Source organism: Prinia subflava, chromosome 20, assembly GCF_021018805.1.
Source record: "Prinia subflava isolate CZ2003 ecotype Zambia chromosome 20, Cam_Psub_1.2, whole genome shotgun sequence".
Taxonomy (NCBI): Eukaryota; Metazoa; Chordata; class Aves; order Passeriformes; family Cisticolidae; genus Prinia; species Prinia subflava.
Window position 1 is genome coordinate 8,106,269 of NC_086266.1, and position 70,412 is coordinate 8,176,680.

The 70,412-nt window shown below is 55.0% G+C and overlaps 1 protein-coding gene across 1 annotated transcript; it reads right to left on the bottom strand.

Annotated features, from left to right (window-relative positions):
• Positions 1-37,944: 37,944 nt before the first annotated feature.
• Positions 37,945-39,243, bottom strand: LOC134560569 (brain-specific homeobox/POU domain protein 3). Its single transcript, XM_063416717.1, has one exon. It carries the CDS (start codon positions 38,787-38,789, stop codon positions 38,007-38,009), a length of 783 nt encoding a protein of 260 aa, XP_063272787.1. The 5' UTR covers positions 38,790-39,243; the 3' UTR covers positions 37,945-38,006.
• Positions 39,244-70,412: the final 31,169 nt, after the last annotated feature.

Consider the following 70,412-nt stretch of genomic DNA (forward strand, 5'->3'; position numbering starts at 1 on the left):
CTCCCAGGCAGGAATTCCATCCTGACAGATGCCATGGAGCCTCTGGCTCTCCACAGGGCTGGCTGCCTGCCATGAGCAGCACAGTGATTTCCAGAAATCCAGGAAATACCTGCAATCCGTGCTCAGAGTCAGGTGGTGAGAGGAAATCCAATCATTTGACACTGGTCGGCGAGTGAGGATATGGGTTTGTCAATAATTGGCTTTAGTTAAGTCAAAGTTGTTTCATTAATACAATTTGGAATGGATTCCCTGCAAATCCTGCCTGGGGGAAACGTCAGGGTTGGGAGAGGCTGATTTTACTGCAGTGTAACTGAGGAGGGGCTGGGATCCCAACACAGGAGAGGGAACAGCAGCAGGACCAGGTGAAATCGGGTGGAATATCCAACTGCTCTGCCGTTTCCTCCTGGGAATCTGGCTCTTCCCTGTCAGGACTTGTGATGTTACAAAAACCTCAACCAAGCTCTTTTTAGTTTTGTTACCCCAGTGATTTCTGTCCAGAAACTACAAGGAATAAATTACTTATTTTAACCAAGAACTGGATGCTGTTTCCTGGTTTTCCCTCAGCTGGAACAGGGATCACACTGGGAAAGCTTCACTATCCCCAAGCCCAGACTTTGATCCAGGAAATGCCTTTCCTTCTAGACCAGGCTGGGGGTTTAAACTTTTCAAATACCAACCTGACGTGAGCCCTTGGGTGTCCCTAGACCACTGAGTGCCATTCCCCATCCCTGGAAGTGTCCAACGCCAGGTTGGACAGGGCTTGGAGCAGCCTGGGACAGTGGAAGGTGTCCCTGTCCATGGCAGAGGTGGAATGGGATGGGCATTAAGGTCCATTCCAATCCAACCATTGTGGGGTTCTGTTTGGATTTCAATGATTTCTTTTCTGTTTCTTTTCTACCCCAAGTGGCAAAGGCTGCATGACTTCCACACCACAGGGTGGTCTTTTGAGGTGTGCTGGCATCCCACTCCTCACTATTGGCTGGGACAGCCCAGCAGTGGGAATTTCCCATTAACCCTTTGCCCAGTTTGAATCTGCTCTTTTATCAGGTCACCCCATCCCTCTGAAGTCCCTTTGGTTGTTTCTAGAACTGCATACCTGCAAACAGTTCCCATTTTCTCCCTTCTCACTCACACTCACAATCCAAATGTCCCATCACTCAACCCCCAGCATGTTTCCCTTTCTATTTGTGTTTTCTTAGATTAAAAACAAACCAAGAGTTTCCTGCAATGACACTCCTGCCCTGGAAACCATCACCAACCAAACCATCAATTCCCCCTGCTTGGAGCCGGTTGATGCTAGGATGGTGCTCACCCCAATGTGAATTTCAGTAAATAATTGACATTTTTGCTCCCACTCTTTTATTTTGTGCATTTTTGAAAATAACAACTTAAAAAATAACTAAATCAGATTGCTGGGCTGACCAGTGAGGCCTTGTGTACAGAAAAAAAAAAAAACCAACCAAGTGTAAATAACGATGTGAGGGTGATAGGGGTGAGGCTGTGCTCTGCCCCAGGGTGGCTACAGGACGTGAGGAGGGGCCATAAAGAGATTCCTGCATTCCCACACCCTGTGTGGATGGAGCCTTTGGCATTTTGTTGAATCAGTACCAACCCCACTGAACTCTGTGGATCGGGGAATGTGCAATTTATTGAAATTGTGCTTCAGGCAAACACAAAATATGGGACTCAGCTCAGGGGAATCCCTGTGGTCCCTGGGGCAGAAAAGACCATGGCAAATCCATGGTTTTGTTGCAATTCCTGGAAGAACAACCCTTGTGGCAGGTGGTTTTTTCTGTCTGTCTCACACTTCAGTCCAGAGTGAGTGAATCAGCTCTGGGCAGCCCTGCTGTCCCTCTCCATAGGACAAAGGGATGCTTGGGCTCAGATGCCTCATTTTGGAGAGGATGGAGCTCTGGGAGGCCTTAGGGAAGGGCTGTGTCCTGCTGCCTCAGTGTTGGAATCAATTTGGAACATGCTTGGTAGCACCAGGATTCTGACCTGTCCCAGCAGGTGAGGCCACCTGGTCATCCTGAGGAGCAGCTGAGACACCTGTGCCATTGTCAGACCAAGAGCCTGGGGTCACTGTCAGACCCAGAAGGTCCCCAGGATCTCCTTCCCTTTGGCTGTCTCTGAAGTTTGGCCATTTCTCACATCAACCCCCTTTAACCACCTGTGAAACCGCCCCACCCCATGGTGCTTTCCTTCCATCATTCCTTCCATCATCTCCTGGCACATCTGGCACATCTGGTGACCCCTCCTGCCCATACCAGCAGTATGAGCTCCAGCCAGGTGCTCATCCATGGCCTGGTTATCTGTCTGGGCCACTCTCCAAAAAGAACAGGCTGGTGGCAAGCAGATGGACTGGGGCTCGTGCTGGAGGTCAGGTGTGGGGTGTGCTGGGTTACATGCGTGGGGTATGCTGGGTTACAGGTTTGGGATGTGTTGGGTTAGATGTTTAGGACGTGCTGGGTCAGATGAGGTGTGGGATGTGCTGGGTTACAGGTGTGAGATATTCTGGGTTACAGGTGTGGGGTGTGCTGGTTTCACCCTTCTTTCTCCGGGTGCTGCAGGACAAGATGAGGCAGGGTTCACCTCACCCCTCTGGGTGCTCCTGGGATCTCTCACCTTGCCAAGGCTCCCATGACAAACCCTGGGGTACCCCTGGCCCTGGGCGTGTGCCCCCCTCCAGAGGTGTCCTCTCCCCCCAGCCCTGCCCGGGGGCAATGACCACCTCTCCTGCTGCTGGATTTTGGCCGGCTCCCGCACGGGAAAGCAAAGCCTTTTTCTTTCCCCTTCTCCTCCTGCTGCATTTTGATGGGGCTGGAGATCTCTCGGAGGAAGATGCTCTTCCCTTTTTATCAATTAGGAGCACACACGCTGCTCCCTGGCTCTCTCCCACCCCTGCTCTGCTTTCCTCCCAGCTCCCCTCGGCTGCCGCTCGCAGACAAAGATGTGTGAGTTCTTTGATCTGCCTGGCAGCCCCCACTGGGGGATTGGCTCCGGGGTTAATTACACACAGCCCGGCTCCGGCTGTGGCACGGAGCCGTTCGGCTGGAGAGGGAGCTGTCCCTTCTCCCCGCCAGCTACAAACTTCAAGGGGCCACGAGGGCAAGGAAGGTACCACTGAAACCCCTTTTGATATGACAAACGGGCTCCTTGCTTGGCTCTCTGGTTCTTGTTTTGTTTGTCTAACTGGTGTTTGAAATATGGATGAGCTCCCAGTCCTGAGGGTGCAGCCACTGTCGTAACAAAACCTTGTCTTCTCCCCCCATTTCCCATCCCTGCCTGGAGTTCAGCCCTGTCCATCTGTCTGTCTGTCATTTCCATCCCTGTGTCCTTGGCCAGGAGCCCTCTGATTCAGCCATTCCCAAGGGATGCAGAGGCTGGAGCCTCTCTCATCCAACAGCTGAGTGCTCTGCAGCAGTGACAGAACCAGGAAGACTCCACCACCACCAGAGGAACATCTTGGGAGCCAGTGGCTGAAAAGTGGGATCTTTGTATTCCCTCCCTCTGCCTGTGCCTGGCTTGCTCTGGGATTATCTTCTCAATTTCCCCTTTTTCCCTTTAAAGCCATTTAAATCTCTCTGTGCCTCAGTTTTCTTGATAAAGGCAAGGAACATTTATCCCCTCCTCAGGGCTGGATTGGGGCTGATTGATTTGCTTGTCCAACATCCCCGAGCAAAGCAGTGCTGTGGAGGAGAGCTCCTGGCATAATCCCCCTGCATTAGGAAAATCCTTCCCAAAAGGAGCTCACACAGATGCTCCAGGGCAGGATGTCCCTGGATTTCAGTGGTTTTCCAGAGCCCCTCCATTGCCTCCTGGGCTTCCAGAAGTTCCAAGTGTGGGACAGTGGGAATTCTGCAATGAGGTCAACCTTCAGTGGGATCAGAGCTGGGCAGCACTTTGTGTCTTCAGTGGCATCACCACACAGAGCGCAGCTCATGTGGCCTTCAGAGCAGGTTTAGGGCAAGATCCGGAATCCCCATATAAAATGCTTTTCTGCTGCCACCCAGAGCCAGCTCCACTTCCTGTCAGTGGAGAGAGAGCCATGATTTGGGGTAGAACTTGCCTGACTGGACGATTTGGAGAAGGCAGACACGTGGGAGAGGTGACAGAGCCTGGGAACAAGAAAGCTGAGGACACACAGCTGCATTTCTCCCTCCCAGCTGGCTTCTGCATGGACCCTGGGGTGGATCCCAAGCCCTCCCTCAGGATGGCCTTTGGACTTCTTCCGAGTCCCCAGTTTGCACAGCAGATATTGATCTTCTTGCAGGAGCCACCAAGGAGGTGCAGCTCATCATCCTCCTCACCACCCACACAGTGCTGGGTGGAGACACAGCTTAGCTCTTCCTTCCTTCCTTCCTTCCTTCCTTCCTTCCTTCCTTCCTTCCTTCCTTCCTTCCTTCCTTCCTTCCTTCCTTCCTTCCTTCCTTCCTTCCTTCCTTCCTTCCTTCCTTCCTTCCTTCCTTCCTTCCTTCCTTCCTTCCTTCCTTCCTTCCTTCCTTCCTTCCTTCCTTCCTTCCTTCCTTCCTTCCTTCCTTCCTTCCTTCCTTCCTTCCTTCCTTCCTTCCTTCCTTCCTTCCTTCCTTCCTTCCTTCCTTCCTTCCTTCCTTCCTTCCTTCCTTCCTTCCTTCCTTCCTTCCTTCCTTCCTTCCTTCCTTCCTTCCTTCCTCCCTCCCTCCCTCCCTCCCTTCCTCCATCCCTCCATCCCTGCTGCTGTCCCCAGGCTCCACATGTCCCTTTGGAAAGCTGCCCTGTGGGCAGGGGACTCATCTGGAGGTGGCACTTGAGGGGTGCAGCCACTCCTGGAGCCCTCTCTGCTTTTTCTCGGATGCCTGGGCAGACCAGGAGGCTCAGAGTGAGCCCCTTCCCCTCCTCAGTCCTGTCCCTTCTCGTGGTGCCACCGTCTGCTGTCACCCTCTGCCTCCTGGCACTCTCCCCAGCCAGCCCACACCAGAGGAAAGGAGGGGAAGTTCCTTTCAAACTTTCCTGGTGCAAGAGAGGGAAAAGATTCCTTCATGGATATTTTTCCAGCATCAAGTTCATATCACACTTCCTTGTGGGGCTTTTTTTTTTGTCTTGGATCAACTTCACCCATCTCCTGCTGGCACTGAAGGAAGATGCTGCAACAGAAGGGGACACAGTGTGTCAGGAAATGAAAATTCCCAGCAGAGGAGAGTTTGGCTTTCTCAAAGCAGCTCTAGGAGAAGTGGGCTCTTCCCCAGAACTTGCTGCCTGAGGGCTTTTCCCTCTCCGTTTTCTGAGGGATCATTTCACAACCCAAATTCACCCCTCCTGCTCCTCTCCCTGGCCACAGGGGCACGTCTAGGTGAGGAGTGCTCTGGGTTGACCACGTTTTTATGGAGAGGTCCTGTCAGGGTGGTGGAGGTCTCCCAGGGCCCTGCAGGATCCCCCAGCTGCCTCCAGGATCCCTCAGGGGGTCTCTGCTCACACGGACTCAGCCAGGTGCTTTTATTCATTTCCTCCTTAATGTTTCTCCTCGAGTCATCTGTAAATGAAGTAACACATCTAAAAAGTTGATTTTTACTGGTGTTTTTACTAATTTGCTTGACTTTACACATTTTCCTTGGCCAGGGGACCTCTGTGCCTTTGGAGGAGCTGGGGCAGGGAGGCAGAGGGGGATCTGAGAAGCCCCTCAGAGCTCTGTGCCTGGGCTGAGCAGTGTGAGAGCAGGTCTCCAGGACTTGACTGTGCATGGGAAGCCGTAGCCACCAAAATGGGCTTTTGGGGACACGTGGGGGACAGCAGTGCCCACGGCAGCAGCTGGGTTGTGCTGAGACATCCCTGAAGCTGCTCTTGTGAGACACCAACAAGCTGTTCCTGGGGCTGCCTTCCCTGGAAGGAGCTGGACCCTCTTCCTGACGCTCTCCCATGCCCCAGCTTGTGCTCAGCAATGTCTCAGCACCTCCAGTCACTGCTGCTCCCGCTCTGTGACAGGGGACAGGAGTTGGGGACCCCCTGAGCAGCAGCACCCCTGGGCAGGTGCCATCCGGGGAGGCGATGGTTAATCTTCTGCAGCCTTCAGCCCTGGTGGGCTTTTCCCCGGAATGATGAGAGGCAGAGTGTGCACACGGCAGTGCGATTATTACCTGTTTATTTTTTCATGAGGCTCCTCCACTGTGTGTCACTCTCGTGTCACCATCCGTAAACACATCGATCCCACCATTCCGGGGAACTGCGCTCCTGCTGCTCGCTGGATCCCTGTCCCCGGGGGCCCTGCAGTGACGGGGCGGGCTCGGAGCTCAGCCCGCGGCTCTGCTTCTCTCCTCCTGCAGGATCCACCCCTCCTCTACCTCCTCTTTTTCCTTTCCTCTTTTGCCTGGCTCATCCCGTGCCCCACCTCCCCCTCCCACGGAGTTTCCGGGCCCCTGCCCCCCAGGAGGAGGCCGGGAATGTCACAGCTGTCCCAGCCCCAAACATCCCGAAATGCAGCCACACTCCATCGGACACCTCCTGCTCGAGGAGCTCCGTGCATCCCTCCCGGCACAGGGATGGTCCTCAGGGGCTCTCCTGCAGGAGCCCTCAGCACACAACGTGACAGGAGATGGCCCTGCCCCGGGGGTGGGGACCTGCACGGTGGGATTTGCCTCGTCCCCCCTAAAGGGGTGTAGGAAACAAAACCCGCTTTTCCTGGCATCTTCTGAGGAAGCAGTCACAGCAGGGACATCCCGAGGGGGCTCCCTGGGGAGCTCCGGGGAGCTGTTTCTCCCTAGATTAGAAGGGAGGCAGCCACCTCAGAGCCCTCCCCATTGACCACAGGGGGGATAATTCACCCCGGGGACCTGCTGGGAGGGCTCCCCTCACACAGCAGAGCCCGGGGCACCGGGAGTGGGAATCAGGCACCATCCTAAGCCTCAAATCCGGATTTTGGGTTGGGGAAGCTCTGGGGAACTGAATATGGTCACACAGGCATTGGCAGAGTTCAGCTGCTCTGAGGAGACCTTCCATTTCAGGATTCTGTGATGTAACCTTGGAAAGTGCAAGAAAGAAGGGAATAAAAATGGAGAGGGATTTAGGGCTTCACCTAGGATGAAGGCAGAGGAATTCCAAGGCACAGAGCCTCCCTGCCCAGGAGCACTATGAACATTGAGGAGCAATGTCAGGATCCTGCTGGGACCTCCCAGCTCGTGTGGAAACAGGGCTGAGGGACACAAGGAGCAAGGAGAGCTCCTTCAGAGCTGTGGAATGCACAGGAACAGTCCAGCCTGCCCCCCTGCTCTGAGGAAAGGGGTCTGGCCCTGAGGACTTCATCCGTGGAGAGGAGCTGCAAGGCTGAGCTGCTCTTGGAGAACAGTGGATGGATGGACGGATGGACGGACGGATGGACGGATGGAGGGGTGGAGGGGTGGAGGGGTGGATGGATGGATGGATGGATGGATGGATGGATGGATGGATGGATGGATGGATGGATGGATGGATGGATGGATGGAGGGGTGGAGGGGTGGAGGGATGGAGGGAGGGGTGGAGGGATGGATGGATGGAGGGATGGATGGTGCCCATGGCACCAACCTCATGTGGTGCTGCTGAGGTCAGTGACCCCACCAGGATGTCACAGTGTGCACCAGGCAGCCTCCAGGGACTAGGGGCACTGGGAGGGGGAATATCAAGGGCAGGATGTGGGAGAGGAAAGAGGGACTGGGAGGTGATGGAGGAAAGGGAGAAGATGCAGAAAAGATAAGGAAGAAGGGAAAGCAGGGAGCAGAGTGAGAATTCACACTGGAATCCAGAATTTAATTTTTTTTGTCCCAGAAGCCGCCCAGTTTTTAGCAAAGTCCTTTGCTGTCTTTAATGAATTCTGGTTCCCTTCCCCCTGCCGACCCCGGCGAAGATGGAACATTTCCAAGAGCAGGAGGCAAGCAGCGGCGCGAGGGGCTTGGAAATCAAATTTAAAGGGAAAAAAAAATTACACCTCTTTAAAAGTCACTTTGCATCCCCTCCCCGAGCGGGAAGGGAGCACGGGTCATGTCAGAGCCCTCCGCCGCTGTGCCTCGCCTTTGCCGCCGCGCTAATGACACTGGGAATATGCTAAGGAGCTGCCTGCGAGGGGCTTTTCTAATGCGGTCACTTCCTGGGACCTCAAAGAGGCTTTAATTGCCGGGCTGCGGCGCTGGCAGGTGTGCTTGTCATGTCTAATCAGCGCGCCCGGCGCACGGCGCGCCCGCGCCGCCACAGGGCGATGCTGCCGCCCCCCGCCCGCCGCGCCCCCGGACCCCCCAACTTTTCAAGCACTGCACACCTGTCAAAATGATTATGGGAATGAGTCTCCATCACGAGCAGACAGAGCAGATTTGAAGGAAATCCTCTTTCTCCCTGGCTCTCGCCCTTTCTTTTTTTTGTGTGTGTGGTTTTTATTCTGGTGCGGGCGCTCGCTCGGCTCGAGAGGGATTAGTGGAAAGGGGGCAAAAATCCCCCCGGTAAATGGACCCTAAACACGCATTGTTGTCGGTGGGGTTTTGTTCTGTGGTACATTCTGGAGTCAGGGTTTCCACGCCAGGAGCTTCTGGATGAAGCTGTAAGGAAGGCAACAAGGCAACCCCTGTGATAAGCAGTGGGCTCCTCGTACATCACAGCTCCTGCACACCCAAAAATACCCACAGCGCACACCCAGGCACCGGGGCAGGCCCCCAGCACTGCCACACACACACACAAACAGCACACACAACTAAAACTGGCCGTGTCCCTGTGCCCCTGTGGCTCGGGGAGGCACAAACACACCCACACTGCCCCCTGCACACACACACACTGCCCCCTGCACACACACACACTGCCCCCTGCACACACTCACACACTGCCCCTGCACACACACACACTGCCCCTGCACACACACACACTGCCCCCTGCACACACATACTGCCCCCTGCACACACACACACTGCCCCCTGCACACACACCCACACTGCCCCCTGCACACACACACACACACTGCCCCTGCACACACAGACACACACACACACTGCCCCTGCACACACACACACTGCCCCTGCACACACACCCACACTGCCCCCTGCACACACACACACTGCCCCCTGCACACACACACACACACTGCCCCTGCACACACATACTGCCCCCTGCACACACACACACTGCCCCCTGCACACACACCCACACTGCCCCCTGCACACACACACACACACTGCCCCTGCACACACAGACACACACACACACTGCCCCCTGCACACACATACTGCCCCCTGCACACACACACACTGCCCCCTGCACACACACCCACACTGCCCCCTGCACACACACACACACACTGCCCCTGCACACACACACACTGCCCCTGCACACACACACACTGCCCCCTGCACACACACCCACACTGCCCCCTGCACACACACACACACACTGCCCCTGCACACACAGACACACACACACACTGCCCCCTGCACACACACACACACACACACTGCCCCTGCACACACACACACTGCCCCCTGCACACACACACACTGCCCCCTGCACACACACACACACACTGCCCCTGCACACACACACACACTGCCCCTGCACACACACACACACTGCCCCTGCACACACACACACTGCCCCTGCACACACACACACACTGCCCCCTGCACACACACACACACTGCCCCCTGCACACACACACACACTACCACCTGCACACACACACACACACACTGCCCCTGCACACACACACACACACACTGCCCCTGCACACACACACACTGCCCCCTGCACACACACACACACTGCCCCTGCACACACACACACACTGCCCCCTGCACACACACACACACTGCCCCCTGCACACACACACACTGCCCCCTGCACACACACACACTGCCCCCTGCACACACACACACTGCCCCCTGCACACACACACACACACTACCACCTGCACACACACACACACTGCCCCTGCACACACACACACACACTGCCCCTGCACACACACACACTGCCCCCTGCACACACACACACACACTGCCCCTGCACACACACACACTGCCCCTGCACACACACACACACTGCCCCCTGCACACACACACACTGCCCCTGCACACACACACACACACACTGCCCCTGCACACACACACACACACTGCCCCTGCACACACACACACACACTGCCCCCTGCACACACACACACACTGCCCCCTGCACACACACACACACACACTGCCACCTGCACACACACACACACTGCCCCTGCACACACACACACACACACTGCCCCCTGCACACACACACACTGCCCCCTGCACACACACCCACACTACCACCTGCACACCCCAAACCCTGAGCACTCTCCTGGCAGGAACTCCAGCTCAGCCCCACACATCCTGTCACAGAATCAGACACTGGGTAGGGTTGGAATGGACCTCAAAGATCACCCAGTTCCACCTCTGCAGTGGCAGGGACACCTTTCAATGTCCCACGTTGCTCCAGCCTGGCCTTGGACACTTCCAGGGATGGTGCAGCCACAGCTTCTCCAAACCTCAGGGCTTCCCCACCCTCACAGGGGACAATTTCTCCCTAGTATCCAACCTAAAGCTGGTTCCTCTCAGTTTAAAGCTATGTACCTGCTACCACACATCTTTCCTCACACTTTGGTGATTTTAACACAAGCTGAAGATGCTCTCATTAAAACCCTTGCTGAGCAGCACTCAGCAGTGAGCTGAGCACTCAGGATGTGCCCAACAGCTCTCCATAAGGAATCTGAGCTCAGCCATGTCCCCACCTCAATGCCACTGCCTTCCCAGGGGCTCCCAGCCTTTGCTTCCCAGGATCAGGGAATCGTTCAGGCTGGAGGGAACCTCCGGAGGTCTCCAGTCCAAACCCTTGCTCAGAAGAGCTTAGCAAAGACCCTCAGGGCTTCATCCAGGCACTGCTGAGTTCAGCTTTTCTGGGGAGCCTGAAGGTGATTTCTACAGAATCATGGAATCACTGAGGTCAGAAAAGCCCTCTTAGGTCACCAAGTCCAACATTCCCCAGCTCAGCCAGCCCCACCACTCACCATGTCCCCAAGTGCCACATCCACACCTTTTTCCAACATTTCCAATGATTGTGACTCCACCACTGTCCTGAGCAGTCTGTGCCAGGGCTGGAAAACTTTGGTGAAGAATTTGTTGTTAACACCCAATCTAAACCTTAAACCCAGTCTGAACTTCCTCTCCTCTCCTCTCCTCTCCTCTCCTCTCCTCTCCTCTCCTCTCCTCTCCTCTCCTCTCCTCTCCTCTCCTCTCCTCTCCTCTCCTCTCCTCTCCTCTCCTCTCCTCTCCTCTCCTCTCCTCTCCTCTCCTCTCCTCTCCTCTCCTCTCCTCTCCTCTCCTCTCCTCGAATCTCCTCTCCTCGAATCTCCTCTCCTCGAATCTCCTCTCCTCGAATCTCCTCTCCTCTCCTCTCCTCTCCTCTCCTCTCCTCTCCTCTCCTCGAATCTCCTCTCCTCTCCTCGAATCTCCTCTCCTCGAATCTCCTCTCCTCTCCTCTCCTCTCCTCTCCTCTCCTCTCCTCTCCTCTCCTCTCCTCTCCTCTCCTCTCCTCTCCTCTCCTCTCCTCTCCTCTCCTCTCCTCTCCTCTCCTCTCCTCTCCTCTCCTCTCCTCTCCTCTCCTCTCCTCTCCTCTCCTCTCCTCTCCTCTCCTCTCCTCTCCTCTCCTCTCCTCTCCTCTCCTCTCCTCTCCTCTCCTCTCCTCTCCTCTCCTCTCCTCTCCTCTCCTCTCCTCTCCTCTCCTCTCCTCTCCTCTCCTCTCCTCTCCTCTCCAGTTGCAGACTTTTGATGGGAAGCTTTAGGCACATTTTCCTGCTTGGTGGCCCAGGCCACCATTTAACTCCACACCTCTTACCAGTCCCAGGAACAGAAGAAAAGAGGAAGAAAGAAGAAAAATATAATCTCCCCATGCCTAAGGAAAACAAAAACAGGGGAAAGAAAGAGAAAACACAAGTGAGGAGAGAAAAGCTTATTTTGTCTATTGAAAAGATTCTGTTTAATAAAAAATTGATGGTATTTTAGTGTCTGTTCCCCTTAAAATTATTCCCATCCCTCTGCTTTTCATCTCACTTGGCTCCTTTCAATCAAGAGTTTCCTGGGATCCACCAGAGGCCCCTGCATGTCACCCCTTTTGAAGGGGGAGAGAAGGGTTTGTCCTAAATAAATAACAAATAAACTAAATTCTTTCTTCATTTTGTTTCTATAAGGAATAATGCAAAGGGTTTCAAAGGAGAGGGAGCAAAGAGAACAAAGAGTCCCAGCTCCATCCTGGGAGCACAGATACAAAAATCCCCCAGGTCAGCCCCTGGCTTCTCTGGGCAGCCCGGGCCAGGGGCTCCCCACCCTCGCAGGGAGGAATTTCTTCTCCAGCTCAAGATCATGTTCTCCTGACTGGTTCCAGCTCTCATCCTCAGCCCAGCAGGTGCAGGTTTGTTTTGGCCCCCAGATGTCCCAGATTTTTAAGGAAGAGAAATCCTGGGGAAAGTAAGGAATGCAGACACCTGTCCAGGCCATCCAGGCAGTCCATGGCAAAGGGAAGCACTGGGCCCACATCCCCCCAGTCCTGTTCCAACCTGCTTTGTCCAAGTGAGCCAGCTCATTCATCAGGATCAGATAAACCCCCTGTGGCCTCCAAGATCTGGTTCTACAAATTGATTTCTGCAGCTGTGCCACCCTCTTGTCAACATCTCGTGTCTTGTTCTTGCCCTGCTGGATCAGCCAATCCCTGGGGAAGTCCTGGCTGCTTTCACTGGAGCTCCACAGGGTGAGAGTGGAGAAGAGCACAACCCAACAGCTTTTCAGCCAGGCCTCACCTTGCCCTGTGCCCTGTGATTTATTTAAAAGCAGCTTGGGAAATATCTTTAGCAAACACCTGTCCCCAAACTGCACCTCTCAGCCATTCAGCTGAAAGATGCTGCAGCCCATGAATGCCATCCTGCCCTTAAAAATTTAATCACAACTCTCAGAAAACAGGAGCTCAGAGAACTGAAAGAAAAGTCACCAGCCCCAGTTAATTCCTTAGCAAGGTCCCAGTGCTGTCCTTGGGATGTTCCCTTGGATGTTCTTCTCTATACCAACAGCATCCCTGAAATGCCAAAGGACGGGATGAAGGGATTTAACAGAGCATGGAGCACTGCAGGAAGTGTCCCTTGCTCTGAGACTGCTCTGCTGGGGACATCTCCTGGCTCCAGACAGCTCAGCCTGGCTTTATTGGGATGTCAGGGTGTGAAGGGACCCCAGGTCAATTTTGAGACTCGCTGGGGCACCCCAGGAGGGTGAAAAGCTGATGTTTGTGAGGGAGCTCTTGGCTGGGAACCAAGATGTGGCAACCTGCTGATTCCATGTGAGGGCAAGGGCAGAGGGAGCTGTTGGACTGGGGTTGGTCATGGAATCCGGGAATCATGGAATGCTTTGGATTGGAAGGGACTTCAAAGCTCATCCAGTGCCCCCCCTGCCATGGCAGGGACACTTCCCACTGTCCCAGGCTGCTCCAAGCCCCAGTGTCCAGCCTGGCCTTGGGCACTGCCAGGGATCCAGGGGCAGCCACAGCTGCTCTGGGCACCCTGTGCCAGGGCCTGCCCACCCTCACAGGGAACAATTCCTGCCCAGTCTCCCATCCATCCCTGGCCTCTGGCAGTGGAAGCCATTCCGTGTGTCCTGTCTCTCCATCCCTTGTCCCCAGTCCCTCACCAGCACTTCTGGAGCCCCTTTAGATACCAGAAGGGACTCTGAGCTCTCCCAGAACCAGGCTGAACAATCCCAGCTCTCCCAGCCTTTGCCCACGGCAGAGCTGCTCCAGCCCTGGACTCTCTCCAGCAGCTCCACGTCCTCCCTGTGCTGGCCCCCAGGGCTGGGGCAGCTCTGCAGGTGGGGTCTCACCTGCGTGGACACCCTGGGATCCCTGGGAGGAGCAGCCCCAGCACTGGAACTCTTGTGCTGGTAAAGTTCAACCACAGTGACCCGAGCTCTGAACTTCAAGCCTCTCCCCTCGCCTCGCTGGCACCTCCCAGGCTGGCACTCAGACCTTGGGATGCAACCAGAGCAGGCTCCAAGGCAAGGTCTGGACCATTCCAGAAGGAAGAAATGGCTGGGAAGGGCTTTGCAGCTGCTCTGGGGGCAGAGGCAGGGAAGGGCTGAGGGAAGAGGCCCGGAGAGAGGGCGGTGCTGGAGGGCAGGGCCGGTTCTCTGCACCAAAAGGCAGAGCTGCAGGCTGAGCCCAACTGCACCGAGTGCTGGCAGCGTGTCAGCCCTGCAGAAAATCAGCAGAGGTTAAGATCATGTTAATTTGTACACACACAGGGGGATCAGGAGCACTGGAAGCAGGGCAGGGGGAGAGGGAGGCAGGAGGAAAAGGAGGAGGAGGGAGAAGACTTGCACACGAAAATGTTGGGTTTATGTGTGTGGGGGGGGTCCATTTCCAAAGCAAGAATACAAATGATCCCAACAAAGCCCAAGCTGTCCTGAAACCCTGTAGCCAATTAGTGCACATCAATAATTAATCAGCTCTCGCTATTGTGCAGCCCGGCCTGTGCTACCCCAGCCCCTGCCACACTCACTCTTTCCCATCACAGACACACTGTTATGACACATAATGATATTGTCCATGAATAATTTAGAGCAGTTTTTCTCCTCTTCTCTCTCTGTCTCACTCTCTCCCTGTGCCCTTATTAGCAGAAAATGTGGAACAAATTCTGGGAGGAGGCGAGCAAGGAGCTCCTTCTGTGAGGCTGCCGGAGGAGCAGTCCTGTCCCTGCTTCCTCAGGCAGTGACCAGCACTCCAGCATGGGCTGGGCAACAGCTGACAGGGAAGCTGGGCTTGGAAAAGCCCATGGAAGCAAAGACTGAATCAACTTCAATGTCAGGGCTGAGCTGCACCTCCAGCCCCTCCAGGCTGGGCTGTGCCTGCATCCCCTCCAGGCTCAGCTTTACCTCCATCCCTCCCAGGCTGAGCTTTACCTCCATCCCTTCCAGGCTGAGCTTTACCTCCAACCCTACCAAGTTGAGCTTTACCTCCAACTCTACCAAGCTGAGCTTTATCTCCAACCCTTCCAGGCTGAGCTTTACCTCCAACCCTACCAAGTTGAGCTTTACCTCCAACTCTACCAAGCTGAGCTTTACCTCCATCCCTTCCAGGCTGAGCTTTACCTCCATCCCTCCCAGCTGGAACTCCAGCTCCATTCCCATTAACCAAAGTGTGAACAATTACAACTGCCTGATCCTTGTGCTGATCCCTCCATGAGATCATGGGACAAGGCTGATGGAAGCACAGATCTCAAAACTGACAGTTTTTAGCCTAAATTGAGTCTAATTGGGGCAAACACTGAATTTGAACTGGTTTTCTGCTGGCTCCACTCTCCTTCCAGTCCTGGCTTCCCATCAATCACTTTTGACCTCATGTCTGGCAGGCTCTGCTCTTCTCATCGGTGACTTCTGGACCTGTTGGCTGAAGTCAGGCTGTTGGGTGAGGGATCTCAGGGATTGTAATGTCCCTGTGGAATAAAGATGAATACAGAAGAGAGGGACTGAATCAGCACCTGTTTTGTGGGAACTGAAGAATAGAATTAGTGCAGGTCCTGGTTGTCCTTGCCATGGATGTCAAGGGAAGGATTAATTACCTCTATCAGTTATTCTTCTGAAATTTGCACAAGGATTTCTTCCAGCATTTCTGTCCCCAAAAGCAGAGATTGTTTGGCTAAAATGAACTGGAGGAAGAACATTTGTCCTGAACTCAAGAACTAGAGTGTAGGAAATTCAGTTACCCTCTGCCATGATTCACCTATGGTCAGTAATCCAAGCTTCCCACTCTGCCATTCTTACCTGAGTATTGATGCCTCTGTGGGCTCCAGTCCATTGCCCCATCCTGCACCCCTGGATCCAGCCTGGAATGCTGTTCTCCTTGGGAATGGAGCCTGGGAGTTGAGCTGCAGGGGTGTCTGTCCTGCTGGTCCTCCAAATTTTTCCACAGATGATGATCTGGTACCTTGAGGTCTTGAGTTTCCAGACCTAAACATTTTCTTTAGGAACTGACCTTGAGCTGTTTGAAGTGAAGATCCAGAGCCAGCCCATCCTTCTGGGAATAAGGCAGCCCTGAGGCTGGGGCCCTTCCGTGGGACCCCTGGCAGCACTTTGGGGAAGTTTGGTTTCCAAAGCCTGGAGAACTCAGGGTGCCCCCAGGACTCGAGGTGTCCCAGCAGTGCAGCCCAGGGGACAATCCTGCCCTGGGCCTGTGGCCACACTATTTTTGATGCCAAAATCTCTCCTGTCACAACACCCAGATGGTCCCTGTGGTCCCTATGCCCCTGTTTGGTTTTATTTCCATGCTCCAACCTCACATCTGTTGTATCCATGGGGTTCCACCTCCTGGATTTGTGGTGCTGGAACAATCCCAGCAGTTCTGTCCCCCTCTCCACATCCCTAGCACGGCATCAAGGATCCTCCATCCTGTCCTGAGATCATTACTATTGGCAAAATAATTGCAACACCAAAATGAGGACTAAAAGCCTCGTTTGCTCCCCTTTCATCCCGACTCTGCCTTCCTAATGTGGATTTTAAAGGGAACACGAAGAAGGGGAAGGAGTCCAACCCCTCTCCCTGTCTTCAGCAGGGCTTTACTGGCCTTTTTCACACTATAAAGCACCAACATTCTTTGAGTTCAGGGGGTTTTTGAAAGTTTCTTTCTGAAGCAATGACTGTCAAAGTTGGTTATTGATTGAGGCTAGGGGATCTGAGGGCTGCATGAGGAAAACTGACTGATTATTCCACCCCTTCCTCTCCTCTTTCCCTTTCTTTCCTTTGCAGCAGGACTGGATTGATCGACCCTGTCTTCATTGTCTTCCCTTCTCCTTTTTTTCTCCTGGTTCCTACTGGGGATTCCTGATTAAACTATGGCAGGGCTCAATTGATCCTCTGCAACTCTCCCGCTCCTTGCAAGGGGAAAAACTGCCCAGCTGCATAATTCGGAAAGCAAACACAGAGAGGAGAGGCGAGGGGGGGGGGGGGAAATCAATACAGCTACAACCGATCCTGCAGATAAATGAGAGGGAGGATCCCTGGCAGCAGCTCAGGGAAAGTTCAGTGACTCCACGATGGGCTCAAGAAGAGACAGAGCATCTCGGAGCCCCTTGGAGTGTGGCAGGAAGGGTGGGATCCCCTGGTTCCTTCAGCAAGCAGTGTGGTGGGAAGCTCAGGGCTGAGCAGGAGAGACCCTCTGCAGTGTCTGTGAGAAGGGAATAATTGTCCTTTTCCTCGTCTCCCTCCCCAAATTCCAGGGATCCTCCTTTCCAGCCCCAGCTGGGCTGGTTCTGTGGTGGGTTTCTTGCCACGCTGCCCTCTGTGAACCAGGGAAGTGGGAAATGGAGTGGAAATGGGATTCTCTGCCTCTCCAGCCTTGCAGGGGAGCAGAATCTCAGTAACTCCCTGAATCCTGAGGAAAAGCAGGGCTGAGCCAGTGCCCCTGTCCTGCTCCTTGGGCCACTCATCCTGACTGCCCAGGAAGCAGCAGCCAAGCAGGTCTGTCCCAGAAAATCAGAATAGAAACCCAGCAGGAGCAGAGAAAAACAGCAAAACAAGTAAAACAGATAATAAAATCCTGGAATGGGCTGGGTTGGAAGGGACCTTAAAGCTCATCCCATCCCACTCCTGCCATGGACAGGGACACCTCCCACTCTCCTAGGCTGCTCCAAGCCCTGTCCAGCCTGGCCTTGGGCACTGCCAGGGGTCCAGGGGCAGCCACAGCTGCTCTGGGCACCCTGTGCCAGGGCCTGCCCACCCTCACAGGGAACAATTCCTTCCCAATTTCCCATCCATCCCTGGCCTCTGGCAGTGGAAGCCATTCCCTGTGTCCTGTCCCTCCATCCCTTGTCCCCAGTCCCTCTCCAGCTCTCCTGGAGCCCCTTCAGGCCCTGGAGGGGGCTCTGAGCTCTCCCTGGAATCTTCCCCAGGCTGGACATTCCCAGCTCTCTCTGTCAACAGCCAAGGGTTTCAGGTGCTGGCATAGGGAAGGTGACATACACACTCCTGTCCCTGGATAGAGGGAACTGTCCTTGGGTCTTCCCAACATTCCCAGTTCACAGCCCCTGCTCCTCTCTCCGAGGGCTCACAGCAAAGGGGGGGAACTGGAATAGCTGGGCTGGAAACCAAAGGCTGGGTGTGAACGGTGGGATCAGGGACATGGCAGCCCAGCCCTGCCTGGAAACCAGGAATTTGGGCATGTTCCCTCTCTGAGGTGGATTTGCCAGCTGAGCCATCCATCCCTGTCCTTGAGCAGCTTAGCAAACACAAACACTGCCACAACCACGGAGATCCAAGGTATTAAATGACAAAAAAAAACCTGCCTGGGCTCATGTGCAGCCCTGGGGATGACGTAGAGAGAAACCCCTGGCTTGTCCCAGAACCTGTCAGGCAGTGCCCAGCCCTTTCCTGGCCAGTGATGGATCCCCAGGAAGTCCCGAGCTGGTGTCAAGCTCTGCTGAGGTTTCCTGCAGCAGGGGGAGAGCAAAGGCTTTTAAACCAATATTGCTCCGTATTTTAAAATGATTTAAGGTCCCAAGGACCAGCCCAGCTCCGGCTTTGCCAGCAGAGGGGATGGATCGTTCCCTTAAAAGCTTTTAAATGCATGTGATAGAAAGGGGAAGTGCAGCTGCCTGGCTGAAAGGATTGCAGTGGCTCCAGCTTCCAGCCTGCCCACACATCACTTTAACTCTGCCTGGGAGCTGAGAGACACTTTCCTTCCGCGCTGGGATCTTCAGGGATCCCAGGAGAATCAGGCACCCAGGAGAGGGATTTCAAGAGAACGTGGGGGAAATGAGAAGATGGAGAGGTTTTAGTGCTCCTTAGACATCCAGGTGCCTGAGTGAACTCAGCTATTGAGGATCCAGCTCCCCTGGGCAAACCCTGCCTTTCCCGCTCTCCGCGGGCGGCTGGGAGGTGAACTCTCCCATTCCGGATTTCCCAGAGGGAACACAGAGCTGCTGTTCCCTGCAGACACAGACGTGCTGACACTGCACCCGCCCAGGCTCCAGGGAGGGTCCCTGGGCGCTGTGAGTGAGCCCGGAGCCAGCTGAGCCCCGAGGCTGGAGGAGGCACCAGCCCCTCCGAGGGGGAGATGACTCGGATCCCGAGGGATTCAGGCTTCTCCTCACTCCCCCTTCACCCTCAGAGCTCTCCCGGCTGAGCAGCACAGAACCCAGAGCTCCAAGACTCCTTTTGGGGCGGGGTGTGGATGGGGGTGCCCATCCTGCGTGCCCAGGACTCAACTGCAGCTGTGCCATCCTGGGCACTCTGCAGTGCTGCCCTGCACAACCTCCCAGTTCCTCTGCCTGTGCCAGGCACTTTGCACAGAGGAATGTCCAATTTTCCTGCTGCTAAAACTTGCAGCAGGGATGCAGACACCTTCCATTCTGTTTTCTGTCGTGTCTCTGGAAAAACCTGTGCCCATCCCAGCTGTTCCACCACGTTAGAGCCATCTGCACCCCAGCTGTTGGCTTTAAAGCCGTTTGCACTTCTCCCAGGAATCACAGAACAGCAGTGGTCCTGGCCCTCCTGGTCCTAGGAACTGTTGGATCTGTGGAAAGGGACCACCACAAGTCCTCAGCAAAGAGGAGGAATTCCCAGACAAAGCCAAGCCCTTTCCCTGCGGGGTCACTGGGCCTGGAATCTTGGTTCACTATGAATTCCAAGCCCTTCCTAATGGACTCAGACACTGTGGGTAGAGTGGGAAGGAGCTGTAGACCTGAATCCCAGATCCAAATTCCAGCAATCATTGGTGTTCCTGGGTGTCCCTGATGCCTGGAGTTTCAGCTTTCATGTTTTCAGATTCTGTGCTGCTTAGGTGCAGTTCTGAGCTCATATTAACTACTAGTAAGTTCTCTTCACAGAGCAGGGAGACAAAACAAATCCTTTCCTGCTGAGAACCAAGGACAACGTTCAGGCCCAAAACCACAAACAAGGGTGGGCTGAAGGGAGGAATAAGGATGAGATCTCACAACTTGGAGCTGTAATTGGACAATTAAACTCCAATATGCAAATGGACCAAAACTTATAAAAACATAAGATCTTGTGACCAGTCAGCCATTTTGTGACTATTCACATTTTGTGACCCTGGGTCAGGTTCCTGTCCTGCCCAGGGTGGATCCTGGAGGCCTTTCAATAAATCTCTGCTTTATTCTCTAGCTCTGTCCAGTCTCTTTTCCAGCTCAGCCCTCCAAGGCATCACCCCTTGGCCCCCTGGCCACCACCGGCACTTGGGGGGGGGCTCAGTGCCAGGTCTGGAGCATTGGTGGCTCTGAGGAATCCTTCTCGAGGCCCCTGGGAACCATTATCCACTTTATCCTGCACCTTGGGGCGGCCTCTGAAGGTCCCATCAAACCCCAGCTGTTCCACGATCCTCTGATCCACCCAGGAGCGTGTCCTCACCAGCAAACCTCGTGGCTTCCCCTACATTAAATTTCTTGTCTGCTCTGCTCTCCCTCTCTCTTCCTACCTCCAGGGATGGCTTTTGTCTTCTGCTGATGTGCTACAGGGAAACTTTTGTCATCTCTCGGATCGCCTGAGGCAGTGGAGGTGACCTTGTTGCTGAGCTCTCGTCTCCCTTTCACACAGAATCTTCTCCCTCCTTTGAGCCACCGGAGCCACGCTCTGAAGCTCCTTTTCCATCTTGTCAGAACAAGGCTCATTCGGGCAGGACTCAGCCATGAAAGGCACCTGTGAGAGGCTCCTGGAGCTCCTGTCTTTGATGCAGAGCTCTGCAGGATCAGGGATTGGGCTCCAGCAGCCCTGGTTCCTCCCAGCTCAGGGTATTCTGTGTTTCCCTGGGATCAGCATCCCCTGCCTGGCCTGGCTCTGTCTTGGAGGCAGAGGAAGTGAGCCATGATCTGCCAGGTCTGAGCCCAGCTCCAGAAACAGCACAAATCCCCTCCCAAACCTCCCTCCAGCTCACACCTCCCCACTGGGGAGGATTCCTGCCCCTAAATCCCCTGAAGTGGGCTCCAGATGTATTCCAGGGGGTGAAACAGGTGAGTACAGGTGAGCTGTCACAAGGGGAAGGGTCAGGGAGAGAGGCGCAGGGTTTGGGCAGTTGCAAAGGAAAAGAGGATTTGTGGCCCAAATATTCCTCAGAGTTACCAAAACTCTGAAGAAGAATGGCTCCTGAATTGCCCTAGACAAGAGACTCTTGTGTACCTCCAGCCACCTTTGTCACCTGCCTGTTCCTCCCCTCATTCTGCCAGGGCCTCCTTGAGAACAGGGCTGAAGAGTGAAGGAAATGGAAGGTTTGAGGTGATGGTCACAGGTCTGAGCTTTAGGCTTTCAGTGCCTTTTCTCCTCGCATGGACTTCGGTGCAGAGCACTGTCCACCCTCTGGTCGTGCTGTCTGGTGGTCAGTAGTGACCAGTGGTCTGTGCAGAGGGAGGGAACATCCCAGCATTGTCCTGGCCCAACCTTTCCTAAACAGCTCCTGGGATAATGTGAGTCATTCTTGGAGCAACTTCCTTGCTCCTTGATTCTACCTGGGCCTGGAGGATGGGCAGGAGACGTGGCTGGAACATAATCCATGGGGAATGCTGTGATGAGGAGGGTCAGCCAAGTCCATGCAGTGTCCAGGGAGGTGATGCCTCATCCCTGGCAGTGCCCAGGGCCAGGCTGGATGGGGCTGGGAGCAGCCTGGACAGTGGAAGGTGTCCCTGCCATGGCAGGGGGTGGGATGAGCTGGTCCTTACGGTGCCTCCCACTCCCTGATTCAGTGATTTCACAGTTCCTGAGGACAGCCAGTACCGTTCCTCTCCCTAGAACTGAAGCAGCTCAGGGAGTCACATAATTGCTTTATGGGGAGACTAAAAGATTTCCAGGGCTTCTTGACTTCTCCAAATTTCATTTGTGGTGCCCATTTGGTCCCAAAGTGTGCAACAGGACACGCATACACAACTCATTATTCCATTTCAAAATCCATCCGTGCTTTCTCCCCTCCATGGGTGCAGAGCTCTGAGCTTTTCAATCCAAATTCCTGCAGAACCCCAGCTGGAGACCACAACCAGAATTCCCAGCCTGCAGCAGGTGCTGGGCCAGAGGGAGGAAGGGAGTCTTGATCTGAAAATGGAAAATGTCACTTGGAGACATCTGATGGAATGTTTATTTGGAATTAAACCGTGTTTGTCACTCAGTCTGGGACACCAAGGTGAAGATCTGGGAGGTTTGAGCTCCCAGTTTTCCTGCTGTGAGCCATGAGAGCTGTTTGCTGCCTCCCAGCAGATCCTGCTCCTCCTGCTCTCTCCAGAGCAGCCCTTCAGCTTCCATCAGGATCATGTTGAGGGGACTTCCCGTGGTCCAGTGATCCCCACCCTTCATTCCCAACCTGTTCCCTGCTGCTCTTTCTTGTGCATGTCCTTTTCCACACTCTCCCTGTCCCTGAAGTAACATCTCGTGGATAACTGGTGGGAGACAACCGTGGATTTCCTGCAGAGACCCTTGGAGTGATTTTCCCACTGGGATCTGTTCCCTGACAGTGACAGACGAGAAAAAAGGGAGAGGAGCAAAAGCAAGCTTAGCCCAAGACAAATTCATCTTTCTCCCGCAGTTGTTGCACCTGAACGTTTTCTCAGCACATTTCATGGAGAGGAAAAATGATGGAGTGTGAAAATCCGCAGAACAGCTGGAAGGACTCTTCCTCCTTCAGCCGGAGTCCGGCGATCCCGATTTTCAGGTGCGCAGGACTTTTCAGCAATTCCTTTTGATCCGGCAGCCAGGAGAGGGAGCTCGGCATCCTAATCCCGGGCTCCACTCGCCGGAGAGCTCTGGAGACAATGCTGATGATTCTTTTGTTCGACAAATAAAAGAAGTGGCCCACGAGGGAGCTGTTTTGGCAGCTGCTTTATGAGGGCTGCGGGGAATTGTGGAAAATCGATGTTTGCCAAAGGCGAAATGGACAGAATTGGTGGAAGAAAACAAAAGTAACTCTTGGGCTTCGGAGGGATTATTGCAGGCACAAGGTCTTGGAAAGATGGGGTGGCTTCAGCCCCCATCAGCAGGAGCACTGGGATCTGCCGGGACCAGGAGCAGTGGGAATTCATGAGCTGGACTTGTGACATTGGACCTTTGCCACCAAACCCAGAGGAAAGTGCTCTCAGTAAAAATTCCCCTCCCAGAGCACCAAGGACTTGCAGGTCCCATCCTCCTCACGGGGAGCAGTAGGAAATCAGGAATTTTTGTATTTCGGTGTTTAAGCAGGGGGCTGCCACCACGCTGCAGGTGTCACAGGGAGAACGCTCTGAGAATCACAATGGAAAGGGATTCCCAAATGTCCTGAACACTGGCGGAAAGAGACACTCTAGAAAAGGATAATTATCCCCTGCCAGCCTGCCACCGAGGCCAGACATTCAGTAGGATTGGAAGGGAGACATTTATAGAAACATAAAGAGTCCCACACTCCTACCTCAAAACTTGCTGGGTTTAATGATGTCAAGGTAATCAGTTCTGATTAGCAGTGTCATGTTTCCTGGAGTTCCTGGAAGTCCTATTTCTTTCTTTCCTTTGGATGTTTAACATCCTGGGAAGAGCAGACTGTGCACCTGGCTTGGCCAGCCTGCAGATGGATGTAAAGATGTGACCTCGAGGACTTTGGAGATGCTCCTCAATCACAGAATCCCTGAATTCCTGAGGCTGGAAAAGGCCTCCAGGATCATCGAGTCCAAGCTGCGCCACCTTGTCCCCAGCCCAGAGCACTGAGTGCCACCTGCAGGCATTCCTTGGCCACCTCCAGGGACAGGGACTCTACCACTTCCCTGGAAATGTTCTTCCTCAAGGCCCCAAAACCCCAACAGGCCAATTTCGTTCCATAAATGCTGCTGGGATCCCCTAATTCAGAGATGCCCAAGCACCAGGAGCTGCTGGTCTGGGGGATTCCCTTCATAATGTCTCTTTTTTCCCATTGCTCCTGGAAATGACCACGTTTGGGCATCTTGTCCTCCGGCTCAGTGTGACACCTCTGTCACATGAGCCCAGTTTGGCTTTTGGAGAGAGCTGAGGGATGGAGTTGAGACAGGAAGACTGGAGCCTTTCCCTGTGTCCTTCCAAACACTGGATAAGGACAGTGCTTGCAGGGAAACTGGAGCAGAGTCATGGAATGATGGACTGGTTTAGGTTGGAATGGACCTTAAAGCCCACCCAGTGCCAGCCCTGCCCAGGAAGGCAGGGACACCTTCCACTGTCCCAGGCTGCTTCAAGCCTCAATGTCCTCAGACATTTCCAGGGATCCAGGGGCAGCCACAGCTGCTCTGAGCACCCTGTGCCAGGGCCTGCCCACCCTCACAGGGAAGAATTTCCTGCTATCTTCCTATTCCTCACCTGGCAGATGAGGGTTTTTTTATATTTTCCCTTGGGCTAGATGAAGAAAGGTTATTTGGGGAGTGCCAGCTGGGCTATGGAGCCTCCTGAAGAACAGCTGCCACTGGAATATCCACCAGGATTAGGTGGCTGCTGGCACCCAGCAGGCTGAAACCTGTGCCTGAGCTGCAGATCCCAGCTGGCTGCTGAAGCCTCCTGACAGTGATGGGGACAGTGGTGTCCCAGTCCATGGCAAGGGACTGGAACCAGGGGGTCTTTAAGGACCCTTGCAACCCAAACCAGGCTGCGATTCTCTGATAATAAAATGTGCAGGTCTCAGTTTTGGAGACAGCTCTTGAAAGAGCTCCTGTTTCAGGTGGGGAATGGAAGAGTCTTGGGTCTGGTTTTGAGAGAGCCAAAGCCTCTGTTTTCTGCAAATATTCTGTGTAGGGAGAGAACCTTCCCCACTGACCTCCCAGCAGGAAAAACCCAGGCTATCCCTGCCCTGCCCTGCGCCTGGGGAATGCTGCCGGGCAAGGCTGGCATTTCTCCACAGTGTCTCAGTTTGAAATGTCCCTTCAGCCATTCCTTGGAGTATTCCCAGCTCTTCTCCAGTGCCTTTCTCTGCCCACATGGATCTCAGTGACACAACAAATGATCATTGTTTTGAGTATCACCATCCCCTGCTGCCCCTTCTCAGGGAATCACAGAACAGCTGGGGCTGGAGGAACCTTAAACACCATCAAGTCCAACCATTCCCCCAGTGCTGCCAAGGCCACCACTGCCCCATATCCCCAAGAGCCACATCCACGTGGCTTTGAAATCCCTCCAGGAGCGGTGGTTCCACCCCTGTCCAGTTTGTCTCCTGGCTGGAAGGACGCTCTCCCTGCCTCACTGCCTGTTCAAACAGACAATGAAGTGTTTTATGTTTTCTGGGACCGTTCCCACATTGACTTTGAAATTTATTTCCCACAAACATTTGTCCTCAAAATCCAATCTCTCTGACGACTGAAGAAAGCAACATAAAAGAGACAGGGCATTTATAATTGAAAGGGAAAGTCCTTGGCTCTGCTGAGTCTCCGACCAGAGGTGCCAATTAGAGCCTGCTGGATGTGGATGGAGGCACCTCCAACCCTCGCCGCCTCACCCCGGACGGGAGAGCAGCAGGTATTTGCTGTGCTGGGTCAAGATTGGCCCTCTAAGCAGGAATTCCATGGCTCCAACTCCCCTGTCCTGAAGCCAGCCAGGCCCCAGAACTTTTAGAAACTGAAAGGCTGGATGAAAGCATCAAACACCAAGACACTTTGCAGGAATAGCAACCAGATAGAAAAAACCCCTAAACCCCCAAAAACCCAATTGTACCAAAACCATTGCTGGGCACAGAAAGCTCCAGATTTTGTAGCTTCCAGACAAAGTCAGCAGCAACCGTCAGAATCTGTGTTTCAAGTCTGACCTTCTGCTTTTATCTATATTTTAAACCCCACACAAGGTATACAAGGCGAATGTTGCTGTTACAGTCAGAAAAGCCTAAATAATGGATGAAGAACAGAGGCTGCAAAGGGAGGTGGGAGGGGGGAAGAAAAAAAAGAGAGAGAAAAAGAAAAAAGGAGGAAGAGAAAAGCTGGAGGAAAAAGGGGGAAAAAATACAAGAGAGAAAGGAAGTCAAGAGCCCTCCAAAATGAGAAGGGGCTGACTCTGAGCTGAGCCTGGAAATGGGAATGTGATCCCTTCCATGGGTGGGGTAGGAACTGGTCAGAGGCTGCTGCTGGAGCAGTTGCAATTTGCTGCTCTCAACCTAACTCAAAGTCAGGCATTTTCTGCTCTGCCTCTGCCCGTGGTCCAAGCTCCTCTTCCAGAGGGCAATATCCTCACGGGAAGGAGCCAGGAGAGGTCTGGAGCTGGATGTGGTAAGAGGAGAAGGTGTTGAGTAGGGCTGTGTTGTCCTTGGAGCTGCCAAAGTATTGCCAGGACTGGATCCTGCTGCACTGAGGAGGGGGCGAGGATGAGATTTATCCATGGAAGGTCTCTGGATGGAAACACTTGCTGGATTCTTTCTTACTTCCATGAAAATTTATCCCAGAGGCAGCACTGTGATTTTGCAGCAGGGCTGGCAGCACCGAGGGCAGGTGACACCCATTGCCAGGATCCCCACAGCAGAACTGAGACCTCTGAAGGGCAGAGTTGCCACTTAATAAATAAATATTGAGTTAAATATTTGGAGGGGCTCACAGGAGGCCTCCTCCTTCCCTGCCTCCATCCCTCCCTCCCAGCCCTGCAAGGAGCTGGCTCCAGGCTCCTTGAGAGCTTCAGGAAGCAGAATGAAGCCATCAAGGCTTGGCATGGAGGCAAACTGCATTTCATTCCCTGCAAACTGCATTTCATCCCCTGCCAAGTGCCCAGTCACTCCTTCATGGCTCCCTCCTGCTTGGCTTTAAGTGGGTTCCTGTATTCCGTGCCTGGGCTGACTCTCCAGGTGCTCCATGTTTTTAACTGGAGTGCAAGTCTGTGCTGGGAGCAGGACACAGCTCCTGGCCAGCCTAGATTCCCTCTCCTCCACATGTCCACAGGTTTGTATTGGATCCTCTCTGCTGGTGATCCAGGGTCCAAGAGGCTTCCTGACTCCAGCCTCGTCCAGCAGAAAGAGTGGGAGACACTGCAGCCCAGCCACCAACCCCCTGTGTGTGGGAGTCCAGAGAAAGGCAGGCAGAGAGCTTCCTTTCCTCCAGTGTCCCTTGCTGGGTGACCTCCCCTCTCTCCCTGTCATAGCCTCTGGCATTGTCCCAGGGTGGTGTCACTGAATCACCCCCTCTTTTTCATAAAATCCCACAACAATTTGGGTTGTAAAAGACCTTAAAGCCCATCTCATTCCAGCCAGAACTGGGGGACACCTTCCTCTAAACCAGGTGGCTCCAAGCCCCATCCAAGCTGGCTCTGGACACTTCCAGAGATCCAGCTGCTCTAGGCACCCTGTGCAGGTCCTGGGCATCCTTACAGGAAAGAATTTTTTCCACGTATCTAATCCTAAATCTAATCCTTCCTTGTGTGGTAGGTTTGTTTAAAGCCTGAGATCTCATCACCAGGATGATCCTGGCCACGCTTCCAGGGGTTGTTATTCCCAGAAACTTTGGTGTTCGGGCAGTTGAGTGCTCAGCTGGGTCAGACACTTGTACCACTAACAAATGGCACAGCAAGAAGTGGGGAAGGTGGGCCTGGGGGCACAACTGTGGGACAGGGACACCAGCTCCATGGGCAAGCCCATCCCACCTCCAGTCCATGCCCTGAGTCTCCTGCAGGTGTTCCCACCTGCACAGAGGACATCTCACCTCGTGGTGTAGACCCAATGCTTTCCCAGTCAACTTTTTCCTGGCAGCAGAAGGAGCAGGGGAACAGCAAGGTCGGCAAAAAATGTAAGAACGAAAGTTGGTCTGGAAGGTCATTGACCCACCAGGCAGGGGAGGGAAATGTTCCCTCACTCAGGAGTAGCACAGAGAGCCAGGTCAATGTGATCCATCAGTAATAAATGGTGGGAGAATGGGAAGAGGCACCGTAGCCAAAGGGGAGACGTGGGAAAGGCTTCCAAACATGTCAGAGGTCTGAGTCAGCTCCTCAAACGAGGCTTCAAAAAGAATCCAGGGCACCCCAAGATGCCCACGAGTCCTTGCAGCCATGCCAGAACAAGCAGTGCAGGAGGGGCTGGCTCCTGCTTCACCACCCGGGTTTGGCACTCCTGAACAACAAGGGAGGAGCCCAGGCCCTCTGTGACTGCAGACCTGGGACACCAGGACGCCTCAGCAAGGTCCCAGCACCAAGGGATGACAGAGGTGGGAGAGGGTTAGAGAGGCTCCAAGGCATGACATATTAGGAGAACTGTGAGACTGACCCGATGAAAGAGGTCTCTTTAGAGCTGGGTTAGATTTGATGATCTTAAAGGTCTTTTCCAACTTAAATTATTCCATGATTGAGGTAGAAAAGAGCCTGGGGGTGAACTGGCCTGTTAACAGATGAATTCAGTGATCCTGAATGAGAGGCCTGATTAGAGGCCTTTCCACAGGATGATCCTGTGCTCCCATGATCTGCACAGCCTGTCCTGGGCTCTCTGCAGACTCAGGGGACTCCACAGAACCTGCTTTGAAGTCACAGAGTCATGGAATGGTTTGGGTAGGGAGGGAACTTAAAGCTCATCTTGTTCCAACCCCCTGCTATGGGTAGGGAACCTTCCATCAGCCCAATCTTCTTGGAAAACACTTCACTTGGAATTTTCCTGCTGGAGACATGAAGCTGAGCCGCTGGATTGATCTCCACACTCCCATGGCTCCAATAATCGCTGGCCACGGCAGAGGCCACAGAGCCTGAGCTCTAAGAGAACCTTTGCTCTCAGCGAGGCCCGAGGAGCAACACCCCACAGAGGGAGCTTTCAGGTTCCCTTAATTTAACCAAAATATCCTGCAGCCCACTTAACAGCACATTATGAAATTTTCTCATGAATAATTAACTCTGAACTGCGATTGACATCATGAAGCATGTGGCTGGCTCAGGCAGTGCCTTCCAGCAGCCAGTGCCTCGCAGGGGGATGCACAGCCAGCACGGCAGAAATCAGCACTTCCCCAGCAAGAGCAGGGCTTGGGGCAGCTGCTGCTGGGCAGGACAGGCAGCTGCTCTCCAGCACTCCTCCAGACACCAGGCCAGGAGGACAGGGTGGCCAAACCCAGGGCAGGCTGGATTCAGGGTGACAGGAGGTCAGGGAGCTTTGGCCAGGGTTGGTACGCCTCAAGGAGTAGTTCAGAGTTGTGTCTGAGGCCTCCAGGCTGTCAGCAGGGTTATTGTGATGGGAAAACAGCTCCTGGTGGAAGGAAAAGCTGCTTCTCTCAGCACTTCACTCACTGACAGCTCCTGGCAGCTTGTGCTGGAAGGTGAGGCTGGAGGTCCATGGCAGACACTGGAATCCTGCTTGCTCCCTGGGTACTCCCAGCCCTGGGTGCTGCACTCCCATGGATGGGCACAGGCATTCCCAGAGGCTCCAATTTCGGCAGTGCCGGTCCTGCCTGCAATGATTTCCTCAGCCTCCAGGTATCTGAGAACAAAACTTGACCCAAGGCTCAAAGCTTCCCAAGGGAAAGCTCCTTTTCAGGAGCCAGTCTCGTGAACAGCCTGACAGCTTTGCCTCCCTCTCACAGGGTTGGGCTGCTCCAGGAGCCACAGGGAATCCCAGCACAGCCTCTCCACCAGCCTGGCCACCAGCCCCTTAGGGACATGTCCCTGTCTGCCCACCTGCCCTCGCACCCGAGGGGACACAGCCCCGGGGGAACCAGCGGAGGGGCTGCCCTCGGCGATGAATTAGTCACGGCCAGAGAGGTGACCCCGTGTCCTGCTGGCTGTACTGCGCAGCTGTCAGCGGCTGGGAACAGTTGTGGAACAGAAGATTCCCATGGTTTTGGCTGCAGAGTGAATCCAGAGCCGATCCACACCCCCAGCCCCCTCCTTAAACCGTGTGTTTTAATAAAGACATCCAGGCAGCGCGTTCAGAAAGCTCGCTTAGATCTCAACTAACGAGCACAGCCAGGGTGGGAAAAAAATCCATGCGAGAAGCAGGAGGAAGTCGACATTCCATGTGCTGAGTGAGGAGAGAGCCGGGGAGCTGCGGCGGGAGACAGCCGGGCACGGCGATGGGAGCGGCTCCGGGCAGAGCCGGCGGGAGCCACCAGCCCGTGTGCGGGGGCCTGCGCTCCCCCGGGCACCTCGGGCTCCGGGAGCACAACCTGCAGCCCGGGGCTCGGTCCCGGTTCCTCTGCCCGGGGCTCGGTCCCGGTTCTCTGCCCGGGGCTCGGTCCCGGTTCTCTGCCCGGGGGTCTGTACCGGTTCCTCTGCCCGGGGCTCGGCCCCGGTTCTCTGCCCGGGGCTCGGCCCTGGTCTCTCTGCCCGGGGCTCTGTCCCGGTTCCTCCACCCAGGGCTCGGTCCCGGTTCGTCTCCCCGGGGCTCAGTCCCGGTTCTCTGCCCGGGGCTCGGTCCCGGTTTGTCTGCCCGGGGCTCGGTCCCGGTTCCTCTGCCCGGGGCTCTGTCCCGGTTCGTCTCCCCAGGGCTCTGTCCCGGTTCCTCTCCCCGGGGCTCAGTCCCAGTTCTCTGCCCGAGCCGCTGCCGGAGCTGGGGGAGCGGAGCGGGCCCCGGCACACCCAGCACCATCGGGGGCAGCTCTGCGTGGCGGCTCCCTCAGGAGGAGCGCTGGTCCCTCCTGCAGGAAGGAACCCCCACATGAGAGAGCCCCCCGTGCCAGGGGGGCCTCCAGAGAGGGGAGAACAAAAGGAGTCGTGCTCAGCCTGGGACACGCGGCCACCATTCCCTCGGGACCGGCTGGCCGAAAGCCCTGGTACGGCGGGAGCTGGGCTGGGCCAGTTGTGAGAGGGCTCTGGGTGGGACCAGATGTGAGGACAGACTGCACAGACAGACAGAGGGAGGAGAGAAGAGCAGGAGGGATGGTGGAGGGGTTGGAGGGAGAAGGTGTGAGAGGGAACAGACTCACTCCTGGTGTGACCTAGGGTGAGGGAAGGGGCCTCCCTAAAAATACGGACTTGTTTGGGTGATACCATGAGTGCAGCACTCCTGCCCTGACCCCCCACTGCCACCAGTGGCATACTGACCCAGCCCTGCACTCATTTTAGTGGCTGAAAGGGGATGATCAATTTGTCCTTCCTAATCTGAGCATGTTGATCTCCTTGGATATGGTGCAAACATTGATAAACAATTGGAAAAATCTGTCCTGAACATTTATCTTGGCATTGGGAATTTGTTCAAAGCCTGGATAGATCAGAGATCTGGTGTGGAGGGTACTCCCCCGTGCTGCTGCAAGGCCAGCAGGTGTTTCTTTGGCTTTGTAAAAGAGGAAACGTGGCCGTGCTCCACAATTTATCCAGCAGTGAGGCTGGAGGTGCATCCTGGAGCAGGGATGGTGAGGGATGAGGCAGAGCTCGAGGCTGCTTCCCTGGAACACCTCTGGAACAGCTCCCTGAGATTCCCAGGCAGCAGCTGGGAAGTCGCAGAGTGGTGGAGCAGGATTTTAGACAAACACACAGATTTTTTCCTTGTGTGAACCCAAACCCTTCCAGTGCCTGCTATAAATAAAACACAGTCCTTAGCTGACACTTTCACTTCACTCAGAGAGCTCCAATTTTCCCACAGCTGCTGGAGGTGTTGGTGAGGTGCTGCAGACGAAATGGAGATTTTACCTCTGATCCCTTTATCTCAGGATCCCAAAGTTCCTGAAATCACCCGTGAGCTTCCCTACAGTCTGATTTCCCCAAAGATCCAAAGCCAAATCCTACAGCCCTTTCTTAGGGTTTGTGGCTAAAAATGAGGGGCTGTTCCTGCAGGGCTCTGTGAGGGCTGATGGGGGCAGGAGGGTGTTCCTGCAGGTGAAGAAGGAGGAGATAAAGACAACAGGAAAAGCACAAGATTAAATTTCTGGAAGTATTTCTTTAACACAGGTGAAAAAAACCAAATGATAAAAAGATAAACAACAACAACAAAAGGAAAGAAAAATAAAGCCAACTTCCCCCAAAGAAACAAAGCCCAAAGAAATTTTTAAAACCCCACAGATTTGTAAATTTATTAGGATCTCTCATTCCTCAGTGACACCGGGATGAGCAAGGAGCTCTATTTTTGCACAGACAAGGGTTAGAGCTGCTCCTACCACAGGCAGCTGGACCTGGGGTGATCCTGGGCACCCTGACATAGGGTTTGGTCTTTGTGAAGGGCGACTGATCCATTGGAGAAGGGGATAATGCCTGCTCCTTTTCCCTGGGATTATAGAATCCCAGGTTTAGCTTGGAAAGGTTTAGCTTGGAAAAGCCCTCCAGCTGCTCCCTCAGCACTGCCAAGACCACCACTGCCCCATGTCCCCAAGTGCCACATCCACTCAGCTTTTCAATCCCTCCAGGGATGGCATCTCCACCACGACCATGGGCAATTGTGCCAGGGCTGGACAGCCCTTTCCATGAAGAAATTTTCCCAATATCCCACGTACACCTCCATTGAGGCCATTTCCTCTTGTCCTAGCCTGCAGCCAGCTGTCAGGTTTGTCCCATGGAGTGCCCTGCTTCATTTCCCAAACCCTTTCCCATGCCTTTTTCCTGAGTTTCCCTCACCCTGGCTGTCCTCCCCCCTGCTCAGGTACCAATGGAGCCTCTAATTATGGTTTTACTCCTTTTTTGCCTGTAGTGGAACAGAGCCCACCCCAAGCATCTTTAAAAATACATCTGCACTGCACTGAAACACATGGAATAATTGAAGAAAGTCCGGAGTGGGCGCACCCTGGACCTGCCCGGCTTTCAAAGGCAGGGATCCTTTAAAGAACACAGAGCATTTTCTCTGCTCCTGACCCAAAGATGGGACGTGCCAGAATAGCTGAGCATAGGGTCCCTGAATCCCTCCCCTCGGTCTGGATCCCTCTGGGAGAGGCAGTGCCTGTTGCTGTCACTGGGACTGCTGCTGGTGGTGCAGATTCCCCACACGTCTGAAATTTCTCTGTGAGCACTCTGAGCTGCGTGGATGGACAGGTGGGACCCACTGATGGCTTCCAGACAGGCTGGATATTCCTTCCCTTGATTCCCAGTGGGGAAATCAGCCCCTTGGGCATGGGATTTAGCAGGGGTTGAGGTGGCACCGTTGGCTGTCACCCTGCTGCCCAGGAAGCACAGATGGGCCCTGTGCCTGTGAAAAATGCAGGGTCAAGGGGGTCTAGAGCAGCTTTACAGCCTAAAGGATGCACCATCCTAAATGATCCTCAAAGATAAAAGGGGGGCAGGGCCTCTCCAGGGATTTCTTCAAACACATCTGCATTTGCCTGCAGTCACCAGACTCCACCTCAGCAGGGCATGGATAACTTTAAACACATTCTGCACACTTTGGTGGTGATGGCACAGCCACACTGGCCTGGACCACGTCTCTGTCACATCTGAGCACAAGGGGGTTTAGATGTCCAAATTCTTGGAGTGTTTTGGCTTTTAGAGCAGGAAGAAGTAACACAAAAGAGCGTCACATGGAGGGAAACAGCTTGGAACAAGGATTGCAAGAGAGATCCTGGCTACAGCACCAGGGGCCAGGAGAGCTCCAGGACTGGGTGTCTGACAGCTCCAGCAGCCCAGAAGACATGGGCAGCTTTCCTTGGGAAGCCTTTGCAGCACCAGGAGTGGGATTCAGCTGTCACATCCCCATTTATTGGTGCCTCCACCTGAGCTGGTCATTCAGAACCCTTACAGGCTTTAAGGTGATGAAGGTGCCTCTAAGCCCTGAGCCCGGGGTTGAGATCAGAGGTTGATATCAGAGCTGAACTGCAACAGAGGCTCCTTGGTCCCTCTCCAGGGACTCTCAGTGGATCCCAGAGGCCTCCATTCATCTGTGCATCCCTGCTCTGAGGGCCCCCAAAGCATCCAATCCCTGGTGAAGTGCTGGTGTTGATGTTTTTGAGCTCTCAGGGTGCCCCTGGGGAAGGGATAAGACTTGGCCCAGCCCCTCGATCCCACCAGCCTGGAGGTATATGAGGAACCAAGTCCTCATAGGTGGCTGAAGCTGAGCTCCTCCTGAAGGAGCTCTGGGCCAGCTCAGGGCTGGATTAGCAGGTGCCTGTAAAGGTGGACCTGCTGCTGAAGCAAAAAAGCTGAAAAATATCAAACCTTGCTCATCCACCAAACCTCATATGAAAACTCAGGTGAGAGTAGAGTGTCCATTCCAGTCAATATTCCCTTCCTTTAATGCTGTTTTGGGTCCAGTGTCAGGCTCAAGGGTGTCCCTGTGTGCCCCAGGAGCAGGGAGTGCCCGAGACACCCCTGTCTGTGTATGTCTTCCTTCCCTCCCCTGCTCTCCTCACTCTGGGCTTTTCCCACCTCACCCCGTGCCAGGTGCTCCTCAGAGAGCCTGGATTTGGGGGGATTTGGGTCCTTTTGGGTACCCAGCCGGGGCCCTGGTGCAGGAGCAGAGACCCTCAGGAGAGCAGGAGCTGGACACAGAACCTGAAACACTGGACCGTGGCTGGGACCTGCTCCCGGTGTGTGTTGGCTGCCAGAGCTGCAGCAGGAAGGAGCAGCAGCTTCTCCCTGACCTGTGCCCAGGAGGGGCTCTTTGGGAGCAGGGAGGGGGGAAGCACAAGGGGCTCTTCTCCAACTCCTTCCAGGCTTTTCCCTGAGGATCCTGGAGGCTCACGCTGGCCTGGGCATAGTGGGAACTGCTGCAGCAGGAGCAGGAGGAGGAGTATGAGCAGGAGCTGGGGCTGGAGCAGGAGGAGCAGAAGAAAGAGCAGGAGCAGGGGCAGGAGAAAGGGCAGGAGTAGGAACCAGAGGAGGAGGAGGAAGGGGAACCAAGGTAGGAACAGGAGCAGAAACAGGAGTAGGAGCTGGAGGAGGGACAGGAACTGGAGAAGGAGCAGAAACGAGCAGGAGTAATAGCAGGAAAAAGAGAAGAAGGAGGAGCAGAAACACGAGTAGGAGCAGGGACAGGGACAGCAGCAGGAGCAGTGACAGTAGCAGGGACGGCAGCAGGAGCAGCGGCAGCAGCAGGATCAATCCTCGGGCCGGCTCCAGCCCAGCGCTCCGGGTGTGATGAGTTCTCCAGGCCTCGGCACCGCTCCCGGTGTCTCTCTCCCCGCCCTTCCCGGCCTCCAGCCCCGCTGCTCCTCGCCCAGAGCTGCCCCATCGGATCCCCCCTTACCTGGCGGCCGCGGGGGCTGGGGGGTCCCCGGGCGGCCCCGCTCCGACTCCCCAGCGCAGCGCTTTGCATTTGTGCTTGGGAAATACCCACCCGGCGTTTTATGAGCGCGGCTGATAAATATTGCATCGCCCGTGAACTTGGCGGAGCGGGGGCACCGCGGCACCGGCCCCGGCACCGGGCACGGGCTGGGGAGGGGCGCGGGGGGCGGGGGAGCGGCGGGAGCGGCTCCGGCTGCGAGGGGGAGCCGCGGGAAGGGGGGGCCGGGGCCCCGCTAATGCTGCGCGGAGCCGGTCCGGGGCCCCCCCGGGCAGCACTCAGCATCCCGCCTCATTAAAGTTTCATCGGCAGCGCTCGGCCAAGGTCTATTTATGAAAATGCGCTTTTCGCTGCATGGAGAAAACAGGGACGGAGCGCAACAACAAAGGGATGGGCTTTGGGAAGCGCCCGGGAATAAAGAGAGCTGTGCGGGACGGGGTGCGGGAGTCCCAGGGTGCGGGCAGGGCAGGCAGGGCTCTGTCGGCCACCGCCGAGCTGGCCCCGCTCGCCCAGGTGGAGCGGCTCCTCCGACACCTATTTCGGGCGCCGCTCGAAACCCTAATTTCCCCTCTTTTCTTTCCTTTTTATTTATTTTTTTAATTTTTTTGTTTGTTTCTCTTACTTCTTTGTGGAGTTTTAAGGTTTTATTTGTTTGTACTTTTGTTTGGTTTATGTTTTTTGCTTGTTTGTTTGGTTTTGGTTTCATTTTATTTGACTTAATTTCATTAGTTTACTTTCATTCATTTTACTTCCTTTAATTTAATTTTATTTTGTTTCATTTCACTTTGTCGTATTTTATTTCACTTTGGTTTATTTAATTTCATTTTATTCTGCTCTATTTTTTCTTGTTTTATTTTGGTTTTCCCCTGTAAAAGACGCAGGGTCCCGCCTGTCGAGCTTCAACACCACGACGTGCGTTTGATTATTTCTTTTTTCCCCGAATAAGTTATAAAACAAAACAAAACAAAACAAAACAACAACAATTAAAATAACCACGCACAAACAAAAACCCAAACAAACAAAAAACCCCTCAAACAAAAACAAAACGAAAACAAAACAAAAACATCTCAAACAAACAAAACAGACAAAACTCTCTTGTCCAAACCCCTTGTCTCCGCGTGTCCCCGGGACGGAGCGGACCCGCAGGTTCTGCTCCCCCAGGACAGAGGGGACCCCCCGGCTTTGCCACGGTCCCACCCGCCGAGCGACGGGAGCGCGTTCGGGGCAGCTCTCGGTGCCGGCGGCTGCTGGCGAGCGGAGCCGGGAGAGGAGCAATGACCCTTCCGGAGCCGCTGACGCCGCAGCCCCAGGCGGCTGCGGGCTCAGGGTGACAGCCCGGCCCCGCCGCCGTTCGCGGGAGCTCCCGGGGCTGCGGGCAGCGCTGCAACGACCCCGGGCTGCGGGAGCGACCCCCGGGCTGCGGGAGAGACCCCCGGCCACGGGAGCGATCCCCGGCCTCGGGAGCGACCCCTGAGCTGCGGGAGCGACCCCCGGGCTGCGGCAGAGACCCCCGGCCACGGGAGCGACCCCCGGGCTGCGGGAGCGACCCCTCCCCGCACACCCGCACGGCCCCCCCCGCGATGGCCGGAGCGGAGCCAGGACCCCCGGTCCCCGCGGTGCCACCCCCGCCCCGTCCCGCGTGGGCGGCTCTGCCTCTCCGGGCTGCTCGTGTCTGTCCCCAGGCGGGAGGACGGAGCTTCCATCCCTGCAGAGGCACAGGCCATGGGGTGAAGAAGCTGCCCGGGAGTCCCGGGAAAGGCTCCCCGGGCCAGGGGCTCCCCGGAGCCGCAGGAACTGCAGGAGGCAGGAGGGTGAGGTAAAACGTGCATGATTTATTTGAAATGCTGCAGCGTACACAGACACCAAAATTTCATTCAGCACACACACAGCGGAACGAAATCTCCTTTAATTCAAAATATTAAAAAAGAAAATAAAAGAAAATAAAAGGAGGCAAATTTCTCTGTTAAATATGCAAAGGAAAGGGGGGAAAATAAGAGTTTTCTTGCCTTCGAAAGTGCAGAGTTCCCTATGCGCAGAGGCAGCCGCCCCGAGGCCGGGCCGGGGTCCGTCCCCGTTGCCTCGGGCCGCTCCCGCCGCTCCACTGAGCCCCAAGGACGTGATTGTCGAAGCGTAGGATTTTATACAGTGAAAACCATACGGAAACTAAACGGTTTGAGTGAAACCAACGCAAAATAAATCTCCATTTCCCCGAACAAACCGCAACTCCAGGGATCGGCCAATTTTTTTTTTCTTGCTTTTTTAATATTTTCTCCTTTTTTTTTTCCTTTTTATTTTTTTTTTCGATTTAGCCAATGAGGTAGAAACAGAAATGGTATTGCAAAAACGCGATGGGTTTGCGGGGGGCAGGGGAGAGAACAAAACCATGCAGGTGCGTGTGTGTGCGGGGACCCTGGCGGCGGGGAGCACCCCGGCTTTACAGCTGGCTTCCAGCTCGTTTCCTTTCCCATTTCTTTTCCTTTTTTCTAATTTTTTTTAAAAGAAGAGGAGCGGACACAGAGGAGCGAGCGGTGCCACGGCCCCCAAGCCAGGAGGGGCCATGACAAAGACCCACCGGGCTCTCGCTGCTGCTGTCCCAACTCCAGGCACCCCCAAACTTCCCTCTTGGCCTTTTCGTTTCGTCTTTTTCCTTTTTCTCCATTTTTTTTTTTAATTTTTTTCTCCAGTTTTATCTACAAAAGCAGTCTGTACCAGTCAGAACAGCGGGGCCACTTCGCCCAGGGGTGAGGAGCAGGCACCAAACTGTTCACTTTGCTTCGGGCGCGTTTCCCTTTATTTTAAGGTTTATTTATCCTTTTTTTTTTAATTTTTATTTTGTTTGGTTGGTTGTTTGGGTTCTTTTCCCATTTTTTTTAACCCTCCCCCCAAAAAAAGCCAACAACCCCAAACCTTATTTGGGAAGGGGTGGAAGGGGGGTCGGGAGGGCAGCACCCCCCCCCCGCACCGCTGCCTCCCCAGCCCCTTCCTCAGTAGGTGGCAGAAAATTTCATCCTTTTCTGCTTCTGTCTCTGATTGCAAAACCAGACCCGCACCACGTTCTTCTTCAAGTCTAACTTCTCGGCGATGGCGGCGATTTTCTCGGAGGAGGGCCGGGGCTGCACGGCGAAATAGGCCTCGAGCGAGCGCTTCTCGGGGGCGGCGATGGACGTACGCTTGCGCTTCTTGTCCCCCCCCGTGTAGATCTCGGGTTTGGTCATTTTCTCCCTCTGCGCCCTCTCCGCCTCCTCCAGCCACGCTTCCAGGATGGGCTTGAGGGCCACCATGTTGTTGTGGGACAAGGTGAGCGACTCGAACCTGCAGATGGTGCTTTGGCTAAGGCAGCCCACCCCCGGGATCTTCAGGTTGGCCAGCGCGGAGCCCACGTCCGCCTGGGTGACCCCCAGCTTGATCCTCCGCTGCTTGAAGCGCTCGGCGAAGGACTCGAGCTCCCGCGGGTCCGTCTCCGTCTCGGGGCCGGAGATGATGGCGTGGGAAGCCAGGCCGTGGGGGTGGGACATGTTCATGGGCTGGGAGTGGTGGGCCATGTGGTTGATGGCCGACATGTGCGAGTGCGGGTGCGAAGGCGTGGAGCCCACGTCGGGGCCCGGCACCCCTCCGAGTGGGAGCGCCGAGTTGAGGTGGTCCAGCAGCTCCCCGTCCAGGCCCTGCGAGGGCTGGTGGTGGTGGTGGTGGGGGTGGTGCGTGGTCAGCACGGACGGGTGGTGCAGGTGCACGGAGGACGAGGTAGGAGTGCAGGACACGCTGCTCATGGTGTGGTAGGTGGCATCCGGCTTGAAGGGGTGGGTTTTCTGCGACACGATATCCACGGCGGCCAGGGCCTCGGCGCCCCGCAGCAGCGTCTCGTCAAAGCCCGCAAAGATGTTCCCCTGGATCTGCGCGGAGAGGCGGGAGAGGGAAAAGTGGCAGCGGAAACAAACCGAGAGAGCGGGAGAGGGTTAAAGGGAGGCGGTGTGACGGAGATCCCGCTCTGCCCCACCGGCACGGCCAGGGACAGGTAACGCGAACCGAGCGCTACTCGAGCCCCCCAAATAAAAGCACCGGGGGACCAGACCCCGAGCGCTCTCCCTCCAAGTCGGGCACCCGCTCTGCCCTCCGGGGAGATCTCTCCGAAGAGGGGCAGCGGCAGAGAGGCCGGAGCCGTCGGGGGTCCCGCACCCCGCTCTGCTCCGGCGCTCACACGCAGCGGGGCGGGCCGGCTGAAGCCCCCGGGCGGGACCGACCCCGCTGCCCCCGGCCGCCCCGGACTCCCCTCCCCCGGGAACAGCTCCCGCCCGCCCGGACCGGAGCCCCGCAGGAGGCAGGAAGGGAAGGACGGACCCCCCAAACCCAAACGAAACCCAAACCCAAAGGGGAACCAGAGGAAGTTGCCGAGGGTCGGCGGGCACGGAACCTCCGAAAGCCGTGCTGGGGCTTACCTGGGGAGCGGGCAGACAGGCTCTGCGGATGGCTTCGGAGCTGGTGTGCAGGTGCGGGTACTTGGGCTCGTGCAGGATGGGGTGCATGCTGAACGCCTGCTTGCTGTTCATGGACATCATGGTGGGAATGGAGCGGGGCCGGCCAGGGCAGGGCAGGGCAGGGCGCTCCGGGCACCCGGCTCGGGGGCGCGGTATTGTCTGGCTCCGCCGCCCGGCATCAATGGCATTATAGCCCGGCCCCCCCGCCCCCCGCCCACCGGGAGGGGCCGGGGAGGTCCCTCCCACCGCCCGCCCCCGGGCAGTGAGCTCACCCCCCCTCAACCCGGGGCTCAGCCCCCCGCCGCCCGTGGTACCCCCCTCCAAACCGCCATCCCCCTGCTTCGGTTGTAACCCCCCCCCAAACCAGAGCTCCCCACCTGTCGGTGAACCCCCCAAACCGGGGCCACTCCCCGGCTCTGCTCATCCCGCAGGTGCGCCCCTCTCCCTGCCACCCCTCGACGCGTCGGGCCGGGGGGGCATCACCTCCTGTGCATCCCGGCCGCCTCCTGCCAACGCCCTGCCCTCCCCCTGCCCACGCCCTGCCGTCCCCCTGCCCGCCCTGCCCGCGGCTCTCGGGGGGAATTGGGGAGCAGAACAGCCCGGAACCGTGGGCTGCAGAGGAGCCGTCCCTCTTCTCCCTTTGAAGGGAAGAACCTTGGGTCAAAAATCGTAAAAACAACGAAATCAAGAAAAGTTTCACCAACTTTTTTTTCCCTGCTTCAATGAATCTGCCTGCCTCGTTCCCCAAATCCTTCCTTTCAGAGTCCCACGGGCTCCAGCTCTGCCTGTGCAGCCTCTCCATCCTCCCCAGCTAATCCTGCCTCTGCACTCACCCGTCCACGTGAATTTCCCCACAGCCAGTGGCGTTTCCTTCCCTCTCTCCCTGCCCACCACCAAGGCCAGTTCCTGCCACCACTAAAGTGGAGTTTGGTTGCACTGCTGGATCAGGGAGTGGGGGCAGTTCCCCTCCCTAGATGCTCTCAAAGGTGCATGAGAAGTGTGACAGCCTCATCAGCCCAGAGCAGGGGGGCTGCCAAGGAGGAGCCCCAGTGCCTGGGGTGGTGGAGGACAGGAGGGCCCTATGCTCAGAGCAAACTTCTGAAGGGAACCAGGTGGGCTTCTGCAGCCCCAAAATCCAGCCTCAATGGCTTTGGTACACAGTGCAGCTGTTCCAGAGTCAGGGATGGGATCTGTTTGCTGCTCCCTTTCCCACTCTTCTCTACAGAGCCTGAGCACAGCATCCTCTGAGTCCCTTCTCCTGGAGGTCCTGCCAGGTGTCTTGGGACAGACATGGTCAGGGAGTGTCACAGGGAAAGGAAAATCCTGCCCGGACCCCATGACTCGATCCCTTCCTTACCTGAGAGGCTGAACCATCCCCCAAAAGATCACAGAATGGATTGGGCTGGGAGGCACCTTAAAGATCATCCAGTTCCAGCCCCCTGCATGGGCAGGGACATGAGGGAACCACCAGAGATGTTCCCTTGGTGCTGGGCCTGTCCAGGGAAAGGTCAGATCCAGAGACTGAAAGGCACAATCACTGTGTCTGATGATGCCCAGACTTGGGCACAGCCACCAAACCCACCACGGAAGTCCCCAAAACCAGCCCTGTGCAGCCCATGATTCCCCAGGGCTGAATCCTGACTCCAGAGAAATCCTCCTGGAGAAAAAAAATGACACCAGCACCAAGGTGCTGCCAGGAAGGCCCTGTCCCCTGAGGTGGCCTGAGACACTGCCAGCCCTTCCTGGAGCATCCCACGTGTGCCAGGGACCACCAGGCCCTGCCAGGATGCTCCGGCTCTCTGGAGGCGAGCGCAGGCAGGAGCTCGGAAGCCTCTTCCCTTCTCCCTGCTGCCAGCACAGCTCTGAGTCACGGTCTCCACTCTGCTCCTGGAGAGCTGCAGGATCAGGTGATGGCCAGAGGAGAGTGGATGCTGGAAAGCTCCACTGAGACTCCGGCAGAATTCCTTAGAAGGGGAATTGTGTCTTCCAGGTGCTCTGCAGTGGGATCTCTCCCCTCCAGCTGGGTTTGTTGATTCTCTCATGACTCTGGGAGCTTTTGTCTCAGGGTATTCCACAATTCCTTTTGCTGGGCTTCCCTTGGTGTCCCCTGTACCCCACTTTAGATTTTCTGCATCTCAGCAGCACAGAGGAGGTGGGATGGAGCGGTTCAGCTCCTGGTCCTGGATTTCACTCTCCCCAAGGAAGCAAACCTGTGCCAAGCTGCATTTTGCCGCTCTTCATGTAGGAAAATTGGATCAGATGGAGTCAACAGCATTCCCTCCTTCCCATTCCTCTGTGTGCCAGCAGTTTTCCAAACCACCGAGCCTTTGCTCTTTTCCTGTCACACCCCTGAATGTCCTGCCCTGAATTTTATCTTGACAATGAACTTTTTGAGCAAGGGACACTCAGGGAGGATCCCCGAACGCATCTCTGGGCACCCTGGCACTGACTCTAAAACACAAGGACACCACAGGGACATCAGGAATCCCCTCCCAGTCCTATTCCATGGATGAACTCATCTTCCTGCTGCTTCCTACACTGTGGATCTGTGGGCTGGTCCCAGAAGGGAAGGGAGCAATGCCCTCCATATCGAATCTCTGGATTGAGTCAGGAGTTACCAGGCTCCTCCTGGACAGGGAAAATCAAGGAAAACCCTCCCCCCTTTCAGCCAGGATGGGCAAAGATGTGGAAGCACCAAACAAGGAGAGGTTTCTACAGCAGGGGTAATCACAGACATCTCAAACACTTCCACAGCTATTGCTTTCGCTCTGGGCAACTCTGAATATTGGCACTTCCAAGGAGCAGGATTAACTTCCAGGGGACTGCCAGTGCTCTGCTTTGGCTTTCTGGATTAAGATGGAACAGCTCTGAAATGCTCCTTGTAGCCTTTACATGTTTGTTCCAGTGTTCCTCCCCAACTGATCCAAAACCTGGAACTGACCATACTCACCTCTCCCACCCATCCATAGCAGCAACCCCCGTGAGGCAGGAAATGCTTCACTGGAGTCAGAATTAAAAAGAGGAAAGTCAGGATCCTTCCTATTAAAACAAAACCAAACAAAAGCACTGAACAAAGACCCTCATAATCTGAGTCTCTGGAAAACAAATTCCTTCCAGGGTGAGTCCAGCTTCCAGGTTAAGAGCTGGCACCCCAGCCTGGTAAGGCTTTGGGGATCCTTTCTGAAACAAACCCCTGTGCAGAAATGAAGAGCCAGGAATCTCCTCACATTGTCGAAGGGAATGGCAAAAGATCCAACAGGGCAAGAATATCATGGAAATCATGACCCCCACAGCCAATGCGCAGGGGCTTCCCCCTGGAAGAACAATCCTGGACACACTCCCCAGCGAGGTCTGAACTTGAGCAGCTCCAGCTCTCCGTTGCTTTTTGAGGATGACCCATAATTTCTCTGTCTGGCTCCCTGCCTACAACCACTAAAACCCTGCACGCCGCCTGATCCCGGTGTTTTCCATCAGAGCGGGCTGGCTGCAGACTTGCAGAGGCCCGGCCTGCCTGCCATGTGCTTCGGTGCCTCAGGCAGTTGCCTGCAGACTCCAGCTGTTTTTATTACCTAAGTGGGTTTGATTGCTCCTTCATTTGTGCCTGAATGAGAGCCCTTGGCACCCTCATGGGCTTTAATGGGGTCTGTGTGTTCTCGCTCCCAATTAAACCCACGGGCAGCGATTAACAGCTTCCAGCAACTCCAGCGTGGAGCAGAGGGGACGAGGCTTTCCGGGGCTGCGGGAGAGGGTCCTGCAAAAGGGACACGACTTTGTGCATCCCCAGCAGACAGCTGGGCTGGCTGGAGATGGCTCTGTCCCCAGGTGACCGCTGCCACTTTCTTCTCATCAGGGGAGGTTCGGCTCAGCCACCCCAGCCTCACACAGATGCATTTTCCAGCAGTGGGGGACACCCTGGTGGGTGGCCAGGATGGGTGTCACCCCAAAGTGGGGGTAGGAACATTAAGGACAGCTCCCACCTGCCCTGGCTATCGGGGCTGCTCCTGGAAACGTCATGTGGGGTTATGCAGAAATCAGGGCATCAGGGCATGGACAGCCTTGCACCGCTTGGTCCTTCCCTCCCCTCCTTTTCCTTGTGCTCCTGCCCAGGGCCTGAGCTGGTGGAAGTAGCCAAAAACGGTGAATTCCTGGTGCACTTGGAGTTTTCAGCCCCAAGGTCTGACTCCAGGAGCCATCCCAGTGCCTAGGATCCCAGCTCTGCCAGGATTGTCCCGAGGCTGTGGCTCCGATGAGCACAGCATATCCCACATAGCCCACAGCCATCTGTGGCAACCCCGGGGAAGAGCCATCCGTCAAAATTAAGATGTTGGCGGATTAAATGCTTCGATCTCATTGGAACGGGTGTTTTGTGATGAAAATTGGTTCTGTCAGGAGATGTGTAAGTGGTGCTACCTGCCAGAGGTCCGTGCACTGGGACCGGGGATGGATCGGCTGATGGAGTGCAGGAATGGAATGGAAAATCCAGGCCCAGGAGCTTTTTAACTCAATTAAAGTCTGGCTTGCTCCTGAGACAGCCCGTGGCATTAGGATTGAATTGAATTGAACTTGGTGTGGGGTAGAGAACAGGACCTCAACAGGCTGCCGTGACACCTCAGGTAGCAGGTGGTGGCGTTATGGGAGACTCAGCAGAGGCCAAATTCTGTGTTGGAATTAGGAACAGACATCACAGGACCATGGAATCATTGAGGTGGGAAAACTCCTCTCAGATCCTTGAGTCCAACCACGCCCCAGCCAGGCCACCACTGACACCAGCTGCCACATCCACACAGCTCCTGAACCCCTCCATCCATGGTGCCAAGGCATGGTTTGAAAAATCACACTTTCAAAATGCCTGTTTCTGCAGGAAAATGCAGGAATAGCTCGTGGTGAGGATGAGATCCCTTCCCAGCCAGCAGAGCAGGGTGTTTAATGCAGGTCTCGCACTTGAGGTGCAGGAGAAAGACAATCTGTGCTGGCCAACAGATCCAGCTTGTAAAAATCCTTATTAAAACCCCACTGAGCCTAATCGGGAAAGATGGCTTTTAATTAAAAAGTGCAACCATTCAGCCAACTTTTATAGGAGATTGCTGCGACCCCAGGAGATGCCAACCAGCAATAGATTCAACTCCTTCCGGAGGGAGGCATCCTTCCCATCCTTTGTTAGCTGGAACATCTCTGCCGCTTTTAAATGGGCAACTTCACAGGTTTCCTGAGTGTGGTTTCTTCCATTAGGAAATGGGAATCTTCTAACAGCTCACCCAGGCAGCAAAATTCCTGCACTCCATCTCCTGCATTAGGAACCTGGAGTCCACGCAGCTCTGCAGAGCAGGAGAGAGAGAGAGGGAGAAAAGAAAATCCAGATGGGGCAAAGTGTAGCTCGACTTTTTAATACTAAATTATTTACAGTAAGTAAAATCGTGTGTGTCAATTGTGAAAAGAGTCCAATTTGTTTGATTTACATTGCAGGGGGGTGCCCTGGGGTAGGGGGTGTTTAACTATCTCCTCTAATGTAATTGCCTATGGCAGCCCAGTAAATATTTGATGGGCTGCCTGAGCGAGGGAAGGAGCTGGGGCTGATGCTCCCGCAGCCCTCGCAGGGTATCAAATGCAGCTGCAGCCAGGCACTACGTGAGTCCTTCCCATTGTGTATCTGGGCTGGCTCTAGCCCACTTTCAGGGTGGGAATGTGCACTTTCTGCTGGAAAACAGGTTTGTCCCCCGTGCCGTGGGTTTGTTTTATATAAGAAGCCCAAATTTCTCTGTTGGTGCCTCACAGGAAGCATTTTCTTCAGCTTTTTAGCAGGAAAAGCAGGTTTTGCTCTTGTCAAGGATGTTTCCATGGCTTGGAGATGCTGGATCCTGGCCCCAGCTCACAGGAATTGTCCTTCAGTCACAGGAGGGTCAGACCTTGACTGAAGATGGTGAGGGGGATGTGGATGGACAGGATTGGGAAGGACACAGAGGGGCTCCAGAGCAGAGGTATCTGCAAAAAATTCATAGTCCCAGCTCATTGCAGCCTATCATGTTCTTTCAATTTTTAGTGTTTCAAGCAGCACCAGGGTAGGCTCAGGTTGGACATCAGGAGGAATTTCTCCATGGAAAGGGCTGTCAGGCCTTGGCAGGGGCTGCACAGGTCAGTGGTGGAATCCCCATCCCTGGAGGTGTCCAAGGAATGCCTGGAAGTGTCACTCAGAGCTCTGGGCTGGGGACAACGTGGTGACTAGTCTCAGGTTGGACTCGATGATTGCAGAGGCCTTTTCCAACCTCAGTGATCCTGGGATTCTGTGTCAAGATGGGCACACTCAGTGCCCTGGGAGTGGCACCTGTGGCCTGGGGACAAGGTTCTGCTGCTCAGACAAGGCTGGGACAGAGGCCTTGCTCCTCTCTGGGCAACTCTGCCAGTCTGTAGGAATTCCTGGAGGGTAGGAAATGTCACATCACCCACCTGGGACGGTAAATATTTAAAAAGGGGAACACCCCCTGCCTTTCTCCCTGCCCTCCTCATCCATATTCAGCTCCTGCAGCTCTTCCACCCCTACAGGAAACAGAGACCCTTGGGAAGAGGGAATTCACCAAGGGACTGTGTCTGCAGGTCCTTTGCCCTCTGAAGGGGTTTGGAGGTGCAGATTTGGGGATGAGAAGTCAGTGATCTATGAGGTCCCTTCCAAACCAAATCATCCATGGATTCCATGGTTTGGAAGGGATACATGGGGGCCTCCAGCCCAATTTCCTGTTTGGAGCAGGGACAGCCAGAGCAGGTTGGTACAGTGGAGTTTGAACCTCCTGGGCTCCCAGACAGTGAGCAATCAGAGGCCATCCAAAATCTTCATCTACAAAGGCAACCAAAAGTTGGGTGGGGATGCTGCATCCACCGGGTTTGGCATGGAAACCCCTCGGGGCTGTGGATGGAAGGATCTGGGCTCAGATGACACCAGCAGCCGGGCAGGGAGGGACAAGTGGGGCCCACACCAAGCTCCACAGAGGCCCCCATGAACCCACTGGGGTTTCTCTGAGGTTTTCTTGGATGATATCTGTGGGTGGGAGGCAGGAGCAGACAGGATGGAATGGAGGGGGATGGAGGTGTGGAGCAGGATGAGAGGCCTGCTGGAGTTCTGGGATGCAGAGAGAAATTTTGCATGGAAATCCAAGCGGATGCTCCTGGTGCCCTGGGGTCCCAGCCTGCTCCTGCCAGGACACTTCCTGTGGTTGTCCATGTCCTGCTTGCTCCAGCTCTTACAGAAACCAGCTCTATTAATATCCCAGTTCTTCTTCTCGGCCCATTACTCTCCTGATGGCCCAAATTTCCAGTTAGCTCCTCTCCAAATTTAAATGATGGCTTCCCCCTGTCTTCTCCGCCCCCACCTTTCCGAGAGATGTCGTCACTGATGACCCACATTCTGCTGCCTCTGAAGTGCCTGGCGCCGGGGCCATTAGATCCCTCTGCTGGGCTGGGACTGGCTGACAGCCAGTCCCAACCTCACAAGTAACCACGGCCATTCACCGGGAGAGGGAAGCTCCAGCCTTGCCAACAGCATTGGGGAATGGAGAGGAAGGAAGGATGGAGCTGGATGAGGCTTCCTCCTACCCAGGGGGTGTCACCAGGGAAGGCAGGAAGGGGACCTGACAAGTAATGAACAGCTCTGAAAGAGTCAAGCAACCTTGGGAAAGTGTCTTCCCTGTCCTACCTGCTCTGAAGGTCTGCCAGGAGCTGGCAGATGGGATCCCATGGAATGCTGGTGAGACTGGGACACCATGGACTGCTGTGGGATTGGGACACCATGGACTGATGTGGGATTGGGACACCATGGACTGCTGTGGGATTGGGACACCATGGACTGCTGTGGGATTGGGACATCATGGACTGCTGTGGGATTGGGACACCGTGGACTGCTGTGGGATTGGGACACCATGGACTGCTGGTGGAATTAGGATACCCTGGACTGCTGTGGGATTGGGACACCATGGACTGCTGTGGGATTGGGACATCATGGACTGCTGTGGGATTGGGACACCGTGGACTGCTGGTGGCATTGAGATCCCATGGACTGCTGGTGGAATTAGGATACCCTGGACTGCTGTGGGATTGGGACATCATGGACTGCTGTGGGATTGGGACACCGTGGACTGCTGGTGGCATTGAGATCCCATGGACTGCTGGTGGAATTAGGATACCCTGGACTGCTGGTGGGATTGGGATGCCATGGACTGCTGTGGGATCGAGATGTCAGGGAATGCTGATGGGCCTGGGACACCATGGGCTTTGGGTGATGTTGAGATCCCATGGACTGTTGATAGAATTAGGATACCCTGGACTGCTGGGGGGACAGAGGCCCCCTTAGACTGCTGGTGGGATTGGGATATCATGGACTCCTGGTGGGATTGCTTTTCCTCTGACCCATCTTGCAGCCCCTGTGAGTCCTAAAGCACTGCAGACTCTTGGTGGGACCAGCACTGTGACATGGGTGTCACTCTGTGTGTGCCCATCTCCAAGCCTCCACACCCCTGAAGCCCTGCTTTGAGCAGTTCTTGTTCCTGGAGGCCTCCAAGCTCCATATCAAAAGCCAATGAGTTTCTGAAAGAGGAAAACTCTTTCAGTCCTGGTTTTGGTTCAGTGACGAACCTCAGTCCACATCTGAGTCAGTGTAGAGGCCAAAATTCCATCAGTCCATGGAAGAGAAATCCGTGAGCAGCTGGAAAGAGACCTTGCAAACAGGCATGGGAAACAGGGCAATGTCCCCTGTGCTGCCCATGGCTCTGGCCAGGGCAGCCCTTTCTTAAAACCTTCCTGAGAGTCACCTCTGGCCCCTCTCATTCTCTTTGGGTCCCAGGCTTGGGAAGAGCCTGCAGGAGCCAAAGCTTTTGGTCCCACCTGGAACTGATGGGCTCAAGACTGGATTGGTACAAACTGAGAGAGGGAGAGGAAGGGCAGAGACGTTCCTTGCCTTCCTCCAGCTTTGCTCATCACCATCATCTCTACCTTGAGGCCCCGTCCTGCATCTTTTCAGCTCTCCAGCACACTGCTAATCCCAGCTGTCACGGGTGCCCCGAGGTCCTCTTTGAGGAGACACCCCCAGGCAGCTCCCAATACCCCAAACACCTCCTGCCACCAGCCCAGCCCAGCCCAACCAACTCCCCCCTCTGACCTGGACAAAGGAAAGGCCCAGGCAGGCAGGAAAGGCATCCCAAAGAGCAGCTGTGGCATCAGCTTCTCCCAAACAAGTTGTGTTGGACTGAGAGATGAGTTTTTGGCAGCATGGCCCAAAATCTCACTGCCACGGCACCTCCAGGGAACCTGGTCCTGCCATCCCAAGCCCCTTCCAGAGGGATCCAGCAGCTCCAGGGCAAACAGGCAGAGGATCTCCTCATCCAAAGGAGGTTCCTCCTGGACCTCACTTTGGCTCATTCAGCAAAGGGAGCTCCCTGGAAATTAATGCAGTGAGGGCTTCCAGCAAGAGGAAGAAGGTGAAAGAAAGAATAAGAAAGAAATACTAAGAAAATAAAAAGAAAGAAAGAACAGGAAGAAAATGAGGAGAGAAAGAGAGGAAAAATGAGGAAGGAAAGAGAGGGTCTTGGTTTTCTGAGTTAGAAGCAAAATTATCTTGATTTCCATTTGAATAATTCATGTTTGCCACGGGCCATGTATTCCTGAGCTTGGGTGTCAAGTGTTTATTGAATATATCTCTTGACAGGGCACTTGTGTGATATTCAGCCATTGCCAGAGTGTGAAAAAAACACAACAAATGGAAAAAGAGGGGGAAAAAAGGAAACACTAGAATGATGGCTTCCTCTGCCTCAGTTTGAGAATAATTGGCCCAAATGAAGCCCCTTTCCTTCCCATAAAGTCCCTCCTACCCCCTCCGTCCATGGGGATCCACCTGGGGGCCCAGCACGGGTGGCTGGGATGTTGTCCCTACACCCAGAGGGAGAAGCTCTGGGATCACCCTTGAGGATGAGCTCAGCAGGAGCTGGAGGAACTGGAGCCTTTGTCACCTTCTCAGCTTTTGCCAGGACGTGGAGATGTGATCCTGAGGACTTAGAGGGGTCTTATCCCAGAGGTTTCCACCTTGGAGTGAATCCCAGTTGTGGTGTGAGCCAGGTGGCTCAGGAGTGGCTCCTGGATGCCATGGACACCCTCATATATGGAGGGCCGTGGCTCCACCAGCCAGTGGGAAAAGCTGGAAAAAGGACATCTCCTCTTCCTGGGTGAACCAGACGAGAGCAGGGAGATGGAGCCATTCCCAGTGTATCCCTGGGATTAGAATGACTGGGGAGTCCCTCCATCAAAACCAGCATTGATCACGTACCGAAGGATAGAGGTAGGCACTGGAGGCAAATCTGGCTCCAGGGCAGTGAGTGGGGAAAGATTTGCCTCTGTCCTGGACAGTCCAATTCCCATTCTTTGGAGGATTCAGGGAAAAGCTCCCAGCGTCCTACCCCAGCTCTCACACAGACCTTGCTCTTCATGCAGTTCTTGAAGGCAGGGTTGGAAGGGGCTTTGGCTGGCCACGTCCACCCCAAACACCTCCTCAGGGCAGGAGTATCTCTGGGGAGTGGCTCAGAAACACCTGGTGGCTGAATGGTCCCAACCCCAGGACACAGGGATTGCAGCTGGACCTGCTGTGCCAGCCTGGGCAGGGCCTGTCCCCCCTGTGGAACACTCGGTGCTTCCCCAGGTGCTTGCTCAGCTCAGACAGGAGGGGCTGCAGGGGTGGGCAGTGCCCAGCAGGTTCCCCTGAGGTGGAACACGGTCACATGCGGAGCTGGGCACAGTGGTGCTTCACCTTTTGGAGGATCTGGCTTCAGAATCCAGATGTGTCCAGGTGTCTGGGCAGTGAGGGCTCCCCATGGGGTACCTGGGGTAGATTCCCAGCCCCATCCTGCTGCGCCCTGCCCCGCTCAGCCCTCGGCAGTGACCACAGCTGCAGTGGCAGGACAGCCTCGAGGGGACACACCTCCCTCTGTGCCCCCCAACTCCTGCACCCCACAGGGGCTCAGGTATCCCTAGGACAGAGCAGGGAACAGCTTGGGGGGAACGCAGACACTCCTGGGGTCTGCAGCACCTCGAGTTCACTTGCAAAGTGTCTTCTGACAGCAAACACAGGCTGCTGGCAGGGCCCCACCAAACCTAAACCCACACGGGGCCCTCAAATCCCGCAGCAGAGCCGGCAGCTGGCAGGAGCAGGGGGCAGAGCAGCCGGGCTGGCTGGCGGGGGAGCAATACCGTCACGGGGCGGCCGGGGGCGAGGAGAAGGCAGCGGTGCCCAGCACAAACCTGATCCCCCTGCAGAGCCCCGGGTCCCCCTGCAGCGGCACCCGGCCAGCAGCGAGAGCCCTCCCTGACAGGAGTCATGTGGAGACCGCCGGGGCAGCGGGAGCAGCCAGACAGGGAGACGGGGCCGGTCCCCGCCCGCTGCCCCCAGCACCCAGCTCCCAGCTGGTGCAGCAGCAGGGAGCCCTGCCTGGCCATATGCTCTGCGTGCTGCTTCAATTACCCCGCGCAGGAGCCGCAGCTCGCTCCGCTCCTGGGAGCGGCCCGAGGGGCCCGCGGGGGGAGCGGGGCCACGCCGGGGCTGCCGAAAACCGGAGCACCGTGGAAGGGCTTAAATCAGAGCAACTTCGCTCCGTGGGGGACACCCCTGGTGCTCCCACAGGCGGCTTGTGCCAAGGAGCATCTCTCCTGTCCAGGGGCATCCCCGGTGTCCAGGGGCATCCCTCGTGTCCAGGAGAGTCCCTCGTGTCCAGGAGGGTTCCCCATGTCCAGAAACATCCCTCGTGTCCAGGAGGGTCCCTCGTGTCCAGGGGCATCCCAAGTTTAACAACCCCAGCAGGGCTGGGAGCCTCTCTGCACCATCTGGGGGTGGGTCTGGCTCCTGAACCTCTAGGCCAGGACTCGGGACTCTGCTCCTGGCATTAAGGATCCATTCCCAGCCCTAAGGAGGGTCAGAAGATCCCAAGTCCTCTCTCCAGAAAGATTATTCTTCCCAAACTGAGCCCCCAGTGAAATGGTGTTAATGGGAAATTAAAAAAAAAAAAAAAAAAAAAAAAAAAAAAAAAAAAAAAAAAAAAAAAAAGCTGCAACTTTTATTTTCACAAAAATCACCTTAGGATTGCATAGAAGTGTTCATGGAAAACATTTCAGCACCTTGAAAAATTTCTTTCTCTACTGGAAAACTGAGGAACTAAAACCTAAACCCTCATTTTCTTACCTTCTTTTAGCTTTCTTTCTGAAATAATCTGTGTTTGTGTTTCTAATGCCTCACAGAGTGTCATTTTGTGATTATCTGATGGAAGAAAAAATGATTTGGTTTTCCTAAGTTCTAATACTGGATTGTTCCTGATACCTCTAAGAACAGGTTGTTTCTGAGAAAGTTTCATTTGTGTTGCTCCCTAAACTTCACAACCAGAGGAAAAATCTTTACGTGAGCAATACTTGTTGTTCTGGTGCTCATTAGACAGATCACCCTGGTCCTTTCCCAGCCAAAACATCTCAGCCTTCTACAGAATTTTTGTTCCTTTGAAATGGAGTCAGACTCTCTACCCCTTAGGAATACTGATTTGGTTTGGGTGGGGTTTTAAAATTATTTTTATATCATTATCATATAATAATATAATAATAATAAATTATATAATAATATAATATTATATATGTGATATTCTATATTAATAATATACGTTTTTATTGGGATAGTGGTTTTGTTTGATTGGTTGGTTGTTGTTGGGTTTGTTTTGTATTATTATTTTCTAGAAGTCTCTAAGCAGAATTTTAAAAAGGAAAGCCAAAAGCGCATTAAAAAAAAAAGTGCATGAAATCATCAGGGATTGATGTGACATTTATCAGGTAATTCTGGAACTCACCACCTTCGTTTCAGCTTTTTCCAGCCATAGGCCAGCCTGGCCTTGGACACTTCAAGGGATCCAGGGGCAGCCACAGCTGCTCTGGACATCCTGTTCCAGGGCCTGCCCACCCTCCCAGCCAGGAATCCCTTCCCGATATCCAATCTAAATTGCCCCCACTTCACTTCAAAACCATTCACCCTTTGTCCTACAAAAAACACATTTGTTCCCGTAAAGCCTGGAGGAGCCAGGCTGGGACAGAGGCTCTCCCTGACCTGAGACAGCCCCGCTGAGGAGCAGCAGCATCTTCAGCCCTGATCCTCCTGGAGCAGAGAAGGGGAATTAGCAAAAAGCAAATCAAGGAATAATTCCAAGTGTCAAAGCCACTTGATGAAATTGTTTTGCTTCTGGGAGACCCGCGGGCAGAAAAGCTCTCCTGAATAAATGAGCCTCCTGCTCCAGTCTCAGATTTATCCCTGAACCACCGGGAGCTGTGGATACGCCCGGGTATGGACGCACTGTCACCCTGTCCCATACCCCCTGTCACCCCACACCTCCATTCCTAGCTCCCCTGAGCCCTGCTCCTCCTCCTCACACCCCAGAGGAGGAAAAGCCCATCCCGCTGCTCTGCCAGGGCCAGGCAGGGGTTGGAGAGGATGCAGAGGGACAAGCCCCGACACCCACGGGTGGGCCCCGAGCTCCTCCGCGGGTGGCAGCTGCTCCGTGCCCTGGTTTTGTTCTGGGGACAAAGAATGGCGCAAGGACAGCGGCTCAGCTCAGCTCTCCGGGCGGGGACAAACCCGGGGTGAGGCCGGGCAGGCGGCTCAGAGCAGCCAGGAGCCCTCGCAGGGCGATCTGGTGACAGGAGAGCGCTTTGTCACCTTTCCTCCAGGGACAGCCAGTGCAGGGCTCAGCCGAGCAGCCAAAGCAGGGAAAGTTTATCCCGTCAGATAAACTCCAGTCCTTTCAGAGCAGACAAAGCTGAGCCCTCCCTGTGTCCCACATCTCCCGGGAATGGGATCAAAGCCACCCCGTGTCTCAGGTTATTTCTAACCCCATTTTCCCCATCCTAGCTGGCCCTCCAGTGCCCTCCTTGGTGGTCTGGGCCACTCAGAGCTGGTGGTCAGAGCTTTTCCTCCCCTCGGAGCAGCCCAGAGATCACTGCCCACCCCTGTGTGGCCCCATGGCAACACCCATCCGAGGGGAGCTTGGTCTGAGGAAAAGCAGTCAAAGCTTGGAAGAAAGGCCCTGAGATGGGCTCAGCCCTCACGCCTGTCGTGGCTTCCTGGCTGTCCTGGTCAGCAGCCATGGGCTGGAGCCACCAGACTCATGCCAGGGGAGGGCCAAAGGTGCACGGCCAACTCCGCTGCCCCTGGGACACAAGAGACATTTCAAACTTCCCACTGAAACAGCAGGACCAATAAGAGTCCAAATCCCTCTGGATGCACCTGCAGCGAGAGGAGAGGAGAGTGTCTGATAGGAGAGCTTGTAACAAACCCTCCAGGAGAGATTCCCCCCATTTTTCAGGGACAGGATAAGGAAATATCTGGGTGGGATGGTTTATTTCACCTTCACGTACAAATCTTTGCTGTCCTTTCTAACAGGGAGAATTCTTCCAGGCAGGACCAGGACCTTGGTGGGGAAAAAGGGTTTAGAACCCTGCAGGCCATGGGCTGACTCACGGGCCTTCCCAGATTGTCCTCTCTCTTCTCCGCTGTCCCTGAGGACATCAGCCACCAGCTGTGCCCTGAGGGAGCTGAAGGGCAGAGGAAGAAGAGGCTGATCCTTGAATTCCAAAATGCTGGGAGTCCATGCAGGAGGCAGAGAAGGGCTGGAGGGGGAATAGGTCCAGGGGGCTGGAAAGGGATACACAGAGGGAAGGATTAACCAGCCCTGCTCCGAGAACCAGAGCTCCAGGCCTTGGAGCTCCTGTGCTCCCAAGGGCAGCAGCAGCAGCTCCAGAGCAGCAAGGTCCCCACAAGGAGGTGCAGAAGTCTTTGGGATGGGACTTTGGGGACAAATCTGGAGCTGCCCAGGCCAGACTGGCTGAGGTAGGGTTCAGCAAGGGCTCACCCCAAGCTGTGTGTGCGTGTGGCCGTGCCCAGCAGATGTGTGAGGGGCTGAACCCTCCGTGACCCATTGCTGGGGGCCCTGGTGAGTGCCCTGAGCAATGCATTAACACCAGGGTGCAGCTGAGCCACCCTGCAGCTGAGCAGGGCTCCACAGGCTGCAGCTGCAGGGGGAGAGAAGGAACTGCAGGGAGAGCAAGAAGGGAGATTTCAGGAACCATGTGGTTTGGGATTTTCTTTCCTAAATCTGAAAACCTCCCAAGTGATGTGAGAACAGCCCAGCCAGGCCAAGCATGGGAGGGTCAGGAGAGCAAGGGAGGGTGGCAGAGCTCAGGTATGTGCTGCTCACAAGGGCATTGAGGAGAGATGATAATCTTTTCCTGATGGAAAGCTCCAGGATCCCAGGGGAAGCCTTGAGCATGATTCCCATCACTTCCTGAAGGGACTCATAGTCAGGTCAGTGCTGCCACAGCTAAATCCTGACCTGGGGCTATTCTGGGACTTGGAGCTCTTCATCCCTGTGAAAGCTCTTTCACCAGGCTGGGAACAATTCTATATCCACAAAGGGCTGTGGGTGATGGTGACTCAAAAATTTGGAGAGAACCGGAGATGGAACAATGGATTTGGAACTGGACAAGCCTGATACTACTGGGAAAAACTTCCAAGCTCCATATTTGTCCATCAGCTCTGAGCAGAGAGGCAAACAACCTGTGGAGCCTTGCACAAGGATTTTGGAGGTATTTAGGGAAATATCCATTATTTAAATGGGAATAAAGCCCTTTCACTGGGGCAGAGCTTGTGTAAAAGGAGGGATCCAGATGTGCTGAGTGCCCCCTTGGAGTGGGGCTGCTTCCAGGACGATGAATTGTTGTAACCCCAGAAGCTGCAGGTAAGAGGAGAACAGAGCAAGGACAATATCCTGGATTACCTGTGCTACCCTTGGGGTGTGAGTGCAGCCAGATCTCACCTGCCAAAGAGCCCTTTACCCCCAGATCCACCTTCTCCGGGCATCCCAAGGTATTTAAGCTGAAATCTGGTTTCATTGATCCAGGCCTGAAATCGATGGGCAGCAGAGGGCTGAGCCACTGTCCAAATAAAGATAATACAAACAGCAATAAAATAGCACCATTGATTTTAAAACTCCCCATCTAAGGCTTTATAAAGTATTCATTAAATATCTATTAGGATAAATTGAAAGCATTAGGAACACGGGGAACTGGTTATGCAGATTTGCAAGTGTTTTTGGTTAATTTATAAATGCTGCATCCGCATGGACAGAGCAGGAGACGTTGATAATAATTACTCTGATCCGTTTTGTTACTCTCTGTAGAGCTGAAAGTTGTGGATATCAGCGGCAGAAAGGGCTCCATCTCCTTCTCTCCTGGATTTGGAGGAGGTCAAGAAGCTGAGGAAGGCGGGTGAATTTTTCACCTCTGAGGAGGCACAAAGCCACATTTAGTGAAGCCTTTCAGCGGCGGGGGTGGGGGTGGCACCACTCGTCAGCCGGGCCGGTGGCTGCTGATTACACGCTCGTTAAGGCCCTTGAGAGGGTTACAGCTCCCAGCACATGCTGGCCCCTATCGCTTTCACCCTGGCAGGGAGAGGCTGCCGCGGTGACAGTGGGGTGTGTGTCCCCTTTCCGCAGGGCACCGCGGGACACAGCCCGTGCGGATTTAATGGTTGTCAATCAGCCACGGAGCCAGGACGGGGTGATGTCCCCACAGCAGAGGCTAGAAATTGGGATCGGGACACATCCCTGAGGAGCTGCTCTCGGGCTGGGACAGTCACTGCCAGCTGCAGCTGCAAGCAGGGAAAGTCACCCCAGGCTGCCTGTTGTGCAGGCAGAGCTGGGATCCCCCTTCCATAGCACCAGTGCCTAAAGACAATTCCAAACCGGCTGCCTGGGCTTTCCCTGGATATGGAGTGAGATGGGCAGGGCCAGAGTAGGATTTGTGTTGAGGGTCTCAGCATTAAATGGACCTGGAGCTGCTGGAGCGAGTCCAGAGGAGGCCACGGAGCTGCTCCAGGGCTGGAGCCAGGCTGGGAGAGCTGGGGGTGCTCACCTGGAGAGGAGAAGGAGCCAGGGAGAGCTCAGAGCCCCTTCCAGAGAGCTGAAGAGGGACTGGGGACAGGGATGGAGAGACAGGACACAGGGAATGGCTTCCACTGCCAGAGGGCAGGGATGGATGGGAGATTGGGCAGGAATTGTTCCCTGGCAGGCCCTGGCACAGGGTGCCCAGAGCAGCTGTGGCTGCCCCTGGATCCCTGGCAGTGCCCAAGGCCAGGCTGGACAGGGCTTGGAGCAGCCTGGGACAGTGGGAGGTGTCCCTGCCATGGCAGGGGTGGCACTGGGTGGGCTCTAAGGTCCCTCCCAATACAAACCATTCCATGAGTCTCTGCCTTGAGCCTTGTCCTGCGTGATTCCCTCTCCAGGAGTCACAGAGGGACACCCAGAAACCACCTCCAGGACTTGTTCCTTGCAGGCAGTTCCAGGAGATGGAATCTCTGTGTCTCCAAGCCCTGGCCAGCCCAGGACAAGCTGCTCCCTGAACAGGTCATCGGGCACAGCCTCCTCACAAACAAGGCACAAAGGTTCCATTTAGTGCCCAGCTCCAGGAGGCTCAGGGAGGTGTCCTGCTCCTCTGTGCTCAGCGCTGAAGCCCTTGGCCTTACCTGAAGGTCAAACCACCTGTGAATAAGAATTACATCTATTGAACATAAATATCCTAAATGAGTCCTTTCTCAGGCTGTGTGAAGTGTGTGCATGGATTTACAGAGCATTACCTTCCCCACCACAGCTCCAGAGGGAGAGTTTGAGACATCTGGAAGGAGGGGGGAGTGGAGGGTGGTAACAAAAACCTTTTGCTCATGGACTGGTCACTCCTGCAGGGCAGGTTGGTCAGACAGCAGCCACCTCCGTGGGGTCCAGAAATCCTGATGTTTCAGAGAGGCATGGTCCAAAACATCTGGGAGAGGGAGTCAAGAGTCCTGGTGGTCTTCCTAGGGCTGCTTTTGGGTGACACCCAGCATCCCTGGGCCTCAGCTTTCCCTCTATGAATCCCAGAGGAAATCCCATCCCAGCAGAAGGATGTTATGGAGATGAACCATCAGAGAAGCCCAGAATGGTTTGGGTTGGAAGGGCCCTCAAAACCACCCAGTCCCAGCCCCCTGCCATCCTTCCACTGGACCAGGGTGCTCAAATGGATGCTGAGAAAGCCTTGGGAGAACAGCATCAAACAGCCCATAACGCTTATCTTGCCTTTTAGCCCCTTCCCTTGATGTTCCTGCATTTCCTTCCTTCCCCATTCCCTGCTTTTCCTCTGTCTGAATGCTCTGGAAATACCTGGTTCGGTTGCTTTGTGAATTATTAGAGGCATTTACCATAGGCCCTCTCATTAATTATTCACAGCTGTTTTGTTCTGGGGCTCAGATGTAATTAATGGCTCAATTAATATTTAAATATTAACTATTTTTAAAAACCCAAGACATCTCTGTTACGCTTGTCCATTGAGAAATAAAAGGCACGGCCAGTGAGGCTGGGCCAGGGAAGTTGCAGAGCACAACATGGAGTGAAAGGCTCGTGCTGGCACAGATCCCAGTGGGAAACAGCTCTGGGAGCAGGAGTTTGGGAAAGGGGAGCTGGATGGGCACAGAGCCTCACCAGGGGAGGCGGGGAGAGCAGAGCAGGAGGTTGGGTGTTTTTTGATCCTTGGGGAACCACTGCTGATACCCAAAATGGGAATTTCTCCACAGACTTACTGATCCAGAAACTCCCTGGATCCCGGGCCTTCCCAGGATTTCAGATTTAAAATCTGTCAAAACTGGGAATCTTGCTGGTGTTCCCATCACCTTCTCCTGCTCCATATCCCAACTGCCAGCAGAAGGAGGTGGAGGAAAATGGAACAAGAGATGCACTGATCCAGCCCAGGACTTGGATGGCAGAAATTCATGAGGTGTTATTCCACAGGTGGGGCTGCTGGACACCCCCACCTGCACAGAACTCTGGTGGGGTTTATGGTTTTACCACTTGGTACATTTAATTTACAGGTGCATTGGGGAGAGACACGGAGCAATGCAGGAACTTGCATGGAAAAGGATGAGACTGGGTTTTATTGGAAAAGATGGCATTTGGAGAAAGGCAATGTGGGAGCCTGGCCTGTGCTGAATGGGATATTCCAGTTTTATTGCTCTGTAATGCTTGTGTTTTCACTGGATTATTTATAAAAAGAGAGAAAACGGTAAAAGCAAAATGAGTTTAATGAATCAGAATGAAGCTGATGTGGAACCAAAATAAAATACTCAGCTGTGATAGTAATAAACCCCAACTCCACTGCCATCAACTCTGCCCACTTTAATTTGTCAGCCGGTTTCCCAACTGAAATTCCATTGGAACAGATTTCTCCCACCAACCCCAAGTGTCAGCAAAACAATGTTTCCCCACAGAAGACTCAACCCAGGGGGAATTTTATTTTTCTCCGCCGGGGAACAGTGCAGGAATGTTTCCTTTCGCTCTGTCCCAGGCGTTTCTCATTCACTGAACGTCTCGGGGTGCCCGGCGCTGACAGCCGGGATCCGGGAATGATGCTCGGAACAAAGAGCCACGGCCCAGACCCCTTGGCTGCTCCCTCTTCGCGGGGCTCCCGGACACGGAGCCTCCCGGGGATGAGGTTTACGCCACCGATCGGCTTTTTACTCCGGCTCAGCGGGCGGTCGGGGAGGTCAGAGCCACGGCCCGCAGTCTGACCCACGGAGAGGTTCCCCACGTCCCGGCGGCGCGGGCGGGAAGCCGCTGGTTCCCTCTGACGGGAATTCGCAGTGTGGGTTTCGTTCGTGCTAAATAAAGCATTCCTGGAGCCAGGTACCTGCGGGTGGTTTCCGCCAGCTCCCGCTCGCATCCTGCTCATCCTCGGGCTGATTTACCACGGCAGCCCCGGCGCGGGCGCTGCCCGGGCCCGGCTCGCTCCGGCAGGCGCAGGGCTCAGCTCCTCACCCTGACATCTACGGTAGCACAGCGGCTGAATAATGCATGGCCGGGGCTTTGTGGAGGTGCCGTAACCCGATCCGCAGCGCAGGGACACACGGACACAACCGCGGCGGGGAAGCCTCCCGACAATGCGAGCCGCGGCCACCCGATCCCGTTCCTCGAGCACGGGCTGGTGCCCGGCCAATGGGTGTCTGCGGGAGGAAACGAGAGCCCGGCTCCTGGGGCGCTGCCTGACACTCGCTCCCCCCGGCGGCTCTCCCAGCGCGATGGGCGAAGGGCAGATGCTGCAGGAGCCACTCGCTGCCACCCTGCTCCTGCCGGCCCCCGGCCGCGGTGCCCGCGCTCTCCAGCTGGAGGGCTCTGGGCTTTCCCGCTGTCCTCAGCATCCCGCAGGGAATTAGGCACCCCAGCCTCCACCGGCACGGCCAGAGGGATCACCCCGCCCTGCCCCGGGGGAGAGCTGCGTTATCCGTGGCCTGTCTGGCGTCGCTGTGTCCTGTCCCTTCAGGGAGCTCGCTACAAACACCAGCCCCTTCCTAAGGCTCGCGGCCTTCCAGCCGCATCCTTCTGCCTTTCCCTCACAAAAGCAGGCACAGCTCCTCTGCAGCCAGCTCCGAGCAGCGAGGAATTCCCCGGTGCCAAGGTTCACCGCAAAAAAGTCTCCATACTTCCATTTCTTTGGGAATCTCGGCCTCCATGCAGACACCTGGGATTTCCAGCTCCCCCTTTCCTTTCCCCGTGTTTCAGAGGCCTCGTTTCCCTTCTGGCTCCGTGCCACCTCGGCAGGGTCACAGAGTGACTCTGGGCACCGAGCTGCTCCCGGCACCACCACGGCAAGGGTTCCACGCCAGCCTGGGGTGCTCTCCAACATAACAGCGGTGGGGTTGTATCAGCACGGCAAGAAACGTGCGGCATGGACTGAATAATGATGGAACAAGCCCGGGTGCGCGATTGTCCCCGTCCCGGTGACCCCGGTGACGGGGCAGAGGTGGCCGTGCACGGCCCCGCCTGGCCCCGAATGCTGCTCACAGCTCGGGAGAGGCTCCGGGAGCCGCAGCATCTCACCTCCAACCCCACCGGGAGCCAGGTTCGGTGAGGTTGGAATAAAAATCAGTGCGGGTGGCTGGGAGGCAAAGAGAGGGGTCATCTCCCCCGGGAGCTGGGGGGAGAGCAGGGAAGGGATTCAACGACAGCGGTCACTGCTCCTGCCGCTGCCTTCTCGCACTGAATCTCGACCGAGCCTCGGATCCTTCTGCCAGCGTTTTAACCCGGGAACCTGTGCAGGGAAAGCTGGATCTGATCAGTTTAACCCGGGAACTCATTAGAGGGAAAGCTGGATCTGAGCAATTTTACTCTGGAACTCATTGCAGGGAAAGCTGGATCTCATATATGTAACCTGGAAACCCGTGCAGGGAAAGCTGGATCTGATCAGTTTAAGCCAGGAACTCGATGCAGGGAAAGCTGGATCTGATCAGTTTAAGCCAGGAACTCGATGCAGGGAAAGCTGGATCTGATCAGTTTAAGCCAGGAACTCGATGCAGGGAAAGCTGGGGCCGGACCCAGCGCATCTGGAGCCTTCAGCTGCACGGATTTCCATCTGCCCCTGGCTCGGGGCTGCAGCGCTGCTGCCGGCAGTTTCCACCTCGGAGTAATCCCGATGTAGAGCTATTCCTCCCCCCGCAAACCCGACAGCCGGCAGCTGGGACGGCCCTGCCCGGGCTTGAAAAGCCTTGATGGGGCGGGTTGGCCGCTCCCAGCGCCCACGGCCCGGCCCGGGAGCCGCCAGACGGGGCTCGGGGGGCTCGGGGGGCTCGGCCCGCTGCGTCACCGGAGCCGGCGTCAGCTGTCAGGCACAGGCACAAAGAGCCACCCTGGCTGCTGGTGGCCGCAGGGCTCACGCAGACGGCGGGGCCGGGCACAGCGAGGGGCCAGGAGCTGCGGGGATGGGTGGGAGGCGGAAAAACCGCAGCTCCTGCCCCAGCCTGCGCCAACAGCGAATCCCACTGAGTCACGGGAGGAAAAAATCGGTCTGGATACACAGCGAGGCTGGGTCTTTCTTCTCTCCATCTGGAGGAAAAAAAATATTTTAAAAACGTAGCACAGATACACACACCCTATGCTTTACCCTATTTCTTCCCGAAATATTCCGCTCAGCAGCTATTTGGACGTCAGCTTTAACCTGTTTGCACTTGTCATTGCTCATTTTAGGACTGTTTAAGAACAAAATCACTATTTTGAAGGCCAAAAAACCCCCCAACTTCACCTAAATCAATACACTCCAACATTTCTAATAATTTCCCACTTTTTCCTCTCTTTTGCCTTGGGTTTATTGAACAGGTTTCAGTTCTGTTCAGGTGAGCTGGCTCGTTAAATTCAAGCTGAGTGAAAGCTTTGCACGACACAGGCTTGGAGAGGGGAGAAAAAGAAGAAAAAACCTGTCTTGAAACAGAATTTGTTGTGGTTTATTCCAATAAACGCTCCATAATATTTTGTAAATTAAGTAGTTTTGTTCAACGTTGCTGTTTAATTAAAAGGCTCGGTAAAGCTGATTACCTATGGAATAGAAGGAGATTTCTAATGGACTTTATTTTCCCTCAGAAGCAGAACTCCTAAATCCTCCCTCCTCTTTGTGGCTCTGGAATAAAATCTTGGAAGTTGAATTGAAGTCTTCTAAGGGATGAAGGATCTCTTGTTTCTAGCTCTGTTTACCACGTGGACAGCTCGTCCTCGGCAGGTGACAGCAAAGGCTGAGGTGAGAAACGAAAGACACCCAGAGTGGGGTCCTGGGGACCACCGTGGTGGGGCTGGGGACAGTGGGAGGGATTTTCCAGAGGGGTCTCACGCGGGGTGACACTGTGGCTTTGGTCCCCCTCTTCAGCACTCACGGCCACCTCTCCAGGAACATAGGTGACGCTGTTCCCACACGCACCTGCCTTTCCCCTCCCGTTTGTTCTCGGGTTCTGGTTCTTGACCATCATTTTAGCAGGGCAGCATCAGCCTTGGCGTTGATTTTCCCTCTTTGGTCCCATCAGGCTTCACCCAGCGCCCCCAGGGGGGCTGGGCAAACAAGGGGTTAAAGCAGGGGCTGTGTGCAGGGATGAGGGAACACAGACGGCTCGGGGGGAAATCCGGGGAATGTCCTGAAGGCACAGGACAGTTTTGGTGGGGTCACGCCCTTGCGAAGGTTGGATTGCGAGCTGTCCATGGCTGGGAGGAAGGAGGAGGAGGAGGAGGAGGAGCGGCGGGGCCGGGCCGTGTCCTTGCAGGGAGGATTCCCAGGACACCCCTCATTGTGCACACGCTGTTCCCAGCTGCTACCCGGCCCATCTCCGTAACGGGAGCTGACACGGCTCCTGCGGGGAGACGTGGGAGTGAAACCCCTCCCTGCACAGCCTCTAATTGGAGTTAACTTTTGCCCTGGGAGCGACTCCATTACCAGGGAACCCCGCGGAGGGCCGCGGTGAGTTGGGTTTGATGGGGCCAGACAAAAGTCGTTTTCCGAGGCTCCCCTCAGCTTCACACCAGACTTTCTCCTGCCCTTTCCCCTCCCACCTCATCTCCAGATCAGCTGCTCTCTGACTGGTAAAATGTTTACACTCCATGCAGGTCCAGAAATCAATTAGAGACACATTTAGCTGACATATGGCTGCTCCAAGCCCACGGCCCTGGCGGATCCAGCCAGAGGAAATAAAGGAGCTGGGCTGGAGACCCTGTGTGCCACCCTTATGGACACCAACCCTTTTTAACGACCCTTTAAATCAGCTCTGCTCCAGGGGTAGGGGCCAAAGCCATTATTCCCTGACATTTATGACCAGAACTCGCCGCCTGCTCTGTCTCTGATTTTACCCATCAGGAAATTGGTAATTCTTCTCTTCCCCAAACATCAGCTGGGTCGGGAGGTCTCAATCTGCCAGGTCTGGAAAGGGCAGCAAACAGCGATCAGGGCTGACTGCCAGGGAAGGGGAGGGAAGGACTTTGCATTGATGCCTTGCTTTGATGGCTCCTTTTCCCATTGCTCCCGTTTTCCTTCCCGTGGACAGCAGCCCCCAGAGCTGTCCTCACCTGCCCAGGTGGCCATAGAGCCACGGGAGCAGGAAACTGCTCCACAAGAACTCCAGCTAAAGCCAACCTCTGCCCAATTATTGAGAGTAAAATGTCCTATAAACAGTGAATTGATGTCCTGCAGAGGATCTCCCTCCTCTGTGCCCACCTGACTTGGTTCTCTATTAACAGATCAGCTGACAACATCCCAGAAAGAATTCCTACAATGCTTCCAGAGGCTCCCACAGCAGGTGATGGAAGAGGACGAGTGCTCAGCTGTTAGAACAGAGAGGGAACAGCTGGGTGCATGGGGATGATGGCCAGGGAGCCAGGGAAGGTGGGAGCAGGAGAGCAAGGGGACAGTGGCAATTTTGGGCCATCCTGCTGCCCGTTGGATTGGATGTAAATCCTGAGTTTTAAATGTGAAACTCTGCTCCACAAACAGTGCAGTCACACCAAGACATTTCTGAGCCATCCTGGATCCAGGGGGAGAGATTTGTCACATCCCACCACGTGTCCAAGGCCAGGTTGGACAGGGCTTGGAGCCACCTGGGATAGTGGCAGGTGTCCCTGCCCACAGCAGGGGTGGGATGAGCTTTAAGCTCCCTTCCAACTCAAAACATCCTGGGATTATCCACTGGCCAAGCACAAACCCCGGGATGCAGCAGCCTGGCCCCAAACCCACCCCATCCATGAGGATTTCCCTCTGGAGACACGGCCAGCAGCAGAACACGCGTGGTTCCTCCAGTGCTCGCGGGGAACGCCATGGTTTGTACCCACCCAAAGGGTCCCAGAGTGGAAACATCCGGCTCCCACGCGTCCCGGAGCCACCCGCATGTGCCGGGAAGGCGCAGCCCGGCTCGGGGCCGCAGCGCTGCCGCATCGCCCCATCTAGTGGCAGCGGTGGCCGGAGGGACCCTCCGCGGCCCATTAAGGCCGAGGGATCAATGAGCGGCTGCCCCTGGCCGGGTATTTTTAGTGTGCAAAGGCTGTAATCCATCTCCCCCGGTCAGGGCTGAGGGCGGCTCCATTTCCTCCCAGCATTACGAGGATGCCGCTGCAGCCAGACTGACGAGAGCCTGGTTGGAATTATTGCACCAGGAACCACAGGCGTGGGGCTGTGTGGAGGACTGGGGGCTCTGCTAGTTCCAGTAAAGGTACAACGGTTTAAGTGGAAATGACTGGTATTGATCCTGGCAGGCAGGGAGCAGCAGAAGTAAAAATAAGCTGCTCTCAATTAACCTGCATTGATCTGAATTAAAAGAAAAATGGATCAGCCCTAAATAAAATACCAACCTCTCCAGGCAGGGAGACTGGTGCTGGGTGGCTTTTCAGCAGAAACAGGTGTTGCAGATGGGAAAGGAAAGGCCTGGGTCCGAGGTGCAGTTCTGGTTAGAAAAGCAGCAGCACAAATGGGGCATTCCTCAAGTTTTTCCCCTCTCTCCTTTGGTTTGCAGGTACAAAGGGCTCTTTGTCCAGAAGCCATTCTCCATGAGCCCACAGGAACGTGTCCCAGAGCAGCACCAAGAGCAGGAGGCTGGGGAAGAGTCACAGGGGATGGGTGGGAGTTACTCGGCCTCAGTGCAAATCTATGGACAGAACCAGGAGAAGAGCAACAGACCTTCGTTTGCAGACCTAGGGGGAATTTTTGAAGTGAAAATGATGGAGAAAAACCAGAAAAGACAAGCCTAAGTCCTGTTCATTCTCTAGGGTGGTGCTGTGACTGCCAGGAGTGGTCCAGCTCCCCAGGACTGCGCTGGATCCTCCTGCTCTCCTCCTGGATCTCGGCTCCGTGTCAAGGCTAAAAGCTCATTTGCATCAGACTAATCAGCAGAGCTGACACAGGAGCTGTGAAAGACAACATTATCTTCCCCAGCGGAATTGATAACACACTGCACAACTCCTGGAGGGCCCCGGGCTGCCAGCAGACACCGTCCCTGCCCTCCGCGGGGCCACCGCGGCAGGAAGGGAGCAAGGATGCAGCCGAGACTTTGGGAACAGGGGAATTCAACACTGCACCTTCCTGCCCTGTGCTGGAGCCTGGCTGCAGGTGGATCCCTCCTGCTTGTGCCGTGAGGAATTTGGGTGGGGAGCAGGAGGAGCTGATGCAGGGAGCAGATTCCGGTGGGAAATGATGCAGAGGCTTCCTCAGGCGAGGCTGTCATACCTGACTGCTCTCACTCATGTCCCACATCACCTCCCAAGAAATGCAGACAGTGCTAGGTTCTAATTCTCCAAAGGTTTTCCTCGGCTGGCACAGAGGAGCAGGATCCTTTCCCCATCAGCACCTTCTGCTCCACATCCCCAAATTCTCCAGTGCTGGCAGGTCCTGCAGCAGCCTCCCTTCCTGCTGTTCCCTCCCGGCTCTCTAAGCTGGGTTTAACTCCACCTGCTGCCCCGTCAGCTCCCTCTGAACAGCTCCTCAGTCACGGGGGTGTGAGCAGTGAGAGGCCCTCCCCGGGCAGTTTGTCACCTGGGCTCAGGTAGCGAGGAGTCCTTCCCGTCCTGCTCTGCCCCAGCTGTCACCTCCCCATGAACCGGCAGCCACGAAGGCAAAACCAAGGAAGTTTCTCGTTCAGTAAGAAATGCAAACTTAAAATTCTCATTTCTCCTCAGCAAGAAACATATAAATATCTAATAAGAAATATAAACTGGAAGAAGTCAAGAGATAAAGAAAAAATATCTATGAAAAACTAGTGTGGGCAAAAGAGAGAAGATCCGAGAGCAGAAGCATTGTGTGCTTACATCAGAGAAACATGGGATGGTTTGGGTTGGGAAGGACCCTAAAGGTCCTGAAATCATCCCCACCTTCCATGGGCAGGGACAACTTCCCCTGCCCCAGGTTGCTCCAAGCCCTGTTCAACCTGGCCTTGGGATGGGGCAGCCAAAGTGCTCCTGCAGAGAGAGAGGAAACACCCTCGGAGGGCAGGGGGAGAAATCCTGGATCCAAAGAGCGTCCAGGAGCCTCGACGTTACCCAGGCTGGGAAACTGAGGCACAGAGAAGGAGCTGCAGAGAAGAAAGGAGCAGAGGAACCAGAACTAATGCCTGGAGCTCACAGCTGCTGGTGTCGGGCTGAACTGTGGGACAGACCTGTTAATGGGCACTAATGAACCGTAATGAGCCCTCGGAGGAAGCAGAGCAGCTCCCCCGGAAAGGGGAGGAAAGCTGGCATTACCCCTCGCATGGCTCCATGTGCCAAGCCCCTGCAATCCCAGCTTTCCTCAGCAGGATTCTGGACTGGAGAGCAGCACAGACTCAGGCATTAAAGAGGGACACACCCATGGGATGAGATCCCTCGGTGGGCAGAGCAGCAGGACTCTGGAGGAGCGACATTTGGATGTACTGACATTCCCAAATGATCTGGTTTTGCTAGGAAAGTCACAATTCCCTGGGGCTTAAACGCTCATTCTTCTCTTCCCCGAGTTCCCCTGCTTCCCTGTAATCCCCAATCAATCCACTCATCTTCTGCTGCTGCCTCTTTTTGATCAGTTTTAGGCACAGATCTTCTAATTTCACCAAGGGCTGCTGAACTCAGCTCATGGAGAGATCCAGACCCAGCTTAAGATGAGCACACACCTGCCCAGCCTGGCTGTGCCTGTGAGCTCCAGGAGGTTTGGTGCTCACTGCCTTGGGCTTTCTTGGCCTGTACTGCTCTCCTCTCTCCTCTTCTTCCTTTGCTTTTCCTTGTTATTCCCCAAAACATCCTCACACTTCCCTGCCACGGAATCTCCCAGTCCCACAATGTCCCTGGCACAGTGATTATGCCAAAGAGTGAACCACAGCCCAGCCCCAGGGTCACCAAAGGAGCCAAACCTTAAATTCCCTCAGTAAGACCCAATGCAGAGACAAATCCCCTGTGCAGGTAACATTCCTTGGTGATTTCATGGAATAATTTAGATAGAAAAAGCCCTCTAAGGTCATCCAATCCAACCACTCCCCAGCACTGCCGAGGCCACCACTAAGCCATAGTACCATATCCACGTGGCTTTTAGATCTCTCCAGGGATGGAGACTCCAAACCTCCCTGGGCAGTTCCAAAGCCTCAGCACCCTTTCCATGGGGAAATTCCTCCTGGTGTCCCCCCTGCCCCTCCCCTGGGCCAGCCTGGAGCCGTTCCCTCTCCTCCTGTCCCTGTCCCTGGAGCAGAACCCAACCCCCCTGGCTGTCCCCTCCTGTCAGGGGCTGTGCAGAGCCACAAGGTCCCCCCTGAACCTCCTTTTCTTCAGGCTGAGCCATCAGGGAATGGATGTCCCTGGGATCAGGGGCTGCTGTGGAGGTCCCATCCTCCACCCCCAAGGCAAACTGGACCCTGGTGCCATTCCCAGCTCCCACTGCCATGGCCAAGCAAACCAACCTCTCACCTGGGCACACACAGAAACCCCCACACCCCCCAGCACTCTTGGACATGGCCAGAGGACACAAACCATCCCTGGCCCACCCAAGGTGGAGCCCCAAGGCAGTTAAGGACCTCTTGAGAGCCACACAAAGCTGCTGCTCCACGCTTTACTCCGTTTCCGGGCAGTGCCTGCACAAAGTTCTGGGATCTCTGGTTGCAAAGAGACACAGAGTCTCACTCATGTCCTGGCTCCTCACTCACATTGATTTCAGATCAGAGCTGGGTGCCAGAAGAGGAGCAGGAGGGAGCCCAACCTCCCATGGGCTGAACTGCTGCCGCCTCCCCAAATCGCTGCTGCCTCCCCACCCAGGCTGCGTCTGTTCCAGGCACTCCTTCTGTGCCTAGGTGGAGGGCAAATGCTGGGAAAAGAGTGGCCTGAGAGGCTGAATGTAGGAAAAGGGCTGTTCTCCTGATGGATGGAGAGCAAGGTGACAAGCAAGTCACTGCTGCTCCGGAGTCTCCTTCTGTCAGTGAAATCAGGAGAATTTCCCAGGCAATTTCACCTGCTGGACACCCCAATTCATGTGTAAATTTGCATCTCTTCCTGCTGTAGCTGAGTGTCAGGAGGAGCCAGCAGTGGAAGGGAGAAGCAATGGATATCCATTCCCAAAACTTCCAGGGCTTAGCCAGCAGGAATGCCCCTGGTCCCACATTGCTACCTCAGGTTGGGTTCCTGAGCTGGGCTTGGAGCCTTTTTTTTTTCTCCTTTTTGCTTTTGGACAGCACATTTATTAGGGAAGCCCTTTAATTTTTCCGTTTTGGAAGAACCCCAAATGGGCTTCCCAGCAAAACTAATGTGCAGGCACTGGGCATTAAGCACTGAGTAATCCTGAAAGTACAGACCTGATGTCTCTACAGGCAGCAATATACTTTTCAGCACAATACTGATATAACCTCAACTCTTCCTCCTTTAATGGCTTTTCTCCGTGCCATTAACATCCCTGCAGAACTTCCCAGCCATGCCATGAGCAGGCCTTGGGAGTCAGGGCTCAGGTGCAGCCCTTTCTCCAGGTTCCTTGGGTTGGGAATGCTGCCTGCAGGGTAACCACACATGGAAATCCTGTCCAGGCCTTTATTCTTCATCCAAGGCCAGGCTGGATGGAACTCTGAGCAATTTGGTCTAGTGGAAGGTGTGCCTGCCCATCAGGGGCTGGAATGGGATGAGATTTAAGGTCCCTTCCAACCCAAAGCATTCCATGATTCTGAGACTTGCAGGTTGCTTTGTGCCAGACTGGGAGCAGAGAACGAAGATGACAAAATCCTCCAGGGACTTGTCTGGGGCCAGAAACAGCTGTGGAAGGGTGGTGGAATTTCAGGAATGAGAGCAGATTTTGCTCAGCTGATGGCAACAGGTTGTCCAGGATGGACCACAGCTCCTGCCAAAGTGCAGGAGCCTGGGAGGGAGCAGGATTTGGGAATGCAATGGTTGTCTTGTGACACCTCTCTCCCTCAAGAAGGAGGACTCTCTTCCAGTAAGAGGATGAAGAGAAGGTCTGGAAAACCAACTACAGAGGTGTGGGAACATTCCCAGAGAGGAGCCAGCTCAATTCCCTGTCCTGCTTTCCTGCTGCTCTGCCCTGGTGGCTCAGGCAGTTACCAAGGCAAGTCTGGGGCTCTGGAGAGCTCTGAGCTGAGCCAACTCTCTCTAGGCAATTTAAAAGCACTAAAGCTTGGCACGGAGGCCCAGCCAGCAGCAGAACCTGGTGCAAATTGATGTGGGGAGGAAGAGGAATTCCTGCCACTCAGCACCCCCAGCCCCCTGAGCACCCTCAGCTGAGAAGGGGCCGGGGCTGGGCTGGCTCTGCCCCCTCTAAATTGCCCCACATGAGGCTGGGGGAGATGCCCTGGGCTGGGCAGCTTGGGCAGGGCAGGCCCATACCCCATCCTCAGCTGTCGGCATCTTCTTGAGATTTTGAGTGACACTGCCCCATGTCCAGGGGAAAGTCAGGGAACCTGCATCAGCAAGTTCCAGCTCTTCTGCTTCACAAAATTAAAGATGGAACATTTCCCTCTGAAAGCAAGCAGAGTTTTCTGTCTTAAATCGTAAAAAAAAAAAAAAAAAAAAAAAAAAAAAAAGGGCAAATTTCCTCCTGGAACAGATTCCCAATGCCAGCTGGCAATGTTCAGGGTTGTGTGAGACAGAAGATGTTTTGGACATTTCAGAAAAAGGTTACTGGACACTTCCAGGGATTCAGGGACAGTCACAGCTTCTCTGGGCGCACTGTGCCAGGGCCTGCCCACCCTTATTGTAATAAACATCTTCATCAGTGAAAATCCCTCTTTTAGTTCCAGTGCAGGGACCCTCCGTTCCTTCCCCTCTCTGCTCTCAGCCAGGGAGGGGATGGGTCCAGACCCACTCCTGTCCTCCCACTACAGCCAGGAACCACCGCTCCCATGAGGATGGGTCCCGGCCTGGAACCTCCCGTGGCAGTGGCAGGGTTTCTCTTCACTTTGGAACAAGCAAATAAATAAATAAATGAGTCATCCCCAGAGCTCCCCCAAGGTGCCATTAAGGAGCAGAGAGTCGGTGATTAGCGCCAACAGGAAAGGGGGAAAAAATTATAAACAAAGAAGTCATGGTGGTGTCCGTGGGGAGA

Excerpts from the sequence above, each read along its gene's own strand:
- LOC134560569 (XM_063416717.1), bottom strand. The coding sequence starts at position 38,789 with ATGAGCAGCGTGTCCTGCACTCCTACCTCGTCCTCCGTGCACCTGCAC.